A 51189-nucleotide genomic window follows, 5' to 3' on the forward strand; every position below is an offset into this window, starting at 1 on the left:
TACAAAAACTTGACACTATCCAGAGAAAAGCCTTGCTATTATGCACAGGAACACTCCCCTCAACATCATTAGAAGAACTACAAACACTAACAGGAGAACTACCCTTAAAATTACGTAGGCAAGAACTGCTCCTCCGATACCCCATTCGATTAGATACCCACCCAGACAACCATCCCACCAAAATAGCTATAAATAAGCGTAAAGTTGTCTTCAAACCCAAAATCATACCTATCACACCAAGTGGCAAAGTAATCCTTGAACTAAGAGAAAAGATGCCTCTACTGAAAAAACAGGTAACAAACAATACAGACCAGAACAAATCACCATGGTTACAAAAACCACCAAGGATTAACATTGAAGCTACCAAATTAGGCAATAAAGAAGGACAAGAAAACTTACTAAAACCTGTACTGGTAAACGAAATCAACCAAAAATACCCGGACTATGTTAAAATATATACCGATGGATTAAAAACAAACAACCCACCAAGAACAGCAGCAGCAATAGTCATCCCTGAATTCAATATACAAACGGGATCCAGATTACCTGACTATTGCTCCATTTACACCACTGAATTCTGGGCTATACTTGAAGCACTACAATGGATCAAAGACAACTAAATACCTAAAGCAGTCATTATAAGCGATTCCCTAAGCGTAATCAAATCGATCGAAAATCGCAATACACACTCTAAAGAACAATTCCTCGACAGAGCATGCCAATTAATCGACGATATCACCACAGCACATCAATTAGTCGAGCTCATGTGGATACCGTCGCACACTGGAATCTCTGGCAACGAAACAGCAGACAAAGTTGCAAAAACCAAACTAGGAGATCAAAACTCTATCAAGCTTAACTATAGCTCTATAGAAGAAATAAGCTTCGCACAAACATATATAGACCAAACATGGCAAGATTTTTGGAACTCCTCCACAAAAGGTAAAAAGCACCATGAAACCCCAAAAAAAACGTAGATAGGAACATACAGCTACCTAAGGGTACCTATTTAGAACAGAAAACCGTAAACAGGATAATAACTGGAAAAACTAAACTAGCAAGCAGTTTTGGAAGGTTTATAGGACCCAAACCAGCAACCATTAACTGCTTTAACTGCCACACCACCGAAGATCTACACCACGTATTCAATATATGCCCAAAATATCAACCCGCTCGGAAAATATTTATCAAAAACTAAAAAGAGATTGGATCACCACACACATACCCAGAGTTTCTCATGGACTCTAATAAAAAAATAAACAATCAGCATATAAAAATATAAATCAATTCATAGACTCAGCAGGACTTAGGAACAAAATATAATTACTATCCCCACAAAACCAAAAGACCCAGTAACTAGCTAAATAAATTTAGAAGCCACCACATAAAAAACCATAACATATCATTCAATTTTATAAAAGTATTAATAAATAATTCACTTACGAAGCACCTATAAAAAAAAAACTAAGGAAACCGCAAAATCGGATGTCCTAGATGTCCTTAACGAACCGAGTAATCAGCTAGGATTCCTGTCCTAGATGTCCTTAACGAACCGTGTAATCGGCTAGGACTCCGGTCTCTTGCTAAATAAAGTATAAATAACATTCAATCTCTAAAAACATCAATTAATAAATAACTTAAAGAGGTAATATCTAAAAACTTATAAATAACATAACGTAGGAAACACACCCTAAACACCTCGACTAGTAATCCCATAATAACCTTGAAAATCTCTCTTCATACATGATATCTACTAAGAACCTCTATAAACAGCATAGAACATCCCCCACTCCTTTTAGAACATGAAAAAAAAAAAAAAAAAAAAAAAAAAAAACCACCTGGCAAATGCAACAAGAAACCAGCGATGTAAAGCAAGCAGGACCGTTCCCGAGCTCTCCTTCCCACTAATGACAGCCAACCATTCAACTGTAGGGACCTTTATGGACCCACAGATTGAGGCCAAACTATCAGGGTTCCTTGAATCCATAAAAGCCTGGGGGAGGTGGCACCATCCCCTTCCCCAGGAACAACTAGCAGGCTGCGGTGCAGTCAGAAAAAAGTGGCACATGCACAATTGTGCGAACGCTACTATAATTAAACTCAACAACAACATTATTATAGTCTAAGGGGAAACCGTCTTGTAATGTTTGACGAGATCAAGACATTATACACTATTTTTTGACAAGGTGATAATGTTAGAAGAAGAAAAAAAATTAAACAGCTGACAGATATATAGAAAGGGCTAGGGTTGTTTTGTGAAAATGAATGTTTTTGGTCTGTTTTCTGTCATCAGATCGTTCTATTTGAGTATTACACACAAAACTTGGTCCCGATTTTAGCACAGGGCTACTGATTCTGTATCGAATCGGTGCTTGTTCATGTAGGGGGAGAAACTCAATAAAAATTCATAATCTTTAGGGGACGCAACTCAAATAATGTATGGTATTAGATTTATGTAGGGTAACAGAGCAAAATTTAGACATTCTCACATGAATATGCGATATTTATAGGCTGTGTATCGAATTGTATAATATATTCTTTAAAAGTGAACATTTTCGTTTTAAATTCTTTAACCTAAAAAATTATTAGCAGATCTTAGAAAATAAGCAAATCATAAGCAAGCTGTTCATATATCGTTTTACTTACTTTATTTAGTTTAATTTTATCCTTAACAGTTACCTGTTACTATTGCATTGCTTAAATATTTGGCCCTCTCTAACGAGAGTTAATCAACATGGTACATAAATTTCGAGGTTAAAAGAAGTATGAAGAGAGCATGTGGATTGTAAAATGAACCGAGGTCCAGATTGGTATTGTGGGTTTTATTCCAGTACATGAATGGCTAGCTATATTAGAAACCAAGAAAACACTGGGAATTTCTAGTCCATATTTTCTCACATAACCCACGTTAGTCCACAGGGGTTCATTACAAAAGAAAATTAGGATATTGTTGCAGGTTAGACTCAATTTTCTTTGTAACCAAGCTCTAGACCAACAAGTAGGTCTCTTATTATTATATATATATATACCTCCTTGTCGGCCTATTCTGCGCAACGATACGTCATTTCTGTAATCATTTGATCACGTGCATTTTTTGGTCAAAAATCCATTTTGTATCAAGAAAGAACAATCGTACATTAATTAAGAAAAGTGATATTCATAAAATCTACAAAAATATCCCACATTTAGACTCGAAATGCACGTAAAAATGTGATTTCTAAATGGCAACTTGAAGACCCACTCCATGACCTTCTTGAACCTGTAAACCAGAAAATTCGATTTACTATGCATCTTTTAGAATAATACAAATAAATACATTATATAAAAGACGGAAAGGTGTACATTTAAAACAAAACTATTTTAATCCACGTTTCCAATTTTGCAAGAAGTTGTCCCACACAAACAAAATCGTCTGCTACCCAACGTGTCTAGTTGCCACAAGAACATAAATTATCAACACATTCCCCGGCGTATAGTCTGTTTCTAACTTCTGTAGTAATTTTTCCCAATCAACAAGACGTTGTCAACACATTACATCCTATTCATTGTTGTTTCTCTTTCACGTAATAGCTTATTTTTCATAAAATGTTGAACTTTAATAACTTTTTTACAAGATAGGTTTAGTTTGCTTAATATCTGTTGACATTTATTGGCATTTTTACGTTGAATTTTGTAAAACTAGCTATAAACCTGACCTAATTACTCGACTGAACTGATGACAGAAACAGTCCAAAGTAATATATTTCATTTCTATAGCACGGTGGATAAACATTACATCTTTTCAATGCTATGTGCAGAATAGGCCGACATATCGCGAGTCAGGAAAACAGTGCGGTGGTATCCCCCGTGTCCGAAATGAATATTATTTTGAACAGAATGTTCTGGTAATAATTGCATCTTTTCAAATGGTAAGCATGGCTGTATTTTATTTTTGTCAATCGCTCGAACTCGGTATGTGTTTTGCTTCAATATTGGAAACGAAAACCTTAGGTACACAGAAATGCCCGACAGCAGTGTGTGTGTGTGTATATATATATATATATATATATATATATATATATATATATATATATATATATATTGACATTACTAGTACCGATGCTTAGAAAGATCAGACACCAACTCTTGCGGACAGGAAGGATGTGAGTGATCTCTTTGATCTTTGCCGCCAAGCGAGGCTGACGTAAACAATATTTTCAGCACTCGGTGTGTGGTAATGTGGCCGTAAGCTTTTATCCCGCTCACCTGGTGTTTCTTTGCATGCTTAAAGTAGCAGATAGGCTTGTTGACAACCATAACTTGAATGTACATGTACTTAAAGGCACGATTTAACTGAAAGCAACTGAAGTCTCAGAAAGTCTTTTAAAGGCTGGCTGTTGTCCAACTTTTTGACATTAAAAAAAATTGACTTGCTTCGGACTAGCCACTAAAATCTTGGTAATAACCGTGAATTTCACTTTTCCTATTGTTGGGCTGGAAAAATCACACGCCATGCAATTTGCTATTCAATAAAAAAAATATTAAAAAAAAAGAGGATAGAAACAAATACTACTAAATGACAGGAATAATAATGTAGACTACAACAAAATAAATGTGTACATACAAAATCTGAAGAAATCATTCTTTATTTACAACATGCCATAAATTGGAACCACATTCTTCCTGATTCACCGTATAGTTAAGATCTAAATAGAACATAATACAATAGTTAGTCTGCAACATTATGTATTTCTTCACATTAAAAATTTTAAATATGAAAGATATGAAAGACTTTTTAAATACTCATTACAGAAGTATTTTCCTTTAGTTCTTCAGTATAACTGTATCTTTGGATAAATATTTCATGAAAGTATTCTGGAGAACAAAGACCCTCATCTGTAAACACCAATTTGATATCTCTTGATCCATCTGTGAATACATGTTTGATGTTTTTTTACTCAGATGTGAACATTAATTTTATATGGCTTGACTCTCACCTGTGAACACCAATTAGACATATCTTGACTCTCACCTGTGTACAATAATTTGATATAGCTTGACTCTTACCTTTGTAGAGCAATTTTGATGTTTAATATATCTCACCTGTGAGCAGCAACTCGATTTATCTTTACTCATACCTGTGTGCAGCAGTTTAATGTATAGTAGTAGATAATTCCCTATGAATAGAGGACCTGTGTACAGTAATTTGTATCTTGACTCACCTTTGTAGAACTGTGTGATGTATGAGATATCTCACCTGTGAACAGCAATTTGATGAGTCTTTACTCTTACCTGTCGACAGCAATTTGAGGTAGATAATTTCCACGTGAACAGTAGTATGATGTATTTTAAGTCTCAGCTGTCTACATCAGTTTTGATGTAATGATTGTTGTTGTTCTAGGGTTTAACGCCATTTTTCAGCACAAGATAGGCTATACATGGCGGCCAGTATAACTGGTGGAGGAAGAACCCTGGAAAACCCAGGGAAGAACCACCGACCCACGAGAAGCTACTGGCAGGCTTTCCCACGTACCCATGCTAGCCGAGCCTTGGACTCGAACCCACACAGACAGAGGTGAGATGGCAGTGATCCGGAACGGTGAGCGCTTTAGACCACATGGCCACTCGGGGCCCCTTGATGTAACGAGATATCATACCTGTATGCAGCAACTTGATTTATCTTGATTTATCTTGATTCTCACTATGATAACAGTTTGATTATCTTGCACATCTTTTCATATTTATTTTAGTTAATACTTAATCTGAGTAGTGTCGAGGACAATGCTACATGAAAAAGGATCTCTTAACATGATTTTGGTTGTTTGTAAAAAATCTGAAAATAAGAAGTGGGATTTAGTGGTCATTCCACAGCACGGTTTACTTAATTCCAAGAAAGAAATCAGTTGAAAATATATGGAAACTAATCCACCTTTCAACAATACTTTAAGAATTTCACAATATTATTCATTGTTGCATTCACACCCATCTCCATGACAGTGACCCAGAAGCAATTATGCAAAACTGTCAATATATAATGCATCTTTCTGCCTGAATATAAAAAGTATGGTTTAAAAAGATTTCAAATACCATTGTAATTGCAATTGGTTTAAATTTGACCCCTGACTGTCCTCCCAGGGAAAACCACAAGTAGGAATCAAGAACAGCACCCTTTATGCAACATGGCTACCACATGGACAACACAACTGCAAATTCCATCCAGCAGGCTGGGAGAAATGAGATAATGGACAGATGGAATCAGGTAACAATTAATTTTACTATATATTTTCTATTTATTTCTCAGTACTGAACTTTCTATTCCACCCAAAAGATAATAAATCACATCTTAAAGTACCTTCAAAGATGAATTCACGATGAAGTTCTTGTCATAGGTTATCCAGCATTTGCGAGACTGGGCTATAAAACAAAGCACCATACATCAGGTCACAGATTTCATTACCGATCATCATCAATGCCTCATTAACCACTTTGCAGTGTTGCTGAAATATACACAACCAACCACACCATAATGCTTACATTCTAAAGAATAAACAATTACCTTTAAATCAACAAGAAGAAGACCTAAATCTAACTCCTGCACCAATGGAGAGAGAAAACAAATATGCTCAAAATATAGACTGGGGCTACATTCTTGTGTACTGAATATGTAGTAATAATTGTGATCTGATTCCAGATGGAGCTTAAAAACAGTTCTCAAATAAATTTCCTCATTATTAATAATTGAACTAACATTGAGTATATTCTATTTTTCAGAGATGCTAATGCATAAAGCTTTGAATGTTAACCTAATCCAAGTGTATTTACACATTTAGTTTGGGATCAAATCCATGTTAGAATTTGAGCCATACTTGTAGTTGTTTGTATAAAGCATGAATTATAAGCTAAGCAGTGCCAGCCTCTCTTAGGAACCATGCAACCTCGTTGATCATTGCTGTCAATGTCTGTCACTCAGTGTGTGGTAATGTGGCTGTAAGCTTTTATCTTGTTCAGCTGGTGTTCCTTTGTATGCTTATAACAGAATAAAGTTATGTTGATAATTCTACTGAATGCATGTGTACTTTGAGGCATTATCTAATTGTGAAAGGAATTGAAGTCTGATAAGTCTTTTAAATTTTGACTGTGATATACTGAGGAATATGCACTTTTCCAACTTTCTTGCATTAAAAAAAATGACATCTTCAGACAAGCCATTAAAATTTTGTTACTAGTCGAACTTTGAATTTCATGTTTGCTGATGTCAGGCTGGGGAAATCCCACCTTTACCTATGCTAATGAAGGGGTATAGCTAAATACCAATAGGTGAAGGCAGTAACATTCTTGTCAGTGAAAACAAAGCAGATCTTATACATATAAAATCAATGTTAATTTACATCTTGTCATATCTCCGTACCGCTGTCTTCCTGCATTACACAACTATTACACTCAGAATAAAACATGACATAATGTAACATAATGGACGTCACTAGACTACCTACACATTTCTTTGTATATAAACTGAGGAAAATACATGACCTTCAACCAGTTAAAATCTGTTTTACTCCTAATAAAACTATTTTATGAATTTGTTTAAAGGGTATCTTTTCCCAGAGTTTTTCTGTATAATTATTGGTATCTTTGAACAAATATTTTGTTATATTAATTTCTATTTTGAAGCTTTTGGGGGTTTTGTGTGCTCAATTTTCATTTTTTCTTTCCATTCTCCAAAACATGTCCACGAACATTTTGCATTATTCTGATTGGAATAAGGATCCTGAGTGGCCGAGTGGTCTAAAGCGCTCACTGTTGATCACTGCCATCTCACCTCTGTCTGCGTGGGTTCAAGCCTCGGGCTTGGCCAATATGGGTATGTGAGAAAACTTGCCTGTAGTTTCTTGTGGGTTGGTGGTTCTTTCCTGGGTTTTCCCTGGTTCTTTCTCCACCATTTATATTGGCCGACATGTGTAGCCTATCTTGTGCTGAAAAATGGCATTGAACCTTAAAACAACAACAAATGACTGGATTACATCTGCCCTCTGATGTAAGAAATCTTTTGTAAATTAATGTATGGTCAATCTTCTTGATGCCTTACAAACATATTTGATTCTGTCCCGAGTTGTCGATTTATTTGGTTATTCTCCCAGTTCTGGAATCAATAATATCATTCATGATACATTGAATTGAAGAATGATGTTACTCGAGACCCATGACACACATCTGTCTGGTAAAGAATACTATTTAGTGCTAGTGCTCTGGCATTTAGTTCTCTGATGAATTGTCCAACAAAGTTCATATCAACTTTGTGTTCCAGCCATTCGCATTTCCACACATTTTTTCAAACCTTTATCCAAATTTTTGTTTCGATGTCTCTATCAACAATTAAAGATGTCATGTCTGGCAAATCAGAAGTATTCATTATGTGAGGATTGATTGAAAGGTAGAATACTTACAATGTTCCTCAGAACAATTTAAGTTAAGTAAAATGCAGAATGAATACTAGTAACAATGATTATCTTTATATGGCTAGATTACTGCAAAATGGATTTTTGTGAACTCATTCAAGGACTTTCTGGATTATATTATGATACATCAAGACCTTTGGTAATTCGACAGTCAAGATTCATGGAACTCGTTTGGAACACTCTCTACTTTTGAACTTTTAATAATACATTTTGAATTATGCTGTATTTAATTCATAATACTCTAAGTTCTCTTAAATTTTCATTTGATAACTTAGATTATTAAATTATTTGTTGATTTTACAAAACTGGATGGTTTTGCTTCTTCCTTTTACTTAGTTCAAGACCATACAGTCATAACAATGTCTTCATTCACAACTCTGAAAATAACATAACTCATAAACAAGTTGAAAGTTGGTTGAATTAAATTGAAAGCAAGTATATTTTTAAAACAAGCTGTGAATACATAATATATGTGTGTAATCTACAAAGCTTATATTCATTTGATTTAAAAACAAAAAAAATCATGTTTTATTTCCAACTCCACCAATGTTCCCACCTCAAACTTGAAAAGTACTGCATTCTGACTTCATGTGGAAAATTCTTGTGAAGTAGAATATAAATTCTGTAAAAACATGACTAAGTGTTATATTTAGGTACCATGTATACTAAAAAAGAATAATGTAGTCACAAGCACTGGACTAAAAGAATAGCCGTTTTCCTTGTGCCATACCAATCCAATTTCTTCAACGTCAGTATTTTTATTTTCCCCCTTCACTATGCACTGAGTGCACTACATAATAGTTCCATCAATAGTTCTAAACAGAACAGAATAGTTACACTAAAACATCAACCCTGAACTGAACTTCAAACACCAACATATTTTATGTAAAAGATATATTTGAAAGACACATAAAAGACAAAAGCCTCCCAAACATTTAAGTTATTGAGGAAAGGATATATGCATCAGAAACTTGCAGGACATGATTTGAACTAATCTGGTTTCTAACCTTATGATATGCATCGATGTACATTTTAACGGGTAGTAACAAAAACCTGACCATCAGCTAGGTACACTTGTTTAATAATATTAAAAAAAACACTTATAATATTCCATTAGTTTTTACAAGACATTTCAGTGTCAAGAGTTTTTGTTCTATCACCATCCTATTTCATAAAAACATTGTAATTGAAAATCCATGCCTGTGACGCACTTCACTTTTCAAGGATAAAAAAAAAAAACATGGACAACAGGATCAGGTCTTCTTTTATCACTATACTTGCATCTTTAACATGTCCTTTTCCTGGGAAATGCAAAAACATTGCACTTGTTGATGAGAATCTACAAATGAGTGGTATTTTTGTTTCTTAAGAAAATCTTCTCAGTGAGCAATGTAGATATCACCTGGTAACATCTTTATTTTAAAGTGGTTACTTCCCAATAAACTGTTCTACTATGTCTTTATTTTTAATGTAGAGTCCATAAATTCCACAAATTGTTATATACTCTTCAAAACATTAGCCATATGAATCTAGACACATGATAGAATCAGGATTCTCATTTTCTTTGAGTATTTGTTTTGTTTCACACTTACCTTTATCTGCCTGTATGGCGAACACTTCACTTTTCAGTTGATTAACTTTCAAGCCCTCATTTTAATTCTTTTGTACAAGTATTCTGAACTTTCTCCAATGCAGGCTTCAGTACTTTCTCTGTGCCCAAAATCTACCCTCTATATATTCCATTCTTGGCCATTTTGATCAACAGCTGCAGATGCATCTAATTTCTCAGTGACAGTTCTTCCCTCCCTCCCTCTCTATTGTCTTCAGGGGTAGAAATGCATTCTCCCTGTTCAACACTGTCAACACATTTTTAATTTTTCTTGGTCCACTTCTTCCTAGTCCTGGCATTCTTGATTTTTACTTTGTATTATTATTTTGTGTTCTTCAAGGCTCTTAATATATGTACTCCTGCAATGATCAAAGTTTTCCCCACAAAATGTCACAAGTTCAGCAGTATTATAACTTAGTATTAGGAAGTCCTACAAAGTAAGACATACACCATGATATTTATGATGCAAGTGTACAAATGCTTTACTGACAGCACAAAGTGTTGCATAACAGCTGTATTTCAAGTATATATCATACATTTGGAAGCCTATATGGACAATACATGATGGACAAAAAAACATAAAATTAGCTAAAACCCAGAGATTTTTCTTCTTCAAAACATTGTTCTTAAAATCCGATTCAGAAGCTGTTATTATTGAACCCCACAATACAGATTTTACTTGATATATATAGAAGACGCAGGCCTATAGAAACCAAAGAGTGGGAGATGGTGAGACCTCTGTTCGAAGTTTAAATGTAAGCTTACCAGCAGCTTCCTGTGATCAGTGGTTTTTACTGGGTTCTTCCTCCACCAAGTTATACTGGCTACCATGTACAGCCTATCATGTGCTGAAAACGGTGTTGAACCCAGAACAACAGCTTACCATTGAATAAATGTATTTATTCCTGCTTCCATTTGTACTGGTCAGAATAGGCCTACCTTAAGGATATACATGTATATATATATATATATATAGAGCATGGAAGAATCTGTGTGGTCATGAGATAAAGGCAAATACATGATGCATGTTAGTAAAACGTAAAATACACTTCACAGTGACCTTTGGTTTGATATGTGTAATATATGCAAACATGCATCCAATTATTAAATTTTAAAATTTCAACATATAAGCATCCAATAACTCAACTTTAGAAACAAAATTCCAAGACAATTATAGCAGCATGCAATGTCCTATTGACTACGTTTTCCAACAACTTTTTGTACTTATCATGATGCATTGCCCCAAGTTTCATGATTCCAGGTAGGTCAGGATGCATACAATATGTCAAAAAGTTAAAAGTTCTTTGGGGATTAATACCAATTCTCAGGGCAAGATAGGCTATACATGGCAGCCAGTATAATAGATGGATGAAGAACACGGGGGAAAACTCTGGTAAGAAACACTGGCACAAGGGAAGGTACTGGTAGTTTTCTCACATACCCACACTGACTGAGATGGAGACTCAAACCCATGCAGACAAGGGTGAAATGGCAATGATTTGTAAAATCAAGTGCTTTTGACCACTTGGCCCGCCAGGGTCTATTGCCAGAAAGTAGTGTGGTCATTAGCTAAATGACAAAACTTTATCAGAGTAAGTAGAAGATGCAATATATTGCATTTTATTTACATTTTCACGCATTCCAAGAAAAAAAATCATCTTGCTATCAATTTCATTCAGGTATGGCTCAACATAAGGTTGTTAAAGTTTGCAGGACCCACTAGTAGGTGGTTATAATATGCAGTCACCATATGGTAGAATGAAACTTGAACTTTTTGATAGACAGCTGGCTTGGAACCTACATCTCAATACATATGTCAGTATATCAAAATTGGAACAAAATGGGTCAGAAAGAAACTTGGACTAGTATAACAGTAGTGAAGAATAAATATTAAATGTGTATTAATAAAATACTTTTGCTAGAGTTAACTTCCTGGCATTCATTTTTTGTGCTAGTCACACTTTTGTTATTGGTGGTAGTAACTGAGCTTCTTTTGCTGCAACTTGTGGTATCAACAGAGATAATGTTATAAATTTCATTTTCTAGCACGAAGAGTGCCTAAAAAATGATCAGACACAAAATTTAGCTCATCAAGTAAAATGCCCAATATCGATCACACTGACATAACTCTACATTAAATGCTCAAGATGTATCCCCTCACCACTTCATGATATAAGGCACCATAGCGTAACCATAGCGTATACATCGTCAGCTAAAAATCCTATGTGATCTTGCCCATGTAGTGTGAGATGTGAGTCAGTGACCTTTTGTTGCACAGGAGTGGAACTCATAAAGATGCAAACAATCATCTAATATGATTTTAGCATTAGGTGCTTTCAGTGAATTGTAAAATATGGGTCACAGGGCCCTACTTGCAATGAGAATGTAGTAGATGTGATGTATCCCCTCACTAAATTTCATTATTCCAAGTAAAAGTACGCAGGGTGCAAAAGAACTGTGTCATGATTTTTTATAAAAGCTTCACCATTGCCAGCAAAATATGAAAAGTTAGTCACAGTGACTGTTTATGGACAGAGCTTGCATGCCATCACCAACCTGGATTATTCAAGAGCAAACAGTGCTCAAGAAATAAACCTTAAACCTAAAACAAAATAAACCCAAATCACTGAATCATAAAATATTGGTCGCAGTGACCCACTTTTGTAATGAGGGTCTAGTCCTCATCAATATGCATGCCCTTGCTAAGTTTCATGATTCAAGTTGTATCAGTATGCATATAGGGTGCAAAACCCTGAGCTACTCAACAAAGAAAGTTCAATGTGCAAAGTTAACCCCACAAGACACCTCCTAGGGAGCAGGTGCTATGCAACCTACTCCCAACTGCTGCCTAGGACTGAAGACACAAGGCCATGATGCTGAGGCATTACATATGGTGTGTGTGTATGAATTGGATTTTTAACATAGCTTTAACAATTTTTCAGTCATATCACTATGATGTCTGGAGTGTGGCAGTTTATAGTGATGACTAGCACTGGGGCATCATGCTGCAGGCATGTAGCATGATGTCTCACCCAGTCACATTATCCTGACATCAGCCCAGCTAGTCCTAACAGTAATCTCTTAATGCTGAGCGCCAAGTGAGGCAGCTGTTAGTACCATTTTTGTAAGTCTTTGGTATGACTCGGCCATGGATCGAACCCAAGACCTCCTGCACATTACATATAGACTTTTTGTCTGAACACTGATGTCAGAGATAGTACAATTATATCTCTTGTGGGGAAAAGTGAGAAATGAGCTTATTTTACTGATATGGCATGTCAAACTGTAGTCAATTACTGAATTATGGGTGAATGTTGCTTCACTATTCACTAGATTCCAAGCAGTGATAGCAAATAGGAGCCATTCCTTTAAAGAAAGTTATTTAGGGCTGTTCCAGTAAAACATATACCCCCCGAGGGGAAGGCACTTTCAAATTCAACCAACCCACAACAGAAGCAATTTAAAAAAATTATGATCCACCATCAGATACGTTTTAATTAAAAAACCTTGCCCCCTACAGAAGCTTATTTTTTAAACATAATTTCTGGCTATGGGTTAGTGGGTGGTAGAAGCGATTTTAATATTGGGTTGGGGACAGAAGCGATTTAAATGACAGCTGGCTGGAGGTAATCTACTGAATTCTTATAGATCATATAATCTACTGCACATTTTTATTTGTATTCATTCATTATGATCAATCTTTGTTTGTCTGTCAGCCAAGTATATCTCTGATATTGTGAAATCACAAATTTTCATGGTGGCTTATTATTTGTAGATGTCTTTGATCAGTCCCTTACTACCAATTAATTTAACATTCATGAATACAGATTTTATAATAGATATTTCTATTCTAATACAGATATCATGAATTTGTATCCTTACTAAACCGTGTTTACTAAAGTGATCACTGTCTTGCTATTTTTCTTTGTTCTCAGGCATGCTGCTTTTGATTAGAATAATAGTTAACTCTTGTATAGCTTTAAATGTGTGGTCAGATTCTATGATTCCTTGTTATTATCTTTTTCAATAAATGTTTTGGCAAACTTATAATACATGATTTGTCAGAAAAAAAAACCATTGATGCCTGTGGAAGTGATGTTGCAGTATTTCTGTCTACTTTTACACTATATCATTTCTTGTAAGAACATCTTGTTCAGTTACCGATGTCTTATTTTTATGCCTTATTGCAAGACTAATATAAAGTTATAAAATAATATAGCAAGTCAAACATTTTTATACAAGTTAGATTTTTAAAAATGGATGAAATTCAAGGAATCATTTTTCCCAGAATACTCATAAAATCAATGTCACTGCAGTTAACTGTATTGTCAACAGCATCATCATTGATGATGGCCTAGCAGTAACATTCTGCACTTTCAATCCAGTTGTCACAGGTTCTATCTCCCACTTCTAGTCTTTCATATGAGATTTATACCTATGGCCTGAGGGGCTTTCATGGCAGAGTGGTATAAGATGCTTGTCTTGTAATACAGATCTAAGGGGCTTCCATGGCAGTGGTACAAGATGTTTGTCATGTGATTTCTTGCCTCCAATGTGTAAATGAGAATGTTGCCAGTTACTTGTGGAAGGTCAGTGGTTCTACATAAGTGGTGTTTGGTGTCTCAAAAGGACTTGGATTTTCTTCAGCAGTAAAACTGGCTGCCATATATAGATTCTCTTCATCTGAAAATGGTGTAAAGGCCATAATGATCTACTGAATCCTGAGATCTCATGTCCAAATGACTTCGGCTGTTGGAGATAAACGTCAAATCAACAGAGGCTCCATGTTCCCAAGTATACTAAGGTGCTTGCTTTTACATCACTTGCACATCTCACAAAGTGAGTTTGTGTCATAGATCAACCAATTTAGGTTGGTGGTCTTTCGGGGTTCTTCCTCCACCTAATATTGTTAAAAAATCAACAAAAAAAACCCAAATCAAACCAAACTAAATCAACCAACTAATCAACTGTGGCAACAGCAGCAAAGGTACTAGTCAATCATTTTTTCCACAGCTGTATGAGTTTATAACTTTTGAGTCAAGTAATTTTTGTAGACCTTTGAAAATCGTCAATTATGCCTTTCTGACAGTTACCAAAAAGTCATCATCAGTTGGTACAAATGAATATTTCATGGTGAGCATATGAGATGGAAAAGCCTTGAGCTTTATCCTGCATCACACACTGCCAAAAAGTTTACATTTTAAATTTTCTCTGACAATGTTTATTGTTCCAACTAGAACTGTTATAACTTATTCAAGCTATATTCACCAATATCTGGAGATATGCATCTGTAATAAATATTTGTAACAAAGTATGAGAATGCATCAATGTTTTTCAATGATGCATTTGAATTGAGCAACAATCACAATCAACAAACCAAGAAATAAAATTATTCACATCTCTCAGGCAGAAGTAGTGTATAATCATAATCTGCCAAAAGATTTTTAAATTTGCCAAATATTTTCCAACCATACTGATTCAGACCAGAAGGTTAAAATCCATTTGATACATCTTTTAAGTAGCCAAATTCTTATTGGTTTAGTACACTCTTTATTGTCTTCCTTTTGATGAAATTTCTTACTGTAGCCGAGAAAATAATGTTGCACACATAAAAAAAGAGGCAGACTTCTAATCATTATTGTTTTTATTATACTTCTCCATTCCAGCCTGTTCTTTTGATCTTGTCCCCCCCCCCACCACTGTTTGTCTTGTTTATGATATGTATCTAAATTTCTCACTTACTTTTCCTACTACTATACAGATGTTCTGTGAATATGCATATCAGTGTGAAACACAATGGGGAGACTAAATCCAAGATTGAAAACCTCTACATTTCTGCATGTATTCTGCTTGGATTCCATATTTCAGCACAAAACTCAAGAGTTCAGGACTCTCTGTACTAATTCAGTTCCCACTGTAAATTTGTGCAAACACCAGGATATTAAACTTCAGTAACTTAAAATTTTGAGTGCTCATAATCAAATTTATATCAGTATAGACACATCTATGATGACAGCTTTTGTGAAAAGAAAACGATAACAGCCGCACCATTTTCTGGATCTATACAAATTTGAAATGTGTGCTTTCAAAACTGCACCAAAGAGTCAGCTGCTGATTTCAGTAATGAGTCGTCCAAACTCGGGTCTGTAAAGGGATTGAAATTATATTAATAAAACAAATGTCCCTCACTCTTTTCAGTTACAAGTAGGACAAGCTCTCAAATGATTGTTTTTACTAAAATCTTACTTTCATTATCAACCAATCAGGGACAGTCAAACCCATATATACTCTATTTTATCTTCACTGATTTATAGTATGGTTCTTGTTCTTTCACATCTGTAGTAATGTGAGTCCCTTAACAACTCTCAATGGTTGTAGGACTTTTTCGACCATGCTGAATGGACACACTGAAAGATAATGTTCAAGTAACAGAAATACTATGGGATAACCAGAGACCAATAAAATCGAATAGTCAAGTTATCTCCCCTGCAGGGATGCTGCCAGGATTTCAGGATGTACTCTGAAGTTTTGTGTGTGTGATCTCCAATGAGGAAGTGGTGGTGGTGGGAATAGCCATTGTTAAATATCTCCCTAACACTTAAATATGTCACTCTTTCTATCTGTTCCACTCTGTTAAGGCTCTACTGAAATCAAAATTCTCGAAGAGATGTCATCTCTAGTTGTATAGCGATTATTACTGTGATGTCATTGGGCATGGTCACGTGGTTGTGGTGGGGTCTTGGTTGGGATGGCATAAAGACTACACTCCATATTTGACAACTAATTATGATATTGTCAAAAAAATTAAAAAATTTTCTAGCAATTGAGTTGGACTCTGATACTTGATTCATAGTCAATGAACAGGTTCTAAAATTGATGTGTTTATTTTGGAGCCATGTTTCTCCATAACATTCAAGATTTGGATATACCAAAGGTGAAATTGGTACAGTTGCATCCTAAACTACTATCGTGGCTACTTCAAATGTTATTTAATGTGAGACTTAATGCAAGAACTCGAAGTAGCTTCAGTGATTTTTGGGTTAAAATAATTTCTTCTCAAACAACTCAATTTGGTGCAGATTACATTGTTTTTTAATGATACAGTGAGAATTCTTGATGTGTAAAACTTGCGCAAGAAATGAACAACATCAGATCAGAAAATTACTACCACTGGGAAAATACTGATAGGAATATACAGAAATAATGATATTATTATTTAAGTAGAATATGTGGTGACAATACAAGCACTAGTTCTACAATTTTGCAAAATACATCTTGTACAACTATTCTGCTGTTTCTAACAACACTGTAATATGGCAATAATTTCTGCCCACTTTTTATTTTAGTCCCTTGCAAATTATAAGTTTTAAATTTTACAACACTAAGCACATTTTACCTTTTCACAATAACACATCATTACAAATATTTAGATTGCAAGAAAATAAAAGGAACAATTTTATTAAAAGCACTGGTACCAGTAAGACTAAAGGAGATGGTAAAAAACAGAATCAGGATGAAAATTAGTAGTGTAGTAAAGAATCCATATATCAGAATGACATCAAGTATTTTTTCATCAATTTCATCATTAGTTAATGACACTGCTTAAAAATGTAGTGTACTAGAAAACAGACTTTTTTAGTTATCCAATTTGTAATACAAATACCAAATGATGGCTTGGAACCAAGTGCCAAAAGGTCTACAGAAAATACCACCATGATCAAAATATACATAGGAAGAACCGAACACAAACAGGACAAATTTTATCCATCTTGCTCTGAGTTTACACAGATCAGTCAGTCTTTTATGTTTAATGTCATTTAATTTTCGCACATACTGAGCGTGTACTTAATTTGGTCATACATCTGCATGATATAAAAGTATGCCTCTTTATTCTTTTGTTGCCATAGTGGTTCTGCCAACTAGAGATCTACACACACTCAGTTATGTTGTATGGGGTTTCTCTGATGTTCCCAATGAGCATTAATCTGTTAATTGTTTTCTGAATTTAATATGATCCTCCTCCTCTGTGTACGAATATTATTCTGTGCTGTGAACTCCTTTCATTGCCTGCTGTTTGAAACGCATATGCATAACTAGCTTGAACAAGTTACTGTTCTTTATGGTTGTGCAATTTTCAACTCACAACTCACAGGTATGGCCCCATGGGTGTTCTCTCTTGGATATCTCTGTTCCAAAAAGAAAAATTTTGAACTCGAGGTCTCGTTAGGATTTTAAAACTAAGAGTCCATGGCTCCCATTTTGGTAAAAATATGAGTCCCACCAGCAAAAGTTGCAGTTCCCTCCCAGAAAACTATGCAAATTATAAGAACTATTGGCTGCCATAGAGTTTAATTTCTACATTCTTTATAACACTGACATAGCTCTTATTTGTCCATCAGAGTGAGTCTAAATTTTTTTTATCCAAGGAAGGTCTTATTCAAAGCACTAAGCTAGGCATCACACACTTTCTTACACTTGGCTACTGTCCCTTCCAAACTATCATTTCTAGCAACTTTAGCACTCTCATGAACCTCATTACAATCTTCGTCAGTTTGCCATTGAACCCCAAAATACTCATTTTAAGTCTCAACATATCATGATTCCAAGGTCACGTGCACTGCTTATTCCGTTACACTCGGAAATGACCACAATAATGAAAGCTAAAGTTGTTTATTTATGTACTGTTATAAATGACCACATGTACATCTCTGGTTATTTCTGCCTCTGAATTCAAGCACTGTAAATATCAGTAGATTTTCCCACCCAGTTGCCAGTCAAAGCCTTTGATCTTGCCACTTAGCTATTGCAGCATGTTCTTTAGATGTACTCTTATAATGGTGACGACGGGGGGGGGGGGCTTACAACCACTAAATTCTGTCATTGTAAATATCAGCACAGATAATTGATCAACTAATTTTCCCACTATGTAGGTGACTGAAGCAGGACTGGCAAGTCTTTGAATTTTACCGGCCACCTAAATAAAAAAATTGGCATCCAAATATGTGTGATTATAAGCATTTCCGAGACCTCTGTCAGTTTTCACTAACATGAACTCTGCCAAAGATTCACTTCCTTGTATCACTGTTTTGCTGCCTCTTATGCCAGATTTTTCTCTTCCATAATGCTGTATTAGTGTTTTAAGTCCAACATTCCAATAATCTGCTTGTTTAGACATGGGTATCTTGAATAAATATAACTGGCATATTGTCCATCCAACATGTACATCGGGCTCAACATCAATTTTGGGCTCAAAATCACATACTGGTATTTCCAGTGGCATTTTCCCAATGTCCAACAGACCGATATACATGAAATTCATTGTCATCATAGCTATCACCAGCCAGTATTTGCCGACTGAAAACGTTGTCTGAAGACAAACCGTGTTGTGATTCAACCAGTTTGGTTTCCTGTGTGGCCCTTATTGGAAACACGCATTTGTAAAACTTCGATGAAAGCAAGGCTAAAACTCCATAAAATGCCTGTTCCAAGGCCAATGAACCAATCAACTTTAGTTTAACAGCCATTCATGTCGAACCGATGTCTCCAGATATCTGGATGTCACATCAAGCATTGGGAGATAGCTGCGACAGTGCAAATTGCACTTTTAAAGTTAAAAGTTTAATAAAAAATTGCATACTGCGCAAAGCACATTTTTTTATATCTGCAACATTGATGTAATTTGCTGAATGCATATCACTGCTTTAAAAGTACGCGAATTCATACAAATTATGTGTACTGGCATAATTTTCTGACCCAATGTTTCATTCAAGTTAGACCGCTAGGAGAGGGTTAGATGCGATTTTAAATATATATTCATTTTTTTTTTCTTCTTTCTGACAAACCCACCAGCGATTTCTCATTTTGTTAACACAACCCACAACAGAAGTGATTTTCCTAACCAAGCTTCCACTGTCAGAATCAAAATAGTTAGAAACACAACCTTCTACAAAAGTTTTTTTGAAGTGCCCTCCCCAGGGGGGATATATGTTTTACTGGAACAGCCCTTACTGTTTAGTGTAAACATCTTCACATAAACAGTACAGCACTTTATTTCATCCCAACAAAATCAAAGCCATCATCAACAAAGTGGAGCAGTCAGTACTAAAATCAGTACCTGCCATGTCGTGGTCTGAATACAGGGATCAGATTCCTTGGGAATATTTGTTTTAAATAACCTAGCATACTGTACACTTGTATTTGTAAAATACATATGCACCAATGCAGACCAACAAAGACCCAAAACTGAAAAGTATAAAAATTGTATTTTGTTTGCACTGGATAGTTATGTAAATTTTGCTAACAAGCTTCTTGGGACAGAGAGAGGAAAAAGAGTAATACATTATCACAACAAATCTGACACTACTGTTCTGGACAACAGCATGACAAGCATTTACGAAAATCCTGACACATATAAGAATCTTAAATTAATTTATCTGAACAACTGATTTTAATATGACCCAAGTTTGATTTAAGAAAACAGTACCTGAAAATACAGTTTGAATGAATGACTGTTTTTCATGGCATCAATACCATAAATATAGAAGGATTTTTTAAAAATATTATTAACTCCTTAAAGCTAAATTATATATCATTATGAGTGCCAGAAGACATTTTTTTCATCCCTGTGTCAGAAATGGGGACAAATAATTGAACAAAAACACTTGGATATAATTCATATTTAATAGTTCAATTTCTATCTTCCACACTTACAGCTGAGCAGATCCCTCTATTACAGCCTTTCATGGCATGTGGTAACACAGCAAAATTAAAAAAATTTAAGTTCATATTTAAGATATTCTTTGTTGTATACACCTAATGATTCCTTTATTATTTCTTCCAATCTCCCTTCTCATAGTCATACTTTGATGAGATGCCCTCTACTGGACCCTGTCCCTGAGCAATCATCCTCTGTAACTCTTTCTCCTGATATTCACGAGTTATAGTGTGTGGTAGTGGTGGATACACTGAAATGGAGGTAAGTGAAAGATGAAAACAGACTGCAAAGTGAAAATCCAAGTCTGTAAAAGTACATCTAATTAAGAACTGTGAAAACTCAGATCAGCAACCTATGAATTAATTTGCCTGACCAATATTCCTAATTGGCTACTGCAAATCAATCAACCTGACCATTAAGAGTGATTTTGATTATATCAATCATCCTCTAGATTCCATGCACATTGTCATGATAACTGTTATGTGCTCAGACTGCGAATTTAATTTAAAAGTTGATAAACCTTATGGTAATGTTGCACCCTGAGCAAACCCATGGAACATTTTCTCACTCCAACTGCCACAGTCCCCCTAAATTTAACAAATCCCAATATCCTGATCACTAATGGGGGGGCAGAGATACATAAAATGTTCATCTGACAGCAACCAAGGTGCAACATTGAGAATGATGGGTAAATACTTCCTATGTAGCCTGTATTTTAAACACACATTTGTAAAGCTTCCTTTCTGCATGGTTTAAACTACAACATAATGTCTTGTCCTGGACCCAATGTGCCAATTAAATTTGGTGAAGTGAAAGAGTCTGCATTCATTAATGATATCATGTCTGTGAAAGGGGCATCATGCTGTATAGCTGATTATGTGTGATTTGTGTGTGATTTAGATTTTAAACATAGCTTTAACAATTTACAAGTCATATCGCTACAATGTCTGCAGTATGGCAGTTTAAAGTGATGTCTAGCTCTGGGGCATCTTGCTGCAGACATCCCAGATGCACTGCCCAGGAATACTGCCATTCTTTTTCTAAGACACAGCCTAGCTCTGTGGGATATCAGTGCTGGATGTGAGGAGGTAATCTGACAATACCAACAGATAAATACAGAGTTATTTTAACCCACCCCTACTTTAGCATCAGTAATACCAAACCTATTGTATTGCATAGTTGAAGTTGTCAGTATGGTGGGTGTCTGATGATCCAAATGCTGGTGAATAAAAATAAACACTAGAAATATTCACCCTCATTTAAGAGCAGCATGCTACTGCAGGATGAAACATACATCAACCACTTTCTAAGCGATGATAACTGGGCACAAGGAGAAAATGCCTTAACTTTGGTGAGCTAATAAGCAAAGACAAAAGAAGAAAGTAGTGCGAGAGTGCAAAAATGTGCCTATCATCACACTCTCACAAGATGAACCTGTTAGATATGCCCATGATGCAGCAATGGCCCAAACCTCACAGGCTTTAATTTTCATGAAAGGCAGGTCTCTATCAGTAAGGGACTGGTAAGCTCTCTCAATAGTTAAAACAATTTACCTAAAAATGGTGGCAGTTGAAATATCAACTGAACTTTTAGTGGGGAGGAAAAGACACTTCCTATCCTTTTTCTCCTCTGAGAGGATACCAAATAAAAATGTAAAGCCATAATTGGACATAATGGTCTATTTTGATCATCCTCATCATAGATATGCCCGAGATTGGGAATCTCAACTGGGTGTGGGTGTGATTTGGATTTTTAACGTAGCTTTAACAATTTTTCAGTATATCACTATGATGTCTGCAGTGTGACAGTTTATAGTGATATCTGGCGCTGGGACATCATGCCGCAGACATGTAGCATGATGTCCCACCCAGTCACATTATCCTGACAGCAGGCCGACCTGTCCTAACACAAGCTTCTTAATGCTGAGCGCCAAGAGAGGCAGCTGTTAATATCATTTTTAAAAGTCTTTGGTATGACTCGACCAGGGTTCAAACATGCGACCTCCAGCATCCGAGGCGGGCACTCAACCACTAGAGCAGTCCCCTCAATGTTCATTATCAAGACAAACCACATTTCAACACTGGCAATGTGCACCTACAATAACTCAAGATCATCAAGTTGTTCATAAACTAAAATTTCGCATAAGGTATGCCACCGCTGACGTGTTGTTGAAAGAGACCATCACACAACAACTTATTTGTAAAAGCACCCTGATGGGCAAAGAACACAATTTCCAAATAGTTGATGTGGAGGACAGATTCAACCCTGTGCCACAAACCCTGAAGAATCTGTCCTTCTGGCTCCAGATGAGCACCCGACCGTCAATCTGATACATCACTGAACAGATAAGAGTGTTGCTGGGGGCTTGCATGGGGACTCTGGCCAAAACAGGACCTGATCTGTCCCCCAAATCAATTACTGAAATCAAGACTTAGAGTAACTGGAGCATTGAGAGCATCCTTCATTAACTATATCATGCAAAGTGAATGAAGGCAAAAAACCTGTGACACTTCAATCACAAGTTCAATGCTCTACCATCTGAGCTACCTCGGATGAATACAGACAACAGGCCACCCCATATGCTCTTCTGGTCTATGACCATTATACCTACAAAAATGGGGTACTTTATATTATGGGGCCATAACTCCACCAAAATAAGCAAGACCTTGATTAAACTTACCAAATTTTTTCATGTAGATCAAAAGCCACACTGTTACTGCAAAGCCCATGAGGGTTCCTGCTATGATTGTTCTCCACTCCCCTGTTGGTGCATTCATCTCAGCAAATGTCTGACAGAAACTTGCACGGTACACTGAAGAGAGTGGAAAGATAATTATATAATACAGATGGCTTTAGAAACGGGGAAAAATCTTAAAAGATAATCAAACACCTTGCCAGTTTTTAAATTTTTGTATTAGTGACAGCCAAGCACAAATGTAATTTATTTAAGGTTTTTGTTATTGTTATAGACATACATGCCAGAAAAAGAGGAATCCATATATAACATGCTAAAAATTAAATAAACAATGATTTATTTGCCCCTCTCGTCTTTTAACATCCTTTACTGCTTCAAGTTTTTATATGTAGCACTTTTAGCTTTAGAAAGCAACAGATTTTCATGTTGCATTTTAAAACACTTTGTACCAGCTGAGACCATGAATGTTTTGCACACCAGTAGAGTACAAAGTACTGGGTTACTGAGCCTGGATCTGAATTCACTTTTATGTTTGTTAACAATACTGAACAATCTCTCACAGTCAGCATTAGAATGGTAAAGAACCAATATTCCTTTCATAACCTGACAAAGAAGAGGAAATTTATATCTTCCAGTGATTGTGTCTTTTAGCTGGGAAATAAGGTGCCACTGCACACCAACTCTATCTGCATTAAGTATATTGTCAGGTAGAATCCCAACATTATACTTCAGGAATTCTCCTTCAAGATGATCCAAGGTAGACAAGGATGGTAATAGAAAGGGATATCTCTTGACAAAGAATCAAACACTTTTGAAGCTTTTTGACTGTCTCTCATTTACATCAGCAACTGAAACATTTAAAAGCACTTCATCTCCATAGGGGAATTTCTGGAACACGTAATCACAGGCTGTAGCATAATAATCTCTAACATTATCATAAAACACATTCACAGCTAGAGTAGAATTGTGTTCTATGAATTCTCTTGCTTCTGCACCAACAGCAAGATCTTCATTATCTTTCTATTAAGAACTCGGTAAATAACACCTCATCATTTATAACATTCATGTCCGCAATTTAGTTCTGCTGTAGATAAGAAGTTACCTTAGTACTGGAGTTCGTAAGACGAGCTAATTCAACGTGTTTCTTTGTTTTCAAGTGTTTCTCCACATAAAATTTACCAACATGCCCAATATTAAAATTGTTTCCGCACAGAATGCAATGAGCATGATACTGCCCTAGAATACAATATAGTACATGTAAGACAGGTCAATTTTAAGCAACGATATGAGCCCCTGTGGCCGAGAATGGAACACTGTATTATGCCATTCATATATTCATCTTTGAAGGATTTGTAGTTTTTCTGTTGGTCTTTTTCTGATCCACCTGTGAAATTCTTTGAAACAATATATGTGCTCTAACACAAACATCTACTAGAATACATCTGAAGACTTTTAGCACCAAATAATAAAATTATTTCCACACACCCTGCAATAGATGGCACATGATGCTGCCCTCGTGTCCTCATCTTTGGAGGATTCTGTTATTTTTTGTTTCGTTTATTTTTGGCTATTTTCTAATCCATCTGTGATATTATTTTTGCTCTCATACACGCATCGACTAAAATAAATTATACTTTTTAGCGCCAAATACCTATAGACTGGTTCTGTACTAAATATAAATTAGAAAAAAGAATCTGCGAGTAAAGATTAAAAATTAGAAAACCAGTCTGTTCTCTTCTCACTAAGCCATACCGCTGCTATAAATAGAATACAAGGTCCAAAGTTTGAAAGTAGAACCAGCATGTTTCTAGGTAATAGGATAGTTGCTATAAATAGAACATAATACTGTTAGGAAAGTGTACGGATAAGCATACTCTTATATTGTAGTTACGAAGAAGCCGTCTTTTCTAAAATACGTCTGTGGCATTAATGGGATGTTAACAAAAACGAGAAAACAAAGAATTAATTTTTTTGGGAAGGTGGATATACGGAAAAAGCATAATCCATATACGTTTACGCGTAAGGCGTGATTTAGTGAAAAAAAGCATAATGATTATGTCAAAAGCGTAATGGTTGGCATGTATGTATAGAGTATGTAACAGCTGAGGAAACAATTTTCATAAATGCAGAATTAAAATCATCTAATTTAGCTATACAATACAAAACCAAATAAGAACAAAACACATCAAACTCCTATGTTACACAATGCATCAACAATTCATGATTTATACTGTTAGCTTGAAACCAAACCTAAAATCAGAACAGTGGGGTAAATACTGCACATAATCAAATATCATGACTTCAAGAACCAATGCATCAAGCTTCACTGCAACAGTATCAAAGAAACTGAACTAAATGCAGAAAAATCAACACAATCACTGGAGCATGAAGAGGATATTGTGATCATCTTTTACTGTGGTGAACACTAACCTATAAGAAACAATCCATCAAGTTCCATGACAACATATCAAATATAGAGATAAATGCAAAATATCAATATAATCACTGGAATATACAGATATGTTACTGTAATCTACTTTTGCTGTGGTGAGTAGCGCTCTCAATGAACCAATCCATCAATTGTCTTAACATTCCATAAAAAAGTGTCTGAGAAATGGAGTTAAATGCAAAAACTTTTATGGCTGTCGATGTCAGAAAAGTGACCTTTATGTGTTGCCAGTGAGACCAAAATTTAGAAAATCAATGAAAATATTATTGCGAACACCAGTAAATAATGTTAAAGGTGAGCTAGATCATAGAATATTCCATTGTGCAGCCATTTAAAGTACATCAAATAATCAGAGACCAAATTATTTCTGCAGCAAATGTGGTACCTACGTTAAAGGTTCTAGAATCATCTTAGCAACAGGCAGTTCCCATCTTTTTTAAACCAGAAGATAGTAAAAAATGTATCCCTATTTGTTAAACTTCAGAAAATTGTGATCAAATTTGTAACTGAACTTAATATATCACTTGTTTTATTGTCAAAAACGGTAGCTAGGACCTGGAAATTTTAATCAACATTAGAAAATTATCAACTTATAATAAGTCATAATTTGTTACATTTTCTTTCCAAATAACACTCTCTGTATACTTTAAATCATGACATTCAACACAATTTTGATTAATGAAAATGTCACTTCTGCCTAGTGGAGGCAGTACCTTAATAAATAAATACCAATCAAACAATTTTGTATCAATTAAGATATGTGTTTTCATTCTATCTTTTAAGCATAATCATCACAAATACATTGTTCTTTTCTATTTAAACGTAAAATGTGTCAATCTACCATAACAGCAATGTCCAAAAGCATTTCTCTGAGAACCTAATTAACTACAAATCTTGTTTTAATATCTCACCTTGGGAAGTGTTTGCTGTATTGTTGCAATGAATTAAAAGCTGACCTTGTATTATCATGTTAATTGCATCTTTTGTATCAAATAAAGGAGGTGGGATAAAAGACAAATTAAAAGACATGCAAATCCTATGTGTTTAAGATCTCGGGTGAACTCATTTCAATTGATCGACTGAACACTGATATAAATGTTACTGTGTATGTAATATAATTACACTACCTTAAATTAACCTACTCATTTATAAATGTAATCAATGATAGCAGGGCAATCAAGCAAAATGAATATTCATAAAATAAAGATCTTTGTTTCACAGGTACGGACCATTGTGAAGAAACTAGTTTCAGAGAATTCCTGTACTGGCATTTAGAGACATCTCCAAGGTTGAAAGATTCAGTATTACTTGCAATGAAATCATTAAATTAATATTTTACTAAATGAACAATACAAAATGTGAGTTTCGACAAAGAATGATTTTTTCATGAAATAAATGTAGCTAGTTTTTGAAAATGGGAATTCTGTTTGGTAGTGTATCAACATTTAGTGTGGTTTCCAGCTTCATAGACTCCTAACATCACACTCTACAACTGCAAAATACTCCGGGAACCAGACTAATCAACAGAAGAAAAAAGAGCATTTATTTACAATTATTCTTGACACTATTATAAAATGAGGATTCAGTCAGTCAACCACCCAGTTCCCACCTGCTGTGGTATTCTCACTGTCTAGCGAGGATGGTATCACTTATTTTTGGGGAGGTCCCTTGGAAGATTGTACCCTCATTTATAGTGTGGTATATGTTTTTGGATCCCATTGTGTGCAAGTTATCAAGGGAGAGGTGTACAGAATACAAAATCTACTTGGATAACAAAAGCAGTGTTAATTCTGGTACAAGAAATTGCATGATATGTGCTTATTTATAAACATATCAGGCCAAAATTGAGAAGTAACTGGCATGGAGCGTACTTATTATCACCAGCAAAAGCAGATACATGTATCAAAATAATTTATCTGCTATTTCTATTTAAAAAATAATGGTTGCTCAAAAAGTGATTATTTCAAATTACAGAAAACCATATATAACTATCAATTTATAACATTTAAAAATAAAAAATACTTTACTGTTTCTGATAGTAGATATTCTGTTATTTTTCGTATGCCAAGTAATTTAAACACTGATATTAATAAGTAGCAGTACAGTTAGTGGTCTTGTTCATTAACAATGTCTTAAAGTTCACCCTACCAGTTCAAAGCTTGTTCTACCTGTAAAATGGATGTAACACAATCACATGTACTAAACATCTTGAGGCAACTACTCCAAAGTAAAGCTGTAATTGTTTCTTATGGCTCATGTCATGGCAATGGATAATGTTTATCAGATGCACCTCAACTTTAATCCAAACTTAAGGTAACATGTAGACAACCCTTAGCAGACCAATACCAAAGGAAATGACATTCAAGTGGGTGAAAGGAATTTCCAGGAATTTACGATAAGACTCTTTCCTCCTTTTAACTTCTTTGTGTTAAAACCATCTTTAATAGTCGTCAACAATTTTCAGATCAGCTGCCATGGTGGGCATAGTGAGGTGTCTGATTGGCACCATTTTCATTTGTGACCAAGTCAACATGATCTTAAGTCTTTTGGTGAAAACTTCATGTCAACAATACCATTCAGTTAGGGTTAGTGGCGAGAGTAAGATTTTCAAGACAGCCATACAATTTTTGTCAACTTCAGGTCACAGCAACTTTGGTCCTAACAGCGATATCTTGGTTACAATCAGCTTTTTAATTTCTGAACAAGTTCCATTCATGGTTTAATAGTTGGAAAAATGTGATGGGTTCCTAATCCGATCAAAATGTGTAAACGAGTCTGTACGACTATGGAAACATCTTGCACATCAATCTGAAATGTTCTACTTTGAACAAAATGTCTCAGAACACAATGTAGCAGTTTAAACATAAATTTCTCAATAATTTAGTGTCCCATATTTTTCATCTCAAACATGTACAGTAATCAAAATGAAAATTATAACCTGAATTTCAGTGCAATGCATAGAAACAAACTTACAAGCTTTTTTCTCTTCAAGTGTTAATTTTTTCCAATCTCCCTTCTCTTTTTCTCTTAGCTTTTTAATTTCTTGTGTTTCCTCCCTGAATCGGATGGCTGGAAATGGAAAGTCAGCTCGATCCATGTAGTTGGGGAGTCCATTATAGCCATACCCAACGATTTCACGTTTACCTGAAAGTAATCATTCAGTTTAATGAGCTGTGAACTAAAAATAAAAGCAAAACAATTAAGATAACTTTTTTCCTGGAAACTCATACCTATTCATTTGCAGAGATAACTTTATACAAAGCATGGAGGTTTTTGTGTTGTTGTTGAGGGATATAAATGGCAGCTAGTATAACTGGTGGAGGAGAACCTGAAAAGAACCAGGACCAATGGGAAGCTACTGGCAAGCTTTCTCATGTACCCATATTAGTCGAGTCAAGACTCAAACAATTGTGCACAGAGGTGAGATGTACATACTGAAAAATAGTGTGTCATACTTAACAAAGTGCACATTTTAAAAAACACAAATGCTGAAAATTCTGTGCAACTAGTTTTGCATTTATGCTTCTTCAGGCATGAAATGTATTGAAAGAAAACGGATGATGTCTTTTATTTTAAGATAAGTCATTATGTAGCGTCATAAATGGTATGTTCATCGTAACAATTTTATATATACGACAGGATCTAAAAGATAAATGAGTCTCTAATGAAACCTGAATCAGTAAAATAATAGAATAAAATAGAGACAAACACTAACTGCATATCAACTGCTGTGATTTATTTGATAACCTGTAAAATATGTAGCATGCAGTATGTTGGACAAACACTTCACCAAGTTTCTAAGAGAATGAATAATCATCGCTCTTATATAAAAAAATCTGTTATAGAGATAATCAGTTTTCCTCTAATATTTCAACACACTTTAATACCAATAATCTCTTTACTCGATTTTTCGTTCATGCCAACAGATACTGTGCATGGTGACATGAACAGACTCGTACAAGAAACTTAATGGATTCATAAGTAAGATATTTTGTATCCTAATGGCCTTAATGCCAATGCAATGTACAAAATTGTAAAAAAATATAATATTTTAACGATTGATATATTGTATATCCTTTATAACAATATAATTAAATATGTTTGTCTGTCTCTATTTTATTCTATTATTTGAATGATTCTATGTTGACATACAACACATGCATGCATACAGCATGCCAAAAATGCATGTGCTTATTAAATGCAAAATCCTAACCAAGCCAGTAAAGGTAAAATATAGGGCATGATGAGCCTATTTTACTGTAAGATGTGGTACCAAGAGAGTTCCACAATTCTAGCCTGAAAAGTGCTAGAGAAATAATGAATTTTCCCATAAGCCATTTCACTTTGCAAGTTTCCAATATCAGAGTACAGGTGAGGTCACTTGAGAAAGACTACAATGTGGATTACTGATGCTCTATGCTGGAATTCAATACATGTACACATTAGAAACCAGGCAATTTTATCTTGGTTAAGTTGAGCAACAAAAATTAATTTAAATGACTACTAGACCAAACAGGTTTAAAGCAAACAGAAGCTCAATTTTTCTACTAAGCACAATATATTTACAAAATTGCCAATTAGGTTTGCAAGTTTCAGAACATTGCACAAATCTGTTTGACAAGCAGTTTATAAAAACTGGATAATACCTAATAATCTTGTAATCTTCACATTATGTAACCAATCAAATAAATAAAAAAGCAAAATCAATACCCAACCAATTAGCTTCTCTCCATCTCTCATATAGATGCATTTAGATCTTTACATTATATAACATTCTTTTTTGTGACTCTGCAATGGCTGTGTAGAAAATATTAGTTCATTTATTTGCATCATAAGAAAAGAAGCTATGCTGCTTATGAGCCTTTTAGAGAAAACCCTCTTTTTGTCTCCCTCCCTCTGTCTCTCTCACTCCAACAAATCATTCCAAACCCATTTTGTTAAAAACTTTGCTGTTAGTTGAGATGCTGATTTACCACCAACCCCAACACATATTACTAACATACACAAAATTAAAACACCATGTCCTTTTTTTGTTTTTTTTTAATATCCTTTTCAAATACCTTTTATACCCATCAAACATGCTACAATCACAAAAAGTAATGAAATCACAAAAGAGATGAAAAAAATAATTCATGTGTTTACCTTCTGAGTAATCAGAGGTAACTGCATCCTAATTTGTTTAGGTTTTATTTAACAAAATCAGTATTCAGTATTTTTCTCACCCATCATCAGTAAAACTAATGGATGTACTGTCTCAAAAGTGCCATGACATTTATAAGGATACATTACAATGCCTACTATCTCTCTAGTGGAGTTCCCAAACTTATGATACAAGCTTGTGCACTTGTGTGTTTACAGATTCTCACTCAGCTGTTTCTGTTATTGAAGCAGCTTTCAAGCATTTAACAAGCATTATTTCATAATCCAATGATCAGATATGTGTATCATCTTCATGGTGCAAGTGTAGATTATTGATTCTACAAAATGGCAATCATGTCTGGATTGACAGTGTCAGTAAATCTTTTACAACACTTTCTACAAGGATTTACTTTTTTAAGTTATTTTAATCACACTTTCACATGTGGGAATTCGCATCCATATTTATATTATCTCAAATACAAAAGTTACCAATTTTATGTTCATAAACACCAGCTCCTTCAACAACTACATCCTTTCCACCAACCCCCTCAACGGCAACCTGTTTGCTAAGTGCGGCACTGCAGCAAAATCCTCTTTGCTGCACCGCAGTTCGAGCTATTAGTCTTAACAGCTGACTCATCTTTCTGAAAGAGGAAGAAAATTGATAGTGACTAGTACTTCACACACCAACCCTTTGTTTAGTAGTTCCTTACATAGGCAACTAAAATTTGTCCACAAACAATTTTTCTTCTTTCAGTGACCTTGACATTTGTCCATTTGAACCTAAAATCAACAGCCTTCTTCCTTACTCCAAATGTAAGTCATTCACAAAGTTCTTCATCCACTCACACTAACTTTTACTGACCTCAGAATTCATCGGCTTTTTCCTGAACCCAAATTCAAGCCATTTAAAGCGCGAGACCTGGTATATGATGTTGAACAAATGCTATTAATTGGAAATCATTTTTATTCTCTCCAACAACTTGACTCCCAAAAAATCAAAAGGTTTTCCCTAACCCCAAATGCATGACATCCACAAAAATCTCATCAGTGTAGATGGTGGAGACCTAGAGTTATTGTGTGGAAACCATATTTCTTCTTGCAGCATATTACATTGACATTTAACCATTTTAAACCAAAATCAATGTGGTTGCTCCTTTGCCCAAGTGGAAGTCATCCACAAAGTTTAGTAACTGTATGTAAGCTATCAAGGGAGAGGCATAACTGATCAAAAACTGGTATCATGACACTGTTTAATAAATCTGAATAGTAGTTTCTTAAAAATGGGGAAAAAAGTCTATTAGTTGTGGCAGTTATGGGCTTCATGCCATTTTTCAGCACAGGATAGGCTATACATGGCGGCCATTATGACTGGTGGAGGAAGAACCCAGGAAAAACCTGTCTAGAACCACTGACCCCCAGGAAGCAACTGGCAAACTTTCTCACATACCCACATTGGCAGTAAAACAAATCTTGATCGTAATTTCCCAGATAGTCCAGGAAGAATATTTTTCAGTAGCAGCTGACAATGCAGAAAGTTGGTTCAAAATATCACTAACAATGAACTAAAGCCAATTTGTGCAGTCTGGCACCAGAGGGTGCATAAAAAGACCCTATAAAATGCATTAAAAAGATATTATGGTTGATTTTTAACTGACTAACTCAAAATGCACCCTAAAGAAGTACAAAACAATCAACATCATTGGCTGACAGAAATGTCCTGATGATTCTGATTACCTGCAGCATCAATCTAGAACACATGAACAATGTCTATGAATAGTAATGTAAAGAGATGATGAAATCTTCTGCAAAAGCAGATGCATTTAGTTCCAAAGTAGCATACACATACAGGAAGACTTTTTTTGATTACTTAAGAACATGGAATTCAAATCCTGGTATGGATGGCCCACAGCAGGGGAGAATGAAAATGATACATGGCTGAATTTTCTAGAAGAAATAAGGACATTTCAGACCCCATATATCGTAAACGACCTTAAATTTTTGATTGGTATGAACTAGTGAGACCCACTGTTCATTATTTAAATGAACCAGGTGCACAAGTAAAATTCTTGTAATTGTTTGAAAATTTGAAGTCATAATTTGGATAAATATGATGCCTGTAAATAGTATCCAAAAACATACTGAAAAAAAGCACTTGTCAGTTACCTGATACAACACTCCCTCGATAACTAGCACCTTGATAACTCACGAACCCATTTATAATGCGGGGTCAGGTGTGGATCTCATTTTTTTAAACCAGAAAATACCCCCAAAATTGGTAAAGGCAACTTTTATGTATCACTCGTAATGTCGAAAAAGGTAGATGGAACCTGGAAATTTTATTCAACACTAAGAAATATCAAATTCAAAAATTGGTCATATAATTTCTTCACATTTTCTTTCCAAACGACATTCATAGTACACTGCATTTAACAATATGTAAAGAATTTTAATCAATGAAAATGTCACTTATGTCGAGTGGAGGCAGTAATTTAATGAATACAAATTAAATAAAAAATTTTATCAACTGAAATTTGTCTTCTAGTTTTATCTTTTAGTTCCTTTTAAGTGTAATCATCATAAATGCAATGTGTCCTCTTGTAATTAAACGTGAAATGAGTCAATCTACCATAATAGTTATTTCCGCGGGCATTTCTCTGAGAATCTAAGTGCTGACTGTGTTTTGATAACTTTAGTCCAGAAGTATTTGTTGTATTGTTGCATTGAATTAAAAGCTGGCCTCTTTGTATTAATCAAGTTAGGTATGTCTTTTGAATCAAATAAATACCCCTCGCCTTAGCCCGGTTAGTTCTCATGTTGTAGCCAAATTTATTCATCAAGACATCAGTAGCTAGGCCTAGTTATCAATTACGTTGACAAACAAACACTTGCCCATTTACAAACATATGTTTTGAAGCTGAATGAGCATTAACCCTTTTCTGAGTAAGGTAGCAACTATCAATTTCCTGCATGATATCCTTGGATGATAAAACATACAAACACGTGTTTTAAGATCAGAATTGGTGATCTGGATATATATTAACTGTGTCTTGTACACTATTTCGTCATAAAATTAGTTTGAAACTTTAAGTGAACCAGTAGGCCTAACGGGAAATAATGGTGGACTTCGCTAAGTCTGGGATATACAAGTTTATTAGATTGTCTGTTTTCGTAAATCATCGGGCAAATATATTCAGAAAAATATGCAAATCATTGAAACCAAAGCCTTGGCATTATTTTATTAAAGATTAAACTTTAAAATGCAAATTATGTAGGTCAGAAACATTAGGGACATTCAGACATGATTTTGGTCTTCCATAAAAAAAGCTGAAAATTTGAAAGGGGAGTTGGGGTTGGTGGTCCTCTCCCAACGAGGTTTCGAGGGGCAGCCAAAAATGCATTTTACACTCAAGAAAAGCTGCTCCTAGTGCAACTTATGATCATAATATATTAACAAAATAATCATTTGAAAAACTAACAAACTTTCCAAAAAATTTCAACTTGAACAATTTCAAAATATTTATTGTCACATGAATTTGTTCTCCAATACTATTGGTGCTTAAGTTATTTCATGGGCATGTCAGTGTTCACATCGTAATTAAGTCAATAATTAGGCATTTTTTGCTGCCAACATATTACACTTCTTTCTTTTCATAACAAATCTGTAAAATAAACACCCAAGTACATCACCTATATACAAATAATCCCATATATTCACTTGTCTTTTGTCCACTGGACAAAACCTGTTGATATGCTAGTCAAGCTCTTTTTGTGGCTTTATCAAAGATTTCTTTAGCCTTCCTTTTTCTCACCAATGATTTTGTTGGCTCAATGTGCAATCATTTCTTTTCCTTCTCAACGAAAGCCTTTTTCCTTTCAAGCTCCAGCTTGTGTTGGTGACAGGCAGTGCACATATTCTGACAGAGGGCTACATCTGTTCCAGACTCTTCCAACCACGACTTCTGTAATTTATATCTTTATTGCAGATGTCACAAAATGCCAGCCCTCGAGCGTTCAGTTTTCTTATAAACTGACCAACTAAATTTCTGTCGACTTTTCGCTCCAGCCAATTTCCATACATTTTTTAAACCTTTATCTAAACTTCTTGTGTCATGGTCTCTCGCAACAACTCGGGATGCCATTTTTTGTAAGCACGCTTCTTCTTTCCATTGCCATCAGATTCATTTACATGAAGAATCATTGGATGAATTTAAACTTTTGAGCAATCAGAATACTCTTTACGAGAGTCGTGGCTGAACCAATATATGGAGCAAACACGTTACAAGGGTCCTTGCAAATTGGGCCCGAACAGACTGTTAAAAAAAAAAACAAAAAAAAACGGCTCGGACATAATAGAAAAAATCAGACTATATCAAGAAAAATTGGATTCAAGTCAAGAGAAAAGCGGAATTCCGCTTTAAAATGGAGAAAAATCATGTCTGGACAAAGCTATGTTGTGGAATTTGCGAGATGCACTTTAAGGTCTAAGCTGTTTTCTGACTTGACACGTTTTTGCGAAAATACGGGAAAAAACAGCAAATCAGATACTATTTAACCATTGCCTAAAATTACTACAAGTAGACAAATAAATAAACCATAAATCTGCAATCCTGTCAATACACTGTTTTAATGAAACTATAGTAAAGTGAGTGATTACATTACGAAAACCTATCCATCTAAAAATAGATACATTCACATCTGTGTTGATTCTGTAGGAAAGAAGGGACTGCAAACTTGTATGGTGGGACTCCTATTTTTACCAAAATGGAAGTCCTGGACTCCTAGTTTTAAAATCCTAGCAAGACCTCTGATATGCATTTATTTTTGCTATCATTTTTGAGACTCTTTAAAAAAAAATGGGTTATTCTTTTATCAGAAATTGTTAACTGATTTATATTTTAGGACCAACTACTAAACATCGATAATTTTATAGTTGTCTTGATTTTATTTTAACAAAATAGGAGTCCTGGACTCTTAGTGTTAAAATCCTAGTGAGACCTCTCATATCAGTCACTATCCCTTTAATTACATGATGTTAGCATGGAAACATCCATGCCTAAGTGTCAATCTGATAATGACTGGAAGACCCTGAAATTTCGCGATTGCTCCTCAGCATCATTCAAGAAAAATGCTTGAACCAACATCAATTTGTCCAACAGATATGCCCGCCTTCTCTGCAAAGATTACACCAATGGCCCTGAATTGGAATCAATAAAGAAAAACAAGGTCAGCTGGGACGATGTTTCTGTTACAATTAATGAATCAGCATCAATAGTTGACAGCTCTGGCAAAGTCCTATTGACAGGCCTCACAGTCAGGTTTTAGATAATGAGAAGTTTATGAACATATCAAATACAGTGCCAGTTTTCAAAAGAAATAAAATCTCATTGCATTACCAAATGCATCACCTGGCAAAAAGAAAAACATGTTCTTCATAGTTGACAACAAAATGAGAAACTGAAAATTAGCAAAAGTTTTAGTAATGACATACTTTGGGTTAAGTCAGATTCATCAAGAATGTCAATGATGGCTTTGTTGCATCACGTGACTACCTCACTGACACGTGCTCTCTACTTGATGAATCTGGCTTTGTCCAGGTTGCTGCGACAACAACAGGTTTCTGGTTGTTATGTTTGAAATAAATACATTGAGAATTGTGTCCTCTACTTGTACCTTATATGTCTTTCATTTAATATTTTCAAATTTGTGTACAACATGGAAAGAGATATATTGTTGATATCACACAACTATGAGACCTTTTCATGTCATGGGCATGCAGGCTGATAAATGTCCAAACATCACAAATGTGGTGGGAATAGCTGAGGGAACTTGAACTAGTCCAGATTATGAGAAATGGACTGTTAATACTGGAAAAAATCTGAATCAAAGGTCCATGACTTAAAGGACATTTAAAATTAAAGATTTATGCACTATTTTAATCTTTTGTTACCTTTTCCTTGCGTGATTTCTGAACTTTTGTGACACCTAGACATTTTTTGTGCCGTGTCTGCAAATCTGGTCGAAATGGTTTGGCAATCTGAATTTTAAAATTGTCAGTTTAGTAGTGATATTTATGAAACATGAGCATAAAGGCTATTCGGTTAAATGACTTCTACTCTTTATCACTTTCTCTATCTGGTCCAGTAACTGGCATCAAAGAGATGAGATTTGCCCTCAACCCCAACCCCTATCAAAAATGCCTTTCCGGCTTAGCCATAGCCCGTGATGCACCTTCGTAACGGTTGAGCTGTCAGGAGTGTACTGTATGCGCATCTGCCTTTCATAATAATAACCATGTTCGGATTTTTTTTTTTTTTTTAACAAAGGACATCGGCTTTTTGTGATGGGTGTATGTCCCCTAGCGTTGATCAAACCTTCAAAAGTGCAAAGCTGTTCACAGCAACACGGTCACCCTAGGTTGTACCACCCTATTATAAAAGAAATTCCAAAATACGTTACATGCAATCATTTATGTGTTCTTGCGTAAGGTAACTGATATTTTATGAACACTTTTTGCACTGAATACTTATAACTATTTATCGTTTCGTCTTTCCTCTACTTTCATACCTGACTACTAACCCTTGAGAAATGGCCGATAGAGGTCGTACAGACTAAGTTGCAATAACGCCTCACATTTATTTAACCAAATATGAAACAAACGTAGAATAACCAGTCTAAAGATTATAGACTGTTTTGCTCTAATATATTATTTGAAATAGACAAGAAACCATATATTTAATAACCAGTCTACACGTACCAAAACTTGAAATATACGGTTTTTTTAGGCAAGGAAGTGTTATCATTAAATTTTGAGACTAGCCAGTTCCACGTGAGGGTAGTGAAGAAGATTAAGGGACCATTCGGACCATAGCAGAGTCGGTCCATTAACGAACTCGGCCTAACCAAATCGACCCCAAACGAACTCATCGTTTTCGTCCATGATTTGTATAGTAGTAATGTGGATGTAAGTTCTATTTTCAACTGCCTTTTCAATTTTTTTTTATTCTGTGTGCGTTTCTTTCAACAGTCGTTTATTCTGCAATAGAAAATATATTGAAAATAGCATAATCCCAGATAGATTAATTATACAATGCATAATCAACAATTTTAAACTGTCCTTGACCCGCGTTGTTAATTGTTAATCGAGTTTTACGATAGCATGTCTGTTCTACCATTTGAAATTGTTAACGTGTTGACACGTACGAATCTGATTAAAGTCGCACTTTCCATCCATATTCCATCAACAGTAAATATTTTTCATTATTACAAGTTTAAAACGTCTTTGTCCTTGTAAGGTCGTTATGTTAATTGACTTATATAGATTTTTTTAACTAAAAAGATAAGCACACAGACAGAGCAAACGTTTCAAATTCTTGTGTATTTATTTATCTAGAATAAAATTTTGTATCTTTGCCAGTCTTTGCGTCTTATTCCTTCTGTCAATACGAAAAGGAAGTAAATGTTTCATCTTATGACGGTACGTGATTTGAGAAATTCCTAAAATATAATAGAAAGGAATGTTATAAACCATAGGATCCCTTAGCGCAGTAAGATAGAACAGTAAAGGACACAGAGTATTATGATGAAATGACGAAAAAATTCTTCTTCTTAACATGATACAATTTACTGAATAGCCAGGATAATGTTTAGCAAAGACGTTATATTTTTAACATTAAGAAGGAAAAGTATAACTTCGTACTTTACTGATTTTTTAACGAGGATAATTATATTCTTTATTAATCTTTCTTCAGGTGATAATCCTATCGAAACGGACAAAAAGTTAATTTTTTTTAAATGTTGAATATAATCAACAAAACTTTTTAATGAATGGATTATATAGGTTATAAGGACGTATAGTGTTTAGAAGTACAGATTTCCTGGACCAACTGATACTAGTTATCATTCAGTTCATAAAATAAAGACAAATGGTTTAAATTCAATTTGACCAAATGCTAAATTTCAAGTAAGCTTTATTGTAACCATCGTTGTGAACGAAATATGGGTACCAAAAACTGATTGTAACTTTGAACTTTTTAAAAGAATTTACATGCATATTTCCAGAATAAAAACAAAAGAATTATATGTCAATATGAACCATTATTTTTGTGATCTTAATTAGTTAATATTTAAGAAGCCTTTTCGAAAGGTGGACGAAGGGATCGTGCTTGTATAGTAAATGAGTTATTGTCGAAAGTGGTTTTGAAAACCCGTAGGCATTTTAATCAATTCTTTGAGCCCTTAAAAGGGCTAAAGGGTAACCTCTGTAGACGGGACAAAGAACGGCTTCAAGTGACATAAACCTGTGTCTAATTCTTCCCTGTCTGGATTGATCAAGTCAGCAATTACTAGGTTGTTCATCGGTGGCCAAACAGTCATGCGTTAGGGCGAAATCTTGTGTGATTCTCTTCGTCCGCCTCGTTGGTAGGACCAGCGTCGCTAGAGGGATTGGGCATCCGCTATATTTCCCCCCTAGTGATCTAATGTTCCACGCTGGCTATATGAGGTGGATTTAATGAATCTGTCGAGCCGTGTCTCAAATTTCAATGTCTTTGAAGCTACCGAGACCGTCCGGAAGTCTTCTATTTGGTAGTTTGCTGCTTCTCGATCTTCTGTTAGCTCACCAACCATCATGTCACATCCTGGTCGCCAACAAGGTACCTCGCCACAAATTGTTTGGGAGCAGGGGTTGGCGGCTGCTTTTGATTTGGTTTCTTTTTCACCTCTCTCTCTCTCTCTCTCTCCGGCGATGCAGTCGGCGTGCTTTGATGATTTTGGCTCAAATGCTGTGGCGTAGCTGGTACTCGTGGTTGGTTGGGATATTTCCTTATGGCATCTTGTCCTTTGGCTACTTCGTGTGTTTTTTTTCTTTCTTTTCATTTCATACTTTTTCCTTCTCATCCTCCCACCCACCCACCCTTGCCTTGGTCCCTGTTGACTTGTACACACTGTTGGTGGCACCTGAGATTGTGTCCAAGTTTCAAGGTTTAAAGCTGGAGGCGGTGCTGTTAATTTTGGAAGTGGAGTCTTGTTAACTGGGGTTCCATGGAATGATCGGTCGGTATCGATTGGGTCTGCGTTTTACGCAGATCCGGACGGAAAAAAGGAGGAAAACGGTGGCAGAGGCGCCTCAGCGTCCCTAGAGGGTCCAATTGGTCCAAGGTTGAAACTGTAATTTTATTTGCCGAATATATACAGATTGTCACCTTTCACCGTATCCACAAGTTTTTAAGAATTTTTAAAGCAAACGTTTGTAGATTCAAGTACGGGTTAACAAGATTGTCAATCAGTCAATGATGAATTAAAGTCGTTGAACAACTAATTTGGTCTTTTACGACTGGTTAATTATTCGTCGAACGGAAAACATGAGCCACCACTCGACGAGTTCATACCCGTTCTGCCTCTAGGCACGCACATCGGAGATTATTTTAGTAGTGTACACGGTAAACTAATTGTTCGTCGAGTTGGAATTGACCGTTTGACGGTTTACATTCAAAGTCAGTTAAAGTGCGCCGATTACAAATATCGGGGTCACAGACGTTTTTTTGATGACCAATAGTATATTTTTGATGGGAATTTGACTTTTAAGTTAACCCCTAGGCAATAACGAGTTGAAAAAATAACAATAACATTCTGTTTGACTCATTTATTGGTCAACACGGACTCATTTTGAAGCCTACACAGTAAAAACCATTGTGTCACAAATTTGGGGTACTAAATTTATTTACATGGCAAGAAAATTTGTAGCGAAATAAATAAGTGAAATAAGTCTTCTATGATAGAGAATTGTCTGAATTTTGATAAAAACACTCTGTTTTTATGTCAGTATATTTGGAATTTAAAAAAAACAACAAATTATTTGTGTCCCATAAAATGCTGTGAATTACGTTACAATTTTATGATAGCCGTATTGCAAACATATTTGATTAATACAGTAATGGTACCAGAACAAATATGTACATTAATGCTTCGAAATATTTATAAATCATGATTTAAAGGTGTAGGAATAATTTTGTCCTAAAAACCAGTCTTTGATTTCAATTTTTAATTTTTTGCATTTAATTGTGAATTACGTTACGGTACCTACCTCATAATAAGTATATGGTATATGCGTCAAACACTGTGAGTTATAAACACACTTATGTTAACCATAATTGCCATATAAACATTGCTTTTAGCTGTTGTAACATTTCTCATATATTTGAAAATGCTTATGTCCGTGAATTACGTTGCGGTGAATTACGTTACGGTATATTCAGTAAACATGGTTTAAAACTATTTCCTAGGAACAAATTACCTGGAAACATTATTTTCTGACACCGCATAACATACGGGCGTTTATTGAAAAACGGAAGTTGCCAAGCGGGAGACATTTAAAACATTTTCTGGTGTAAACATTACCATCACTCGTAAGTACACATTTATTTAACAAGAAGAACACTTAGTATATAACATCAATTGTCAGCGAAAATCATTATAAAACGACAAAATATATAATATACCGAAGAACTGTGAACATGGAATATTGATTCCATTTGTATTTACGTCACGTGAAGGCACACAGTTTAGTGTAACGTAATTCACTATTGTGTAACGTAATTCACCAACATCTAATGATTTGCATATTTCGTTAACTGCTTTCAGGAGATGACTAGAATGAGCAATGCTGAACGGCAAAAAAGATACAGAGAGAGGAAAAAGGAAAAAGAAGGCGAAGAATACCTAAAAAGGGAGGTACAAAGAGTGAAACGATATTATGTACCAACAACAGAACTTTCTGATCGATCATTGTCTAAAAGACGGAAGAAGATACGACAATGCATGCGAAAACATCGTCAAGGGAAAAAAAGCACACAGCACCGCCAGCAAGATCAGAACGAAACAGAAATGAGATCTAACGAAGAACCTGGACCATGTGACTCAACAACAGATAGGGAAGTACCAAGCACATCAACCCCTGGACAGCCTTTTTTTGTCAAAATGAATTTCAACGAAAAGAAGCGTAAAAGGAGAACAAATAAATCTCTATCAAGAGCAAACAAGAAGATAAAGACTTTAGACATGAAAGTTAAGACACTAAACACAAGAAATGCTACACTTAGAAAGAAAGTACAACGATTGAATAGAAAACTCAATAAATCTTCATCACGTGTAGATACAATTAGAACTCCACAACCAAGTACTGACACTGAAACAGGTGTTCCTAGTACTACCACACCGAAAAGTCGAGCTATTACGGAAGTAAATCAACTCAATATGACTCCAAGATCAAGAAAGAAAGTACGACAAAAACTCCTTTTTCAAAATTGTTTAGTTGGAGACACTGAAGAGGCAGCACAGAGATTGAAAGGAAAAGCTAAAATAAGAACAACATTGGGAGTTATATGTGGTAAACTTATTCGCTGATACAGAATGGGCAGGCAGATTAGCCGAAGTCTTGGAGTACATAGAAAACAGTTGCTTAAAGCAAGGGTAGGAAAGAGCATTAAAAAACAGCGACTTAATGCTGAACGACAATCAGTGAGGACAAGAGTTAGGCTGTTTATGGAGAGGGATGATAACAGCACATGTCTGCCAGGGAAGAAAGATGCCAATAGAGGAGACGAACACCAACAGAAAAGAACATTGAATGATTATATTTATAACTTGCACAGAAAGTTTTTAGCGGAAAACAGCGACACAAAGATAAGCTTGACAACATTTAGAAGAATGAGACCTAAACATATTAGCGTTGTCAAATTTAGCAACAGAAAGACATGTTTATGTCAACGACACCAAAACATGGTTTTAAAGTTAAAGGCACTTAAAAGTTTGGGCATTCCGACCTCCGAAAATCCAGATGTTTACGTTGAGCAAAGGTCAGACGAAGAAATCGTCGAAGGAATAGAAAGTATCAGCAAAGAAAAGATCAAGTTTTCAGAATGGAAGAGGGTAGACGTTGAGAAAAACGGAAAGTTCTTTAAAAGAATGCAAATAGTATCAGTGGAGAAAAGTAAGACAGACTTTGTTGCACTTTTGAGATCAGAACTGACAGAATTTAGGAAACATATTCACAGAGTCAAAGAACAATACGGTCAGTCAAGACGTTTGAAAGACATACTGCCGACAGCACCTGCCATATGTCACATGGATTTCGCAGAAAATTATACTTGCGGGTTTGCGGAAGAAATCCAGTCAGCATATTTTGATAAGAATGCTGTCACGTTGCATCCAGTTGTAATTTATACCAAGGATAAAGAAGATGAGGTAAAGGTAAAGCATAAATCACTAGTAGTAGTATCTGATGAGTTGTCTCACACTTCATCGACAGTCTTTGCAATCATGAAGCATGTTGTAAAAGAAGTGAAAGCTGTATTACAGAATGTTGAAATGGTTCACTATATGACGGACTCGCCTACGTCACAGTATAGAAACAAGCAGATTTTTTCTATAGTAGCACATCATGATACGATCTTTCCCGGTATTAAAGCTTCCTGGTTATACTTTGAAGCTGGACACGGGAAAGGCCCCTGTGACGGGGTCGGGGGTACTGCCAAACGACTAGCTGATATGGCCGTCAAAAGACACTCGGCAATAATTCAGTCAGCAGATGATTTTTTCCAATGGGGGAAAACACAGGAAAATAGCGCACTTAAGTACATATTTGTCCCAAAGTCTCAATGTACAGAAGCCCATGAAGAACTCTCGAATCTTGTCGGAAAGCAAGTGAAGGGTACTATACAGGTACATGCAGTTATTCCACTTGGAGAAGGCAGCATTGCTGTGAGGAATACGTCATGCTTTTGTGATAAGTGTTTCGTCGACGGTCAACCAGTACCAGCATGTGATGGATGGACAGTACATCAGATGAGCGAAACCAACATAGTCCAAAATTCAGAAGCTGAACAAACAACAGGACATGATGAAAGTGAACAGCAGGCTACAGAACTAATGGAATGCAATAAAATAAACACAGATGAACTTTATCAAGTCAACACATACGTAGCAGCGATTTATGAAAGCAGGTGGTACGTTGGACAAGTTTTAGAATACGACGAAGACGACCAGGAATATAATATTAATTTCATGGTGGCTGGAAAAAACTCTTTCAAATGGCCTGCGAAACCAGATCAGATTTGGATACCAAGTTCCGACGTATTGTGCTCATTGGATGAGCCGATAAAGCAAGGAAAGACCCGCAATATGTTTAAATTCTCAGGACGAGACCTTGAGAAGGTCAGAAATCTATTTGACAGACTTTGACTGTACATCATGAACATGCAACAGGATATATACTGAAGCGACCATGTGCAGTAAAACGTTAGTGAATTACGTTACAGCATCATTTGTGTTTTATACAAGCAATATAACAGTATTGAGTACACAATCATTTGTTCCAAAACATTTAATGGTGTAAAATGATCATAGCCCATTGTTTATCTTTGTTCAAACCGTTGTGAACAGCACAATTTCATTTGTGAAACTTGGGATTTTTGAATATTTCTTCGCGTTGGGAATTTAATGTAACATTTTAAAAGATTTTATGTTTTATGTGTTAATATAGTTGCAAAGATATTGCAAATCATTGTAACAAAAAATAATCATAACCCAAAAGTTCTTTTTTTCTACAATGGTTCCAGTTTAAACATAAATAACAAGGATATATATTTTATGGACTTTTGTGAACTACGTTACAAATAGTACTACTTCTGTAAAGTCTAATAAATATCTGTTTGGTAAAGTTTCAAGTCATATTAATTGTTAAGTATTATCTTAAATGGTTAACAAATGCACAGATTTAATTAAATGGTCTTTAGACTTTAAAATAAAAGGGTATCAACATTGAAAAATAGCCACTTTTTCTTAAAAGCGTCTATTTTCCTTTTTATTGTTTAAGTATAAATGAGTTGACCGATATGTTTTAGAGTTGGTTAGTGTATTGTTTCTTAAATGTTTTATTTGGTAAATCAATCATATATCTATCATATAAATGTGTTTTATACGCAATTGTGGTTCTTTTTACGATAAAATAGATTTGATATGATTACAGTAGTAAGAAGAAACGTAATTCACCATCCAAAATACCCCCACATGTATATTCATGTTTTTCTTGGTGTGAATTTGTTATTCAAGAGCTACCTTTTGTGTTTTCTAATTGTTCAAATATAGTTCTTTCAAAATAAATACATTTGTCTTGTTTTCAAAGCCGAAAATCTTCAGCCGTTTTTCGTGTGCAAATGGCGCACTTTAACTGACTTTGAATGTTAATGCATGTACGGCATGCTACTTGATTTACATGTCTGGATGCAGAAAAGGAGGATAAATCCAGCTGGAGTTCCCAAACGTTTGCGGAACATAGATTTACTATTGACCAAATTATGTTCATTTATCTAACTGGATTGTTTTCTTCAACCAATTGTGTGAAAGTCACATATTGTAATTAGACCCACACTCACCAGTTTTAAATCAATACCAAGTCTGTGTGGCCCATTATTGTGTGTGGTTGAGTACCCATTTTAGAACGGTGGGCGAATGGATCGTATTTACTATTTTAGTTAGTTTAAATAGAATTGGGTTTCCAATACCATTGTGGATACTCTCAGGCAATGGTTTGAATTCTGTTTAGCTCTTATAAGGGCTCTATGGAGGTTAATCTATGATGAAGACGCTATTAAGATTATCTGGGGCAACAAATTGTCGCACTCGGTCTTTTGGTTCTCCGGGGTCTATTTTGTCCGCGACAATATAGTTAACTGAATCGTCGTCATGGTCGATGTATTCCTGTCCTATCAAATGATGGCACTGAATCAGCCTGTTTCATATTGTGGCTAGGATTACCAGGCATTCAGCATACATTTCTACCCCGTACCTGTTGGTGCTTGTGGCTTTCCTCCTCCGTGCTTTGTTGCTCTGACCCCCTTTCTTCCTCCCACACCACCTAGTAGTCTTCAATGTGTTGTCGAGCAGCCGGTCTATTTTCGAATAGTTCGCGTATCCCCGTGGTTCCTGTTTGGTCGTAAATTAACTATAGGTCGTCATGGTACAACTTCTCTTCGTCCGCTCATTGTTAGAATTCTCTGCTTTCGTTGTGGTTGACCCGTAAGGTCATAGTAACATGAGGTAATGATTTTTTTCTTTTCTTCCACCTTTTGTTTATCCCGGCTGCTTCTTTATTTCCTTTTTTTTCTTCTCTTCCACCCCTCCCCTCATTTAAACAATGTCTTTCTTTTTGACAAAATATTGACTGGTGGTAAAGCATAAAGAAGACAATCAGTCGTTACGTCACCACACAGCACACGTCATATTGGATTTTCGTCTTGAGGCGATCCTTCTTGTAAAAGAATTTTGTTTACCTATAAGCTTTTAACCATTTTCTGTATATCGTTCTATAGAATTCTTTGTATCATTACCACATTGTAGGTAGAAGGCATGCCACCCTAAATCTGAAAAGTGGCAGGTACGTGTTGACGAATGACTGACCATTTGAACGTCCTTACACTAATCAGCTTTTTATAGTATTCATATACCAATCGTTACACGTTGACGTGATAACGGGTGTAAATTGTTCTTTGCGTTTCACATGAATCTGAACAAGCTCTTTGTCATGCGTACTCTTAACTCAGAAGGAAAATGCTGTCTTTTAACGTATCCGTGGTTATAATAATCACGCCCCACCAAAAGATGGTATTGACAACACAGAGACAATCGTGCATGTTCAGGTAAGCCAACTCTTTATACAACAACAGTTCGTGGATCTTCACGCATGCAAGAGAATGGAATAATTTAACATGTATGTGTATTACCAGTGGCATACAGGCACTGTTTACACGCAAGCATATGCATATACACTGATGTATAATTTGTACCTCTTCTATCTATTTTTCATATGTTTCCACGTCATATTTTATAGATTCTATTTTTATTCTCGACTTCTATAGCATTTACAGAGGCCCTAAAAAATTCCTGCTTGGCATTGAATACTCTTTTTATCATAGGTATAAATCTTCTGCTTTGAATTCTTCTATGGTAATCATCAATTATAAGCGCTGCATCTCTTCCCTTTTCAACCGATCCGGTGGCCTAGTGGTTAGAGATTACGCCTCGGATGCGGGAAGTCGTGGGTTCGATCCCTGGCCGATTCATACTAAAGACTTACAAAATGGTATTAACAGCTGCCTCGCTTGGCGCTCAGCATTAAGAGGTTATTATTAGGACTGGTTGGCCTGGTGTCAAGATAATGTGACTGGGTGGAACATCATGCTGCGTGTCAGCGGCATGATTCCCCAGTGCTGGACATCACTATAAATTACCACACCGCAGACATCGTAGCGATATGACTGAAAAATTGTTAAGGCTACCTTAAAAGTCCAAATCACACACACACGCGCGCGCGTGCGCTTGCTTTCCATTTCATCAAACGGTTAATTTATGTCTTTTATTGTCATTTTGCTTTCCCAAAGCACTTGCATTTATAAAACAGCACATTAAGTCAGATGTTGTGTAGATTGTGTGTGCAATAAATGATGATGGTGGTTATCGATCACGCCAGAACACTAAAATCAGTTAGTTTAAGTTGATGGAACTATATTGAAGAAAGAAAAATAATTCATCCGTATCTCTGTTTTGTCAAGCGAGATCTGTGTGGTGGTATACCCAATTATGTGTAACATAATTTACCTTAAGCCGTAATGTACTAGGTTGTAAATATTGTTTTAATGTCACATCAAATCTTTTCCTTCTCCTGGGATAATGCTGGCCGAGTTTCTATCAAATCTGCACTAGAACATAAAATTATCAGTTGTCATAGACCGCAATTTAAGACTTTATGTACTAATTTCTCTATGGACAACGACATAGATGATATTTTCTCTTTAAGAAATGACTGGTCCAGCTCAGAAATATCCTCTTGGTCCAGGAAGTCGAAGCTAATTTTGTTTCAGAAATATGAGTTTTTCAGCTTTGAAATGTCACTATGCTCTAAGAAGTTGAGGGTATTTTATTTTATTTACTATTTTAGATTTAATAATGATAATAATAATGACGACTTTGTATAGCGCCTAATCTTTAGAAGCTCTAAGCGCTTTACAACATTAGACAACACCTATAAGATAAGAAACATAATCATATTATTACAAAAAAAAACAAACAACACGAAATTAGAAAAACATTAAAAAATAAAAAAAAACATGCTGAGAATATTTCAGGTAGGAAACATTATTAGGTCTTTAAGTTTGTTCTTGCAGTCGAAATAAGTGAGTTTTGAGAGCCCTCTTGAATGTGATCACTGTGTCTTTGTGTCTAAGTTCCGTGGGCAATTCATTCTACGTTGCTGGGCCCTGGTATGCAAAAGAACGCTGTCCATATGACTTCGTTTTCATAGTGGGAATAATGAGTATACGTTTATCAGAAGAGGAGCGTACATATCTTGCTGGTGTGTACACATGGGTGAGGTCAGATAGGTATGTTTAACTGGAGTCCGACAGTGAAATGTAGCACAGAGAACAAATTTTGTGTTTGATTCTGGATCGAATGGATAGCCAGTGTAGGGTACAAAGCAGCGGGGATGTGTGCTCTGATCGTGGTACTCTAAGTATGATCCGAGCAGCTGTGTTTTTAACTTTTTTATATAGACTGGTCAGTTTCAGAAATGAATGTGTGGCCGTTTTTACATATATTCAATTCAATCCAGACCTCTCTATTCCTTTAGAGAGGCCTCTAACTGAATTAGAAACCCCTGCAATATAATTAGCAAACTAATTTTATTGATACGCGAATTATGAATAACGTTACGCGAGGAAAACCTTGTGTTTTTGTAATTATATGGCCAGAAACATTAATGTAGTACCAGACGTTAATTTATCGTAGGGACTCTATTCTTCCCATCTGACCTCAAATCTGGAGGTTGAACCAAAGTGGTATCATTTTCACAAAACATCTAAAAAAAATTCTGGCTCAAGTTGAGAGTTTTTAATATTTGTATTATTGCTTCATTGGTTAAAATGATTTTTCACAGACGATTCAGCAGGCACCAGAGATCATTTGAAACATACTTTCTTGTCGCAATGATGGGATTCGGCGCATATTTTAAGAACTTAATTAGCCCTCTCCCAATTTTATGCAAATATTTCAAAATATTTCAACATAACAACAGTGTAGCAAAACCTAATATTGAGAGAGAGAGAGAGAGAGAGAGAGAGAGAGAGAGATCATTCACAATTTGTTTAATTAATTCGATTCGTGTGGTTTTTCATTTGCATTGCGCTTTTCTCAAAGCCCATAAATCTAATTTTTAGTCGGAAATGTCACTAATCTTTAACACTGTTCTCATCAGCTCTTTGCTGACTATAATTTTGACAGAACAAGGAGAAATGTAGGGTGCTTTCTATGTTACCGCAGAAACAAAAAGGGCTGTCAACAAGTTGAACACGATAAAAATAAGCAATTAATATGCTTACATTATGTTGCACGAAAACTATGATTCGATTACTGACCCTAGGAATTTTACTGGATTCGATATTTGGACATAAACACTTTTTGAGAGTACCGTAACTCATGCAATATTGTATATTATGTTCAATATTGATGCACAATTGATTTAGTAGAATTTAGCCTGAAATTGCCAGTGGCTATATTACTGTGTTCGGACACAGGGGAAACGGAATATTTAAATAGCATTGTTCGGAGTCGTCTTTGCTAGCCAAGTTCCGATACGATAAGAATATCTACAGATAGGGTAATCGTATCGGAACGTTGGCTTGCGAAGATGAGTCTTGAGTTGAACTCCATTTACTTTTGTGGTGTTAATAATTTTTTTGCGCCTTTTGTCTAGATTGCAGATTTCCCCCACCTAATTTTAAAATAAAGATATTGTCTGCTTGTATATTTTTATTTTTTTAAATTTTGTTTAAAAAGTCTGTTGGCTTATTGTTACAGGTTCTGAAGGTAGTTTTATTTTTTCCCGAATCTATAAACAAACATCTATTTTAGGCAACAAAGGGCATATTCCAAAACAATAGTAGTTGCATATAGTTTAGATAAAATACAGTTGTAAAATCTGGAAATTTGCTTTCAAAGAAAATACTCTAGTCTATGAGGACATTTTAAGAATTTTCTCAAGTATGAAGAATCCCCCCCCCAAAAAAAAAAAGGTTCCTGCGTGTTAGATTTGTAAATAAAAGTATTTGTTTTTTTTTTAAATATATCATTTCCACTATTTCTACACCAGGCAAAAAATACATTTTTTTTTTGTCTAAATTATAGTAAACAAGATGATATAACATTTAAAACTGCTGAGACGAAATGAGAATTTGAGTGGACATGAGACCTGATTTCAAGTATCGATTCTTTAATCGGGCACTGTACAGTATGTTTCGCATTTATTTTGCATTCCTTGATGCCGCACTTAACAAAAAAGTCAACATATTTACATGTCTGTTTTCCTTAAATTTCATGCTGAAGATGCTATCTTTCTGCTGTATTTGTCTTGCGTTTTTTTGTGTGTGGTGCAGCAGTTTTGGTCCTATTGATAACGTGAACCTACTATGGTATTCTTAAAAAAAAATAAAATAATAAACGAGATAAGTCGAAAGAGGCTGATTCGGACCATGGCTGATTCGACCCAGGCTTATTCGGTCCAAATTACGCGATGATTGATGATAAGTTACTACTTAATTCTAAGAATGTCAGGTTTGGAAGCTTGGAAACTCTATTTAGAAACCTCTTTTGAATCAACAAGCGAGCTCTATAACTGAATTAAAGAGGTCTCTACTTCATTTAAAGACATTTACATTTCATGGATGGAAATGTTGAAATACTGCCAAATTAGAAAGGTCTCTGATTTTATCAGAGAGCGTTGCAATTGAATTAAAGAGCGCTGTTCAGTTGTAGAGGTCTCCAATTGAATTCTAGAGGTCTACAATTCAATTATATACACGTCAATATTAATTATTTATGTCTCTAATTAAATTAGAGAGGTCTATAATTGATATATTTAGCTCTCTAATTAAATTGTAGAGGTCTCTAACTCAATTAAGGACCTCCGTAAAAAGAATTAGAGAGGTCTGTATTGAATTTAATACGCGTAGAAACGACTGCCTATCGCTATGTCTCTATGGTCAAGGCAGTTGATGGTATTTTGAATTTAAAAAAATGAAATGTACAAATGAAAGAAGA

At 35.4% G+C, this 51189-nt stretch overlaps 2 protein-coding genes and 1 long non-coding RNA gene across 5 annotated transcripts; 2 read left to right on the top strand and 1 right to left on the bottom strand.

Annotated features, from left to right (window-relative positions):
* Positions 1 to 3733: 3733 nt before the first annotated feature.
* Positions 3734 to 27317, top strand: LOC149780846 (uncharacterized). The gene is made up of 3 exons (XR_016415154.1): positions 3734 to 3908; positions 6115 to 6238; positions 27124 to 27317. It is a non-coding gene; the product is annotated as an uncharacterized LOC149780846 (long non-coding RNA).
* Positions 20711 to 37706, bottom strand: LOC149780847 (cytochrome c oxidase subunit 4 isoform 1, mitochondrial-like). 3 transcript variants are annotated; one of them, XM_089937931.1, is made up of 5 exons: positions 37609 to 37706; positions 31531 to 31685; positions 28876 to 29046; positions 23439 to 23570; positions 20711 to 21008 (listed from the first exon to the last, which is right to left on the bottom strand). In XM_089937931.1, the coding sequence occupies exons 2-5, from the start codon at positions 31679 to 31681 to the stop codon at positions 20872 to 20874; spliced, it is 591 nt and encodes a 196-aa protein (XP_089794057.1). In that variant the 5' UTR covers positions 31682 to 31685; positions 37609 to 37706; the 3' UTR covers positions 20711 to 20871. The 3 variants fall into 3 exon arrangements, with proteins under 3 accessions (XP_089794057.1, XP_089794059.1, XP_089794058.1); XM_089937933.1 differs by having other exon boundaries at positions 37621 to 37693; XM_089937932.1 differs by lacking the exon at positions 37609 to 37706 and adding an exon at positions 36992 to 37078.
* Positions 37707 to 40568: 2862 nt separating this feature from the next.
* Positions 40569 to 45071, top strand: LOC149780848 (uncharacterized). The gene is made up of 2 exons (XM_089936237.1): positions 40569 to 42427; positions 42458 to 45071. Exons 1-2 carry the CDS (start codon positions 41686 to 41688, stop codon positions 44278 to 44280), a joined length of 2565 nt encoding a protein of 854 aa, XP_089792363.1. The 5' UTR covers positions 40569 to 41685; the 3' UTR covers positions 44281 to 45071.
* Positions 45072 to 51189: the final 6118 nt, after the last annotated feature.

The sequence above is a fragment of the Sinohyriopsis cumingii genome, chromosome 16 (assembly GCF_028554795.1).
Source record: "Sinohyriopsis cumingii isolate HCF-2022 chromosome 16, ASM2855479v2, whole genome shotgun sequence".
NCBI classification, from domain to species: domain Eukaryota; kingdom Metazoa; phylum Mollusca; class Bivalvia; order Unionida; family Unionidae; genus Sinohyriopsis; species Sinohyriopsis cumingii.

Excerpts from the sequence above, each read along its gene's own strand:
- LOC149780847 (XM_089937931.1), bottom strand. The coding sequence starts at position 31,681 with ATGAGTCAGCTGTTAAGACTAATAGCTCGAACTGCGGTGCAGCAAAGA. Across the intron at positions 29,047-31,530 it reads TGTTTATGAACATAAAATTG|GTAAACGTGAAATCGTTGGG; the intron begins GTAACTTTTGTA and ends GATTACTTTCAG. Across the intron at positions 21,009-23,438 it reads GATCTACATGAAAAAATTTG|TGTATCCACCACTACCACAC; the intron begins GTAAGTTTAATC and ends CCTCCATTTCAG.
- LOC149780848 (XM_089936237.1), top strand. The coding sequence starts at position 41,686 with ATGACTAGAATGAGCAATGCTGAACGGCAAAAAAGATACAGAGAGAGG. Across the intron at positions 42,428-42,457 it reads AACATTGGGAGTTATATGTG|GGCAGATTAGCCGAAGTCTT; the intron begins GTAAACTTATTC and ends ACAGAATGGGCA.